The sequence below is a fragment of the Ochotona curzoniae genome, unplaced genomic scaffold, assembly GCF_017591425.1.
Source record: "Ochotona curzoniae isolate NIBS_2020 unplaced genomic scaffold, NIBS_Ocur_1.0 scaffold_461, whole genome shotgun sequence".
In the NCBI taxonomy this organism is placed as follows: Eukaryota; Metazoa; Chordata; class Mammalia; order Lagomorpha; family Ochotonidae; genus Ochotona; species Ochotona curzoniae.
Window position 1 is genome coordinate 12,107,070 of NW_024467120.1, and position 70,552 is coordinate 12,177,621.

At 45.2% G+C, this 70,552-nt stretch overlaps 4 protein-coding genes across 6 annotated transcripts in view; all 4 read left to right on the forward strand.

Moving 5' to 3' along the window:
- The first annotated feature begins 4,043 nt into the window (after nt 1-4,043).
- LOC121147758 (NKAP-like protein) lies at nt 4,044-5,279 on the forward strand. Its single transcript, XM_040967661.1, has one exon. The coding sequence runs from the start codon at nt 4,044-4,046 to the stop codon at nt 5,277-5,279; it is 1,236 nt and encodes a 411-aa protein (XP_040823595.1).
- Nucleotides 5,280-16,863: 11,584 nt separating this feature from the next.
- LOC121147701 (zinc finger and SCAN domain-containing protein 26-like) lies at nt 16,864-21,595 on the forward strand. 3 transcript variants are annotated; one of them, XM_040967592.1, is made up of 3 exons: nt 16,864-17,333; nt 17,653-17,770; nt 20,230-21,595. In XM_040967592.1, exons 1-3 carry the CDS (start codon nt 16,914-16,916, stop codon nt 21,126-21,128), a joined length of 1,437 nt encoding a protein of 478 aa, XP_040823526.1. In that variant the 5' UTR covers nt 16,864-16,913; the 3' UTR covers nt 21,129-21,595. The 3 variants fall into 3 exon arrangements, with proteins under 3 accessions (XP_040823526.1, XP_040823527.1, XP_040823528.1); XM_040967593.1 differs by having other exon boundaries at nt 16,864-17,330; XM_040967594.1 differs by having other exon boundaries at nt 16,914-16,928.
- A 14,420-nt stretch (nt 21,596-36,015) lies between these two features.
- On the forward strand, nt 36,016-43,578 carry LOC121147759 (piggyBac transposable element-derived protein 1-like). The gene is made up of 4 exons (XM_040967662.1): nt 36,016-36,416; nt 38,269-38,467; nt 39,747-39,846; nt 41,817-43,578. Exons 1-4 carry the CDS (start codon nt 36,021-36,023, stop codon nt 43,369-43,371), a joined length of 2,250 nt encoding a protein of 749 aa, XP_040823596.1. The 5' UTR covers nt 36,016-36,020; the 3' UTR covers nt 43,372-43,578.
- Nucleotides 43,579-66,997: 23,419 nt separating this feature from the next.
- The window catches only part of LOC121147698 (zinc finger protein with KRAB and SCAN domains 3-like), a 7,301-nt gene continuing 3,746 nt past the window's right edge, over nt 66,998-70,552 (forward strand). Inside the window, exons 1-2 of the mRNA XM_040967590.1 lie at nt 66,998-67,682; nt 69,703-69,850. Coding sequence (XP_040823524.1) covers nt 67,251-67,682; nt 69,703-69,850 — 580 coding nt within the window. The 5' untranslated portion in view covers nt 66,998-67,250. The remainder of the gene's footprint in view (nt 67,683-69,702; nt 69,851-70,552) is intronic.

Here is a 70,552-nt window from a genome sequence, read left to right on the forward strand (position 1 = left end):
CCTGCCTTAATTGCTTGGCTGGGGGCTGTGTGAACTCCAGGCCTGACAGTCTACGTGACACCCGGCAGGACATCAGGCAGGTCACGTAGGCAGACCACTCCTCAGGAAGGAGGTACCTGGTGTTAGATAAGACTCAGTACCCTATAGCTCATTAATTTGTACTTTTTGAAAGTGTTGTAGGATTTTTTTTTCCTGGCTTTTTATTTCTATACTAAGCTGAGGAAAGAACCTATCGGACATTTAAGATTTATCCGTTTCCATTGGAAAGGCAGATTTACGTGGAGAAGGAAAAGTCTACTCATTTTCGGGCCCGGCACGATGGCGCAGTGGTTAAGGTCCTCGCCTTGCACGCCCCGGGATCCCATATGGGCGCCAGTTCTATCCCGGCAGCCCTGCTTCCCTTCCAGCTCCCTGCCTGTGGCCTGGGAAAGCAGTTGAGGATGGCCCAAAGCTTTGGGACCCTGCACCCACCTGGGAGACCCGGAAGAGGCTCCAGGCTTCGGATCACTCACTTCGGGAGTGAACCATCGGACAGAGGATCTTCCTCTCTGTCTCTCCTCTCTGTATATCCGCCTTTCCAATAAAAAAATAATAAAAATAAATCTTTAAAAAAAAAGTCTACTTATTTTCATGTTGTCTATGGCTGTGTTTGCTCTGTAAGGGCAGAACTCCAATCAAGCAAAAATATTATTTTGTGTCTGTGATGAGAACACCTTTTGTGACACAGACATTAAAAGCTCTGTCACAAAAAGTGTTGTTATCACAACTGACATAACTATATTGTATCAATTAAAAATGTGTGCCTGGCACTTTTCCTTCTCTATGTAAATCTGTCTTTCCAATGGAGATGAATGGCTGGGGGTGGAGGTGTGGTGGGGAGGTATACTTGGCTAGGCTAGGCCGCAGTACCCACCCATGAGTGTTGGAGCAGGAGGTGGGCCACATCAGGCTGGGCCACAGCACCCAGCAGAACACAAGAGAACCAGATCTGGGGGGCAGATTCTGTAGCGGAATTGTGGGCTTGCCTCTATAGGTCTGCAGCACCTGTCAGTTTGCACGGAGAGCTGGGGGTGGTGATGAGTTGAACCAGGTGGGGCCACGGAATTCATCTGACAGGAGCCTAACTGACAATCACGGATGCTGGGGCTAGGAGAAGGCTAGGTGGGGCCAGGCTATAGCACCTGCTGGAACATGCAAGGACCCCTGGCATTCATGAGATGTGGAACTGGGAGCAGGCTTGGTAGGGGAACTTGGGCAACTCCCTTAGTGGGCTGCATCAGACTCATCTAGGTTGCAACACCCACCAGCAAGAGCCTAGACTGCAAGTAGGCAAGGCCAGGTTGGGTCAAAGCAGCTGCCAGCATGCATAAGAACTGAGGTTGGGAACAGACCTTGTAGGTGAACTCTGAGGACTCCCATGAGGAGCTGCAGCTCCCACTGGGGAATGCAAGAGCTGGAACTGTGGGTGAGCCAGACTATGCAAAACTGCAGCACCTGTCAGCATGTGTGTGGCCTGCGTCTGTGGGGAGACCTACTGGCCTAGGCTTCATTACCTGCTCATACTCACAAAAGCCATAATGGGGATAGCATAATGGTTACGGTCCTCACCTTGAATGCACCCGGGATCCCATATGGGTGCTGGTTCTAATCCCAGCAGCTCCACTTCTCATCCAGCTCCCTGCTTGTGACCTGGGAAAGCAGTCAAGGACGGCCCAAAGCCTGCACCCATGTGGGAGACCCGGAAAGAAGTTCCTGGCTCCTGGCTTCGGATCAGCGCAGCACTGGCCATTGTGCTCACTTGAGGAGTGAATCATCGGACAGAGGATCTTTCTCTCTGGCTCTCCTCCTCTCTGTACACCTGCCTTTCCAGTAAAATGAATAAATCTTAAAAAAAAAAGAGCCATAATGGGGGTGAAACATGTCATATTAGGCCATAGCACCCACAGGGTCACATGAGAGCTGGATTCTTGTGTGTGGGACAGGCTGGGCTAGGCTTTAGCACCCTTCAGTGAGAGCTGGAACAGTTACAGACCAGTTAAGGTAGGTCACAGTACCTACCAGTGAATGCCAGGACTGGGGACCAGCCATGTCAGTCTGGGCAGCAGTACCCACTGGCACAGGCGAGATCCGTTGCTAGGGTGGGCCTGTTTAGGGAACTTGGGGAACTTTCATGCTAGGTACAGCTCCCACTAGTGAGCTTGAAAGTTGGGGTTAGTTGCATGCTAGACCAGGATGAGCTACATGTGTGACCTGGGTCTGGGAGTAGACTGGGCAAGGTTAGTCCACAGTACACACCAGCATTAGTGAGAGCCAGGAGAGGGTGCCAGCCAGGATGGGGTGGATTGCAATTCCTACCAGTTCACACTAGGGCTAGTGGTAGGCCAGTCAGAGCCAGACTCTTGCATCCACTGGTGAGAGCTAGGACTGAGGGTTGAGGGTGGGCCATCTCAGACTGGGTTCTAACATCCAGTGGAACATGCATGATCCAGGGTTAGGAGCAGGTCTTGTAAAGGACCTTCAGAAACTCCCTTGCTGGGTTGCTGTTTCCACTGGTGAATATGAGAGCTGGGTCTGGGGCTAGGACAGACTGGGCCATACTACTGCATCCACTGACACACATGAGAGTCAGAATACATGTGGACCAGCCAGGCTAGGCTGTAGTGCCAGCTGGCAAGTGCTGGGGTGAGACATACAGGGTTATACCACAATACCCCCTGGCAGGCACAAAATCCAAGGCTGGGCGCAGATTGGTAGGGGAGTTATGGCACTCCCCTGCTAGGCTGTATCTATGGCTGGTGAGCACCAGAACCAGGGTTGAAGTCAGGTCAGGCAGGAGAAGGTGGTAGTACCTGTCAGCAGATGTGAGGGCCAGGAATGGGAGTGGGACAGGCTGAGCTAAACCACAGCACCCATTGGTATGCATAAGAGCTGGATGAAATATGGACTGGAGAGGGCTAATGCACACACAAAAAACTGGGTTAAGGGCACACCTCCTGGGAGTTATTGGGGATCACCCGGACCAGACCATGGTACTCACTGATATGTGTGAGGACCAGGTGCATGCAGGGCTGGCTGGGCCAGGCTGCAGCACCTGTTGATTTACATGAGATACGGAGCTGGTGTGGAACTGACCAGGCAGCTACATCCATCAATATGTATGTTAACTGGTGCAGGTGACAGAACCTGACCTTGCATTGGAAGACACAAACAAGATATCACCTCAGGTGAGATTTCTTGGGGGACTTCCTGACTACATTGCTAGACCCAGACCATGGCCATTGGGAAAATCACAGGATGGGTGACCTTATCTTAGGGTGCATGAATCGGGACTGGGTCTCCTCAGTTGCTGATTCCCGTGCAGTGGACAGCATGCCCATGGGGCTTGACCATCAGCTCATCTAGGCCATCGGGGGACATCAACTGCCTCAAATGTATTTTTGTCATAAAGATGGTGGACAAATTCCTTTTTTTTTTTTTTCTTAAGATCTACTTATTTGTATAAAGGCATGGGAAGTGGAGCAGTGGGAACACAAACTGGTGCCCATAAGGGATCCTGACACTTGAACGGGGAGGATTAGCCATTGAGCCGGCCACAACTTGCTTTTTAAGGGGGCAGGGTGGCAGCAGAGGGAAGAGTAGGAGCCTTGGCACCTGATCTCCAGCAAGAGATCAAGAGAAATACGGCAAAGAGCCGAACCGGAGAAGAAAAGCAACTTGATAAAATACAGGTCAAGAAGGGCGTGTTTCAATAGCAGAGGGCCTCCCACATGCGAAATTTTCCTCTCAGGAGCCCACGAGGCTCGGGCTGAGGGGTGACAGGGGCGACCACATCTCTTCACCCACTTCAGACGAGAAGCGGCAGCCCAAACTCACCAAACGCTTCACGATCCAACGCAGCAGGGCCCACGCGCGGGCCCACCCGGGCCTGGCGCCGCCGGCGGACGACGCGCGGGGGAGCGCGGCGCGGCCAGTGCGCGTGCGTAGGCGGCCAGCTTCGGCGTCGTTCCCCAACCGTCTGCAGGTCGCCGGGTGGATCTCGCGTTATGGCCCCGGTATTCCGGTCTCACTGCTCCGATGACGGCCCGGGCTGTCGGCGACGGTCGCGTCGCAGCTCGTCCGGGAGCCCGCCCGCCGAGCAGGCGGGACGTTCCCCTCGGGGCGGCAGCTGGCGGGGTCGTGTGGGCCTCAGGCCTTGGTGGGGAGAAGCGGGTCCCGGCGCTCTTTCCCTCCTCAACCGCTCCGACTCTCGAGAACGGCCCCCAGGGCTCCACAGCTGTGCCTTCTCGTCTTCAGCCTGCCAGGGCAGGTACCACCAGCACCACCGTCACCACCACTTGGCCGGCGACCGGCAGTGGGACGAGGACTTCGAGAAGGAGGAGGAGGAGCGCTTCCGGCAGAGGAGGCTGAAGGAGAGAGAGAGGATTGGGGAGCTGGGAGCCCCTGAGGTGTGGGGTCTGTCTCCCAAGTCGCCTGAACCGGATTCTGATGAACAGAGCCCAGACGAAGAAGAGCAGGTGAAGAGGCAGAAGAGCAGCAGTTCAGACTCCACCTGTAAGGAAAGAAGGAAGAAGACTAGTCGCTCGAAAAACAAGAAAAAAAGAAAGAAAGAGACCAAAAGGAAACACAGAAACTATTCTGGTACAAGTGACAGTAATTTAGACTCCGACGAAAGTTCCAGCGCTGCGGATGGTAAAAAGAGAACCAAAAAAGCCAAGAAGAAACAGAAGAAAAAACAGAAAGTCAAGAAAAACAAGAAAAAGAAGAGGTTGAAAAAAGAATACAGTAACTCAAGCGGTAAAGATTCAGAGGAGGAGTTGCCCGAAGACATCTGGATTTCACATTCCAAGATTGTAAATACCTTGGATTTAATAGGTCCGGAAGCCCCTATAATCCATTCATCTCAGGATGAAAAACCTTTGAATTATGGCCGTGCTCTTCTTCCTGGCGAAGGTGCGGCCATGGCTGAGTATGTGAAAGCAGGAAAGCGAATCCCGAGAAGAGGTGAAATTGGATTAACAAGCGAAGAGATTGCTTCGTTTGAATGCTCAGGTTATGTCATGAGTGGTAGCAGGCATCGGCGAATGGAGGCCGTGCGGCTGCGGAAAGAGAACCAGATCTACAGTGCCGATGAGAAAAGAGCCCTTGCATCCTTCAACCAAGAAGAGAGACGGAAGAGAGAGAACAAGATTCTAGCTAGCTTTCGGGAGATGGTATACAGAAAGACTAAAGGGAAAGATGACAAGGGTTTGGTTTATGCACAGCAGGACTTTAAGCAATAGTTTTACAAGGCCAAAACTGTATTGAAAGACTTTATAATGCCATCTCTTGTTTAATGGATCCCTCAGGAAAAAAAATCTGCTTTGGGGGATTTTATTTATTTATTTATTTATTTATTTATTTATTTATTTATTTATTTATTTATTATATCACTGTTTATTCTAACAGTAATATATGTGCATGGTTTTAAAGATATTCAAATATTACAGGAGGAAAGTTAGTAAAAAGTCAATCTTTAATCCCAGTCCCAGATTCCTTTCCCCCAAACAAATATCTTTTTTGGAGCCTTCCATATCCCTAGTTGTGTTTATAGGCAAGTATTTATGTTGTGGAGGACAGCAGTGTTAAACTGAAGTGCTTCCTCCTCCCCTGTATTCTCAGTTGTTTCTTGGATATCTTCATAGTCTGATGTTGCCAATCACCCGTGCAGCGAGGACAGAAAGAACCTCAGGAAGAACAAGAGTTTAGTTGTAATTAGCCGATTGAGTTTCAAAAAGCAGATTTATTAGCTTATAACTGAGAAGTCTTTGGGGGGAGGACAGATTTTCTAAATATCTTTAATAGGAATTTGGATTCTTTCTCCACTTTCCTTCACCATGGGTTGTCTTTCTCAAGTAGGTTTCTCTTTGGAGACAGCTGGTGATGACTGAAATGATTTGGTCCCTGACATCCGTGTGAGACCTAGATTGAGTTCCTGGATCCTAGGCCTGGCCAAGCTCAGGCAGGAGAGTTTGGGGAGTAAACCAGCGGTCAGGAGCTGGTTGTATACTTTTTCCCCTTAAATTTTTATTTGAATGGTGAGAGTGACAGAGATCTTCCATTTGCTGGATCATTTGAAAGTTAGTTGGCTGAGAGTTTCAACAGGAAGCAAGATTACATTGTAGCAACAGTGTACTCTGTGGCACTGCAAGGCTGCCCCAGGATGAGAGCTCTTTCATAGTTTCTCATTATTTTTGTCTGCCTATCAAATAAATAAATGAGTAAGACATACAAGGAAAGAAATGACCACCAAACCTCCTGAGTTTGGTTATACTTTTCCTAGTCTACCTTTAAATAGAGAAATAAGAATCCAGAGGTTCAGACCAAAATTATGTTGATTTCAAAGCTACTCAAAAAGTATGCTGTTGCCCCAGTAATAGAATGGCCTGCAGCACCAGAATGGGTAGATAAATGAAAATAAGGGTAATATTGAGTAAGGAGAATAGACAATCCGAATACCCGTTATAGTTTTGAGGGTTTTTATTTAAACTACATAAAGTCAAAATTTTCTTGGAAGAAAAAAAAAATCTTCATCCTGACCACCAGAAGCAATATCCTAAAGGAAAAGGACATAGGATATATTCCTAAATAGAGATGAGTCTTCCAAAGAGTTGATTTGGGCCACATTGTCTAACAAGAGGAAGAAAAAAAATAAGAAAACAGAGGGAGTGATTGGTAGAGCTCATGAAAGGAAGTTGCAACTGGCACCGATGGACTGCCAGAACCGGTTCTAGGAAATACTGTAGAGTGAGTACCATTTGTGGACGAGGCCATGGTCGTAGCTCACTGATACCTCCATAGATCTGGAGATTTTATTTCCAAACTTTTGAATAACCTTCTTTTCAAGGTCCAAGACACTGTGCCGGTAATCCCCACAGATCTGAGGGTGAGAGAGTGGCATTCTAGAATCTGTCAGGACATTGTGATGTAGAAAGCCACCTTAACCTCACTGGAACACACCAGCTTGGGGAATGGGAACAGTGGTGAAGACCATGGTGTTACAAATGTGTGTTTAGAAACAAACCACACCACACTATATACAGGGACTGACTCCTCGATTTCTTAAATACGTCTTCGTGGTATCTTCCATCAACACATGTATAATTTTTATATATAAGTATTTTTCACAGTTATTTGCCTTTGGATTTGTTCTTGTGGGTGCTGTTTGATATAGCCTAAAAGGATTTCTTTGTTGGGAAAAAGGTACAAGCTAAAAAGATACCTTTGTTTGGAAAAAGATCCATCTGAGAAATTGTGATTTCTAAGTAAGCAAAAATTAATGTTGACTTTCTCCCACTGAAAAATAAAATATATAACAAAATAAAATATAGTACATGTAATTCCTAGAGCAAGAAAAAAAAAAAAGCCTGTGACAGTTCTGTTGCTGTTCCACAGGGGTCTAGCCAGTGGATTTGTCTTAAAAGAGGTTTTGACATTTGGAATCTGATTTCAGATCACTTTTGTCTCAGGGAAGCCAATAAAGTTAAAACTTTTCCTTTGAAATGTGTGGTTCTTGAGTGACAGAACACCCCCCCCCATTTTGGGTTATGCTTAGATTTCAGAATCATTTTATTCTTAAGATTAATTAAAATTAATTAAAATTTTTCTTAAATTTATTCCTTGATTAAAATTAATTTATACTTAATTCTGCTAAGAACACACATCTGGTGCAGATGGTAAGTTGGTATGAGGCTTGGGAAGTCCACATTCCATTCTACCTAGATTCGTTTCCTGGCTTTGATTCCAACTCCAGCTTCTACTATTGCACACCCTGGGAGCCCAGCTGGTGCCTCAAGCACCTGGTTTCCTTCCACCCATTTAGGAGACCTGATTTGAGTTCTGAACTCCTGGCTGCACTTCAGCCTAATGCAATCCTAACTTGTACTGGTGCGTGGGGTGAAGGGCGAGTTAACCCGTTGATGGAGGATCTCTCTTAGTCTCTGTTTCTCTTTCAATTAAATGAAAAAATAGATATATATAGGTGATTCTAGCAAATAGTTAAGCAGAACAAACCACTAGAGTCACACAGAGTTTCATTCAGTGCTGAAAACTAGTCCAAGAAAGCAAACTATTATCACTCTTGCTGATCATATTTATGAATTTGGTAAGACATCAATGTTCTCTTATAATGTTATTTTTTATGGAATTATTTGAAATAATACTTTACCAGATATAAGAATAATGCTTTACCAGATATAAGAATTTCCTTTTGAATTAGCGTTGCATGGTATGTTTTTCCCTTTGTTTTCTTTTTAGGTTCTTTTTTTGGTGCTGCCCATGTGACAGACCTGGGTTGGGTTTCTGACTTTCTGCTTCTTCCAGATCTACCCCTGGCCATCATGGGCATTTGTGGAATGAGCCAGCAGATAAGAAATCTCTTTCAAACAAAATAAATATGTATTTTAAAAGATTTATTGGAAATTCAAGTTTACAGAGAAGCAGAGACAGAAAGATCTTCCATCCACTGGTTCATACCCCAAGTGGCTATAACAGCCAGAGCTGAGCTGATCTGAAGCCAGGAACCAGGAACTTCTTCCAGATCTCCCATGTAGGTGCAGGGTCCCAAGGCTTTGGGCACATCCTCTACTGCTTTCTCAGGACACAAGTAGGGAGCTGGTAGGGAAGTGGAACAAGTGAGATATGAACCATATGGTATCCCAGTGCATGAAAGGTGAAGACTTTAGCCATTAGACTACTGCGCCAGGCCCATTAACTATTGGCTGCTTTTATCCCAATAGTGGTTTTCTCCCAGCTGATATGTAGGCCAATCAGGCCAAGCTGCAGTGCCCACCATTGAGTGCCAGGACTGGGGACTGGCCATATCAGGCTAGGCCACAATACCTGCCAACACAGGGGAACTTGGGGAACTCTTCCCACATGAGAGCTGGGGCTGGGGGTGGTCCAGGACAGGCTGGGCTGTGACACCTGTTGGCATATGTGTGAGGCAAATCAGGGGAGGTGGGCCAGGCTGGGTTAGTAAACAACACACACTCGCATAAGTGAGACCCAGGATAGCGTGCAGGCCAGGACAGGTTGGATTAGATCACCTGTCAGTTCACATGAGGGCTGGGAGTAGACTAGACTGTGTTAGGCTACTGCATCCCATGGCAAGAGCTGGGATGGAGGATGGGCTGGGCTGAGCCAGGCTGTTGTATCTTTTGGAAAATGTCAGGACTGGGGACAGGGCATCTCAGACCAGGCTACAGTATCTGCTGGCATGTACAAGACATGGGGCTGGACAGGGCCTGCTTGGGGAACTTCAGGGATTCCTCGCTGAACCATTGTTAGCATTAGTGAGCATGACAGCTGGGTCTGTGGACGGGCAGGTCAGGACAGGACAGTCTAGCCTAGGTTGCTGTAGTTTTCTGGTGCATATGAGAGCCAGAATGGGTGTGGGTTAGCCGTGCCAGATTACAACACTCTCTGGCAAGTACCAGGATTAGGTACAAATCATGTCAGCCTGGATCACAGTAATCCCTGGCAGATGCAACATCCAGGGCTGGGAGCAGGTCTGGAAGAGGAATTGTGGGCAGTCTCTTGCTGTGCTGCAGCTCTTGCTATTGAGCATGAGATCCAGGGCTGAGGGCAGGTCTGGTTAGTATAGGTAGTAGCATCCATTTGCATATGTGTGGGCTGGGTCTGGAGGTGGGTTCTGCTGTGCTGAGCCACAGCTCCCATCGATGTGCACAAGAGCTAGATGGGATTCAGGACCAACTAGGGTAGGCTGTGGTACATGCTGGTGCAACACAAAAATTGGGGCTGGGCATGCGCCTGGTGGGGGTTATTACAGGTTGCCCCAGCTAGATCATGGTATCTGTTGGTGTGTTTGAGGCTCTGGACTGTGGTGGACTGGGCTGGGCCTGATTGGGTTGCAGCACCCATCAGTTTGCTTAGGGGATGGGTCTGGAGACATAGCTGACCAGGCAGCTGCATCTGCTGGTATTTGCATTGGTTGGTGCAGCTGACAGACCAAACCTAAACCTACACTGGCTGACCCACAAAAGAGTCAAGTCTGAGGTCACTTCAGATGAGGTTTCTTGGGGGGAATCCCCAGCTAGACCACTGGACTCAAACCCCAGTCACAGGGAGAATCACAATATATGTGGTCTGATCGTGGGGTGCATTGTCGGGACTGAGCCTCCTCAGTTGCTGATGCCTGTCTACTGGACAGCATGCCTAGATGCACGTGGGAGACCTGAGTAACAGTTTGTCTAGGCCAGCAGGGGATGTTGAATGCCTCATCAGAGGATGGGAAACAGAACAGGTCGGACAACACTCTCAGATAAGCTTTGCAACATGTTCCAGGGTCTGTGGATGCACTAAGGTGAATTTGATCAACCAATAGACCATGGAAAGATTTGTTCAGAAAGATTTGCAAAGAAGCCTTGACATCTCAAAACTATCAGAACCATTCAAGTAACACCCTTGGAACACTCTTTACCATGTCAGGGTCTCCAAGCCATCATCTAATAACTGTCTCTCTAGCCCCAGGTGCTGATGTAAGGTGATATCAAGGGGTTGCTTCCTCCCCTTCCCCACTGGAGACAGAGGAAGAAACTAAAACATTTGTCCCACCCTCCTTTTTCCATACTTTGGCCCTCCCCACCCTAATTGGAGGCCCACATAAGCATGCATGGCTGTCAACTATGCAGTGGCTTGGACACAAACTAGCACACATATGGGATGTTGGCACAGCAGGTGCCAACATTAACCTATTAAACCACTGCACAGCTCCTCACTCCCTTTTAAAATTAAATTTACTTAGAGTTTATTGCCTGTATAATTTTTGGGAAAAAGCTTTCCTTTAGAAATAGAAAGATAGGGCCCGGGGCGGTGGCGCAAGTGGTTAAGTCCTCGCCTTGCACGCCCGGGATCCCATATGGGTGCCGGTCCTAATCCCGGCAGCCCCGCTTCCCTTCCAGCTCCCTGCCTGTGGCCTGGGAAGGCAGTTGAGGACGGCCCAAGGCTTTGGGACCCTGCACCCGCGTGGGAGACCCGGAAGAGGCTCCTGGCTTCGGATCGGCATAGTATCGACCCGTTGCGGTTCACTTGGGGAGTGAATCATCGGATGGAAGATCTTCCTCTCTGTATATCCGCCTTTCCAATAAAAAATAATAAAAATAAATCTTAAAAAAAAAAAAAGAAATAGAAAGATAAAGCCAGATAAAAGTTGATACTTCAAGAAAGAGTATTAATTTCTAACTGGTAAAATGCATTGATAAGATTTGTTAGGCTAACACAAATATTTAACTTCTTAATATTTGTGGTAATTACATTAAAATATGTATTTATTTTTATTGGAAAGGCAGATCCACAGAGAAAAGAGAGAGAAAGGCCTTCCCTGAGCTGCTTCATTCCCCAAATGGCTAAGCCGATCTGAAGCCAGGAGCCAGAAGCCTCTTCTGGATCTCCACATGGGTACAGGGTCCCAAGGCTCTGAGCCATCCTCCACTGCTTTCCCAGGCCACAAGCAGGAGCTGGATGGGACATGAACTGCCGTCCATATGTGAGGTAGGCGTTTGCAAGGGCTCTGTAGAACTTATTTTGATAAAGTGATGTCTGCTAAAATATTCTCCGGTAAAACTTCATTCTTATACTGTTACTGATTATTCTTTGTACAGTAGTAGACAGACTTAATTTTGTTTTACCTTAAAACCTCCATTCCAAATACATGTTCCTTGTTCAATTTGAGTTTTAAAATACTTTGCACTTGTTTTTACCAGTATTTGATATTTTCCATTTCTTTAATTATGAAGGGATGTGAAGGATCTACTTTATTTATTGGGAGACATCCAAGTGAGAGAAATGTCAGCTGTTTGTGAGAGCATTCAAGGAGTTAGCTTAGTTTCACATGAATATAATAAATGTCTATTTTAAAATGCATTAACACAGCCTAAGCTGGCATTGCCCACGCCCTCCCCAGACAAACGTGGCCCGCCTTAGCCCCCTCTGCAGGTCGGTACAGCACACCATCGAGCCAAGGTCCTCCCGCATTCCTAGAGCGGGAACGAAAGTGCGACGGGGAGGGAGCGCGCACGGTCGGCGAAGCGCTGCTGGGTGTTGGAGAACGTGGGTCTCCGGCTGCAGCCCGTGGCTGGGTGAGTGCTGAGCGGGTCCGGGGCTGCGGTGGAGCCACTACCTGGAACGCGGGGGAACAGCTACATCCCCGCGGCTGCAGAGAAGCCTGCGCGTTCCGGGTGGCCGTGCGTGGTGAGGGCAGGGTCCAAGGAGGGAGGAGTCGATGCTGCGGCCTTTGATGCAGATGAGACTGTAGTTAACGGTACAGCCCTTTGCTGCTTTGCTTCTATTGCGTGCAACTTAAAACATAGGGCTCGCCGACCTTTGTGGAAATTTAAAGCAGATAAAAAGATCCGTGTAGCCTTTTGGAGCGTGAGTTCAGCAGGTGGAGGTGACAGCGAGGGCAAAGGTCCTGAAGCCGGAGTTTGTTGGCCGTGTTGGAGAAACAATCGGGAGGAAGGGTGCTTCTCAGGAGACGGCTCACGTAGATAGGGATTAGCGGCACGGTCCAAGAGCTGCAGGCTCAATGGGGCAGGCTGGTGATGCGTGAGACCCAAGTTCAGCTCTGGGCAAGCCGGAACACCTGAAACCCCGGAAAGCTTAGGGTTTAGTTCTCTGCCGAAGGCCGGTAGGTTAAGACCCTGGTACCGCTGATGTTCCAATTTGCGTCTGGAAGCGATGAAAAACCTTGATGCCTCCTTCTGAGGTCACTAAGCAGGAAGAATTCTGTCTTAACCAGGTAGAAGAGCGTTATTATATTTTACTCAGACCACCCAACCGGATGATGCCTGCTTTTTACTCAGTCTCCAGTCTACCAATCTGAATGTTAATCTCATCCAAGAACTCTGTCATAGAAACATAGACAAAATTAATCATCACAATAGCACATGTTTATTTTTTGGCTAACCGTCAGTACTTTTTCACTTCTGTTAAGAATGGTCTGACAGAAATATCAGCGGTGGAGTGTTAAATACTCCTATTTAACAACAAGACTTATTTGGAGGTCCTCCTTGCAACCCTCCTTGCCAACATACTCACTGACTTGAAAACAAGTGTCTAATAATTTAAGGTGCTCTTTTGTTGAAGGTCTAATGAGTTACTCTCAAGAGTAATTCAAACCGAGAGTGCTAACTGCCAGTGTTTCAAGTGCTCAGTGCAAGAGATGGTGGCAGAATTCACTGGATTCATTTTAGACGTGTTGGGGTTGAGAAATTTCTAGAGAGTATCCATTATGAGACAGGTAGAAGAAAATACAAGTCAGGCATTCAAGATCCCTGGCCTAAAGATGTTCATTGTAGTCACAGACATATTATCTGCTGAAGGCCATCAGAAGATTTATGCAGCCTGAGGTGGAACAAGAAGTATGTGAACTGGGAGTCTTGGAACGGAAGCTTCCCAAGGTTGGTGCTGCACGACCAAGTCTGTGGTTAGCAAAACAAAAGCCATACAGCCATGCTGTTTGACGAAGTTCACTGTTGACAGAGTCAAGCCGTAGAGAGAGCGAGCTCAAAGAGTTTGCACACTTGGAGGTCCAGTCTCTCTCCTCTCTCACATTCCACGGTAATCTCTTGGTGACCCTGAAGACATGTCAGCATCAATGCTGGCAGTATTTTCACTGAGAGTAAAAGCTGCAGGGCGAGCTTGTGGGGAGAGTTCCCTAGGCTACCCCTTCAACTTGTGGTCTTTATCTTATCTCTTCCCACCTCTCTCCTTCTGTTTGGCATCTTACTTTGAGAGTAATCTTTCCTCACTCGGGTTTTCTGCTGTCAACCTGGCTGTTGCCCTCATCCCATTCACAAACTGTCTCCACAGAGATCGCTAATGGTATCCATGCTTTGGAATACAGTGGGTCTTCAATTAATCCACTTTTTTAGAACGTTTCACATTCTTGAGTGCTGTCTTGTTTTTTAGATTTATTTGTTTTTTAGATGTATTTTAAAATTTTTATTGGAAAGTCAGATGAGACAGAGAGGAAGATGTTTCCTCTGCTGATGAAATCCCCGGGCAGCTGGAGCTGAGCTGATTCGAAGCTAGGAGCCTGGAGTCTCTTCCTGGTCTCCCACAAGGGTTGCAGGGTCCCAAGGCTTTGGGCCGTCCTCGACTGCTTTCCCAGGCCACAAACAGGGAGCTGGATGGGAAGCAGGACTGCCAGGATTAGAACCAGACTTTAGCCACTAGGCTACTGCGCCAGGCCCGAATGTTGTTTTCTTAAATTGTACTTACAAATTAATGAATTCCTTCTGTTTTTACACCTATTATTTAATCTATTGTAAAACTTCTGTGAATTAGCTGTTATCTTTATTTTACAAATGAGTCTATGAAGTCAGTAATTTGCCTTGGGTTGCACAGCCTGTAAATGACAGGTTTGGGAGAGCCCATGTCTCTCCAAGGCCCACAAACTTTTACCACTCTATATTCACAGAAGTAAGCCTGCAGGGTCCCAAGTCCTTGGGCCACCCTTTGCTGCATTCCTAGGCCATAAACAGGGAGCTGGATGGGATGCACCCACATGGGAGACCTGGAAGAAACTCCTAGCTCCTAGCTTCAGATCAGCTCAGTCCTGGCCGTTGTGGCCACTTGGACAGTATATAAGCAGATGGAAAATCTCTCTGTCTCTCCTTCTCTGCATCAATCTCATCTGCCTTTCTAATAAAAATAAATAAATATTAAAAAATGTTTGGGGGCCCGGTGCGATGGCGCAGTGGTTAAGGTCCCCGCCTTGCACGCCCGGAATCCCATATGGGCGCCGGTTCTAATCCCGGCAGCCCCGCTTCCCATCCAGCTCCCTGCCTGTGGCCCGGGAAAGCAGACGAGGACGGCCCAAAGCTTTGGGACCCTGGACCCACATGGGAGATCCAGAAGAGGCTCCTGGCTTCGGATCGGCATAGTATCGGCCGTTGTGCTCACTTGGGGAGTGAATCATCGGATGGAAGATCTTCCTCTCTGTCTCTCCTCTCTGTATATCCGCCTTTCCAATAAAAATAAAAATAAATCTTTGAAATTTTTTTTAATTTAAATTTAAAAATAATCATAAAAATAGAAGTCATCCTGCGTGTCCTCTGGATGCTGCATACTTGTGCATCTCTCGCCCTCTCACGAGGCTTCTCTCACCATTACCAGATAGAGCTACCTGGTAGGCGGAATGTACCACTGTTCTGAACTGAGACTCAGCAGGCCTACACCTGCTGTTGGCGGTGACGTGCTGCAAAGGTAGCTCTGCACTCTGCCAGCCGCCTGGGCATACCTTGATGTGACACTTGAACCTCTGAACTGCAGATGCATATTTAATTAAGGTTGTTTTTTTTTTTTAAAAAAAGATGTATTTATTTTTATTACAAAGTCAGATATACAGAGAGGAGGAGAGATAGACAGCAAAATCTTCCGTCCGATGATTCACTCCCCAAGTAACCACAACGGCTAATGCTATGCTGATTCGAAGCCGGGAACCAGGAACCTCTTCTGGGTCTCCCACGCGGGGGCAGGGTCCCAAAGCTTTGGGCCGTCCTCGACTGCTTTCCCAGGCCACTAGCAGGGAGCTGGAAGGGAAGTGGGGCTGCTGGGATTAAAACCGGAGCCCATCTGGGATCCCAGCGCATTCAAGGTGAGGACTTTAGCGGCTAGGCTACACTGCCGGGCCTTTTTTTTTTTAAGCAGGGAAATTAATGAATAGTTTTACATTCTTTTAGTTAATTTTGATCCCTGCTTTAATGAATGTATAAGTGGTTACATTTCTTTTTTTCTTAATGTTTTGAGAATGTAAAATCTTAGAAGTTGTAAGAACAATTCATACCATCCTGTGGTAGCCATACCTCGTGTACTCTCGTCACCTCTTTACCCGTTTCCCTCCTCCCCAATACACTTGAGAATAATTTTTTCATGCATCTGATGAGGTTATAAATGTGTTCTCTCATGACCTAGCACCATTGTCCCGCCTGAGGAGATTGCCTAACAGGAGTTGGCAACCTTTTTCTGTAAAGGCAGCATGCAGAATGGTTCTGTAAATGCTCTCATGGACACCAGTCACCTGTGGATTACCGTGTAAAGCAGATGTATGTTATTTAATGAATGGGACTAGCTAGATTCCTGAAAATGAATAGAAAACATCAGGCTTTGGGCTTAACTGAGTCTGCTGCACTGTGGATTGTTTCTCTCATTCACATTATTCATTTGCATGTTTCTAAATTCTTCAAAAATACTTGTTCCTTTTTTTTTAAATGTAAGACCCAGATTTCACACTTTGTGTTGGGTGTCTCTTAAATCTAGAATAGAAACTTTCCCGCGTCTTCCTTTTGTTTTTATGAAATTAATTGTTTTGAGGAGTTTATGCCTATTGTAAGTGAGCCCCTGCACCCATGTGAAGGATCCAAAAGAAGCTCCTGGCTCCTGGCTTCAGACTAGTGAGCTCTGGTCATTGTGGCCATTTAGGCAATGAACCAGCAGATGAAAGATCTCTCTGGCTCTCCTTCTTTCTTTATAACTTTGCTTTTCAAAAAAAAAGAAAATTTTGTTCCCCTTCTCTAACTCAGTGGTGTTAGTAATCACGTATGGCCTTTGACTCATTTATTTCAAGGACTGCAAAATGATGAGTTTTCACATTCATCTTTCCTGCCTTGTTAGCTGGGAATCATCAGTAAAACTGAGTTTTCTTATTGTGTGTCTGTGTTTAGGAATGATTGTTTCAGAGGGAGAGAGAACCAAAGGAGACTGTGGAGAATGTGAAAAACCAAGACGGGCTTTTTGCCATGGTCACTGTTGTTGCTGTTTCTGTCCTCTGATTCTTGACCTTAGGTTTTTAGGAGGACCCTGAGGATACAGAAACAAGACTGTTCTCCCAAACAGAACGCAAACTGAGGCTGAGAATGGCAACAGCATTGGCGAGTGCCCTGTCCCTGGTGCCTCTGAACCTGAAGAAGGAGGGGCTTCAGGCAGTGAGGGAGGAGCATAACTCCACCCAGGAACAAGGATTCAAGCCACAAGGAAATAGCAGAGGCCTCAAACCAGAGCTGTTGTGCAGACAATTCAGACAGCTGCGTTATGAAGAGACTGCAGGACCTCGGGAAGCGCTGAGCCGGCTCCGGGAGCTCTGCCGACGGTGGCTGCGGCCTGAGACCCACAGCAAGGAGCAGATCCTGGAGCTGCTGGTGCTTGAGCAGTTCCTGGCCATTCTACCCAAGGAACTGCAGGCCCACGTGCAGGAGCATCAGGCAGAGAGCGGGGAGGACATGGTTGTTGTGCTGGAGGATTTGCAACTGGAACGTGGCAAAACAGGACGACAGGTGGTAAGGGGCAGATGTGTTCTTTTTCCAGGGAGACAAAAGTTAAGCTTCTGACTGGGTAGGTGGACATGAGCTTAGCAGTGACAGGAAACTCACTAAGCTTTGCTCCAGTGTCTTTCTAGAATGCGTGTTCATCTCTGTAGGTCTTAACTCAGTCTTACCTGCTTTGGACTGGGAAGACATTGCATCCAGATTCCCACCCTCTTGCCTGTGCCCCTCTGGAATGTCTCTTTGTTTCCTCTTCTAAGATTGAAATGTTTTTTTCTGAACAGCAGTTTCATAACCAGTTTAATTATCCCTGTACGTACCTGATTGTGCCTAGGTTCCAGACCACACAAAGAAACAGAAAATAGTTGCGGAGGAGGCAGCTCCTGTAACTTCAGTACAGGAGTGGCAGGTGCAGCCCGAGCGTGAAGCTCCAAAGCCCAAGAAGGAGAAGGGTAAGAGTTGAATTGTATCTTTTCTGCATGCGAGATGTAGAGCAGTGTGCAGTTTCCTTTGAGACCCTACTCAGCACCGTGTCTTGCTCTTGTTGTGAATCGTGTTTTTGGAAGTGTAACTTACATACAGTAAAATGAACTCTTTGTAAGTGTACAGGACAGTGAGTTTTCACAAGCATAAAATGACTATGACTGTTCAGTCTGCAATACCATTAGGATATAAAAGATTTTCATTACCCTAAACATGTTAGTTGAACGAAACACAAGGAAAAGCTAGAAGGGAAACTGAAATGTTACCTCGTTCTTTCTTTTCTAAATGTTGGAGTAAATAAAGAATGTAATCCTAGTTTCTCATCCAAGGTGAATAATCCCACTCAGGCATTTCATTATTCATTCTTTTCTTTTTTTTAAAAGATTTATTTATTTTTATTACAAAGTCAGATGTACAAAGAGGAGGAGAGACAGAGGGGAAGATCTTCCGTTTGATGATTGACTCCCCAAGTGACCACAATGGCTAGTGTTACGCCGATCCAAAGCCAGGAGGCAGGAACTTCCTCCAGGTCTCCCACATGGGTGCAGGGTCCCAAGGCTTTGGGCCGTTCTCAACTGCTTTCCCAGGCCACAAGCAGGGAGCTGGATGGGAAGTGGAGCTGCTGGGATTAGAACTGGTGCCCATATGGGATGCCGGGTGTTCAAGGTGAGGACTTTAGCCATTAGGCCATCGTGCTGGGCCCATTCATTCTTTTCTTATCCCCTTCAAGTTATTATAAATTGCACTGCCTTTCATTTCTGAATGATACCTGGATTTTTTTGGTGGTTGTTATTGGACTGTGTTGCTGAAATCTTTCTCTCTAATTTCTGGTGTATATATATATTATAACTAACATCTATATTTCTGATATATGTATATTATTTTTTTTTTAGTCCAATCTAATCCTTGCTTCCCTTTTTTGTTATTTGGCTTTGAGTCATCTTGATATTTCCAATAAAAGTAGTTTACCTCCTGTTCATTCTGCATCAGTAAAACAGATTTAATAATGCCTTCCCCCCCTCCTTAAAACTCTCTTTTCATGATCTGGGGGCTGTTATTCTGTTATTCTTTCAACTTGTTCAGTATTTGAGTACTTTGATTATAAAAAAAGAGAAGAGAGGAAACAAGTCAGCACTTGCCATGACTCCCAGTGCCGGTGAATGAAAGGCTGTAATGGCACATCCCAACACATCTGAAGGCTCCCCTCTCGGTCTCATGTCTAGCAACACCATCAACTTAGTCTAATTTTCTTGAGGTTTTACCATTGATGATTCTACGTCCTGGGAAATTTCTGAATTCTAGACAGTCTCATTCAATTACTCACCCCGTGCCCACCTGCTCACATTGAGTGTTCCCACTCTGCTGAGCCCCTTCCCATTTACTATTTTCTCCTTGCTGTTCCTTCTGAGTCTCTCCTGCCTTCTTTCTTCTAACTGGAACACGTTTTCTTCATTCATCCTAACTCCTGCTCATTGGTTAGGGTCAATCTTAGATATCACTTTGTCTATCCTTGCCTCAGTGTCCCAAGTCTTAACCCACTTTTGCTGCTGTAGGTCAAAGATCTCTTCTGTCACAGAACTGACCACATTTTATCGTAATTTATGGTTTACTTTGTTTGATTTCCCTGCCAGATTAAGAGGTCAGAGGCTTTGTTTAGCTTCCTGAGCTTGCTGTAATCCCTGGCTTAAAATAGACACTCAATAACTTGTCTTGAGTTAGTGGCTGATTTTGTATGTAAAGCCATCCGTTATGTATGATTTACTCTTCCCTCTAAGGTTTCTCTCCTTCTGGAAGCCTTCTGTGTAAAATTGATGAAAGAAAAGCAACCCCCCTTTTCTTAAATAACATTGCAGAAATAAATTTATGTGAGGCACAGCGCATCTCTGCGCAAATAAAAAGAAAGAAGAAAGAAATGAATTTATGGCATATAATTAATTATAGGAATGTACTTTAAATACCAAAAGTAATGCAATGTAGTATAATTTTTAAAGTATCCTTTACCTTCTTATGTTATTAAAAATGTTGTTTTATATTCAAAGTTTAAGTTCTTTTTGGTTTCCATCCCTCTCTCTTGTTTAAACATGGCATTATGTTAGTGCTGGAAAAATCTGTTCCTTTCCATTTTCGCTTCCTCCCTCCCTGCATTTTGTCTTCTTCATTCTGTTGCAGAGGGCTTTTACACACAGTGCCTTACTTAATCTCCCCACTCCCTGTATGTGACTTGACTTTCTCTAATGTCTTCTTACTACTCCCTTCATGTTCACTTTTACTTTTTAGCTTTCAATCATGGTTAACATAAATACTAACCACCACAACATTTTTTATGTTGTACCACACGGCTTGATTTAAATATACCCCTCCTAATTTTAGATTCCTGTCCTCAGGAACCAGAAAGTAAGTCATTGGTGGTATATATTTAATGTTTCAGGTCCAGAGACAATGATTGACAATGGGGAACTTATTATAGTGACAGACTCTGGTAGAAGAATCGAATCTTCTGGGAAAACATCTAAGCCCACTGAAGCTCGTGATGAGGACTCTAACTTGGAAAGGCAACAAGCCCAGCCTAAGGAGAAGGCCGACCATCAGATCTCAGGATGTGGGGAAGCGTCCGCCCAGCAGCGTTTGGATATGACTGAACACGAGAGTGCTTCCATGGGAGAAAAGCTGTGTGAGTCTCAAGTTTGTCAGACTTCCAGTCCTAGTGGACATCAGAAAATCCTTTCGGGAAAGAAAAGTCACCAGTGTCAGCAGTGTGGAAAAGTTTTTCAGAGGAGTTCTCACCTTGTCAGACATCAGAAAATCCATCGTGGTGAGAAACCCTATCAGTGCAAGGAGTGTGGAAATGTCTTCAGCCAGAACGCGGGTCTTTTGGAACATCTCAGAATCCATACTGGAGAGAAGCCTTATCTCTGTATCCACTGTGGAAAGAACTTTCGGCGCAGCTCTCACCTTAACCGACACCAGAGAATTCACAGTCAGGAGGAGCCCTGTGAGTGCAAGGAGTGCGGAAAAACCTTCAGCCAGGCCCTGCTCCTCACTCACCATCAGAGAACCCACAGTCACGCCAAAAGCCACCAGTGTAACGAGTGTGGGAAAGCTTTCAGTTTGACATCTGATCTCATTCGACATCATAGGATTCACACTGGAGAAAAACCTTTCAAGTGTACCATATGCCAGAAAGCCTTCCGACTAAACTCACACCTCTCCCAGCATGTAAGAATCCACAATAAGGAGAAGCCCTATGAGTGCAGCAAATGTGGACAGGCCTTCAAGCAGAAGTCAGGTCTTTTTCAACATCAGAAGTACCACCACAAACGGGCTTGAGGAGGTGTCCTGTCCTAGTGGAACGTCAGAGCAGACACATGGGCAACCAGCATTTTAGGGAAAGTTACTCTGACCAACCCTGAGAATTCTTGGGGACCACGTCCCCCTCCACTGTTTTCCTTGACATCAGCTTTGTACAGCAGTAATGTCACTCTAGGTGACACTGTGGCACCAAAGTTAAACAGCATCCTCTGTAAACAGAACTTCTCAGAGGCTTTGACATGATGAACACGTGAGTATGTATTTCCAGACAGTACAGAAACTTGGGACCGAGATTTCAAGTCAGCAGATTATACGTTTATAGGTTTATGTGTAACAAGAGCAAGTTAATATTTTTGCATATGTTGTAGTAACTGATTCCTATAAAATTGACCTAGCGATATTTAGAAAGATTCCACTCTCAAAGGTACAAGTTAATGGGAACATTTTACTCTGCAGATTTCACCCTTCCTTCCTGCTGGCCTTCCCCCTTCCTTTGTACACAATTTCTGGTCAACTACAGAGTGTATCCTCAGGGTTAGTATCATGTTATTTTACCATTTCCTATCCCTTTGCATCCCTGCCACGTTATCTCATTGACTCAAGTTACAGCAAAGTTTTACTTAGGCTATGGAAGAAATTTCATGAGACTTTTGAATGAACTGTCCTAAATTAATGCAAGTAGCAACTATCTTACCTGGTGACTCCAGTGCCAGTAGAGAGGCTGTTTTATTGGCACTATTCCATAATTGGTGAAAGAACCTAGACTTTTTTTTCTTTAATACTGATGATACAATTTCAAAATTTACTTGTTTAGAAAGTCTATGAAGTTGAAATAATAAAGTCAATTTAAAGATGAGATTATGTTCTTTTATATGAGTGCCAGAATGTCATGGTAAAGATGAAAAACAGTTTAGGAGAGTTCACTCCCAAAGACATCACCAACATAATAGATATCACTTGCTGATTGGTAGTGTTGCAATAATGGCAGGTAGAGTCTGTCTCATCCCCAAGAAATGTGGCAGATTTTTCTTTGTGTCCAGTTCCTTTAGAAACAGCACCACCGGGCCTGATGCAATAGCATAATGGTTAAGGTCCTTGCCTTGAATGCACCAGGATCCCATATGGGCACCGATTCTAATATCGGCGGCCCCGCTTGTGGCCTGGGAATGCTGTCAAGGACAGCTCAAGGCTTTGGGACCCTGCACCCGTGTGGGAGACCCAGAGGAGCTCCTGGCTCTTGGCTCCTGGCTTTGGATTGGCTCAGCTCCAGCCGTTGCGCTCACCTGGGGAGTGAACCATCGGATGGAAGATCTTTCTCTTGGTCCCTCCTTCCCTCTGTATATCCGCCTTTCTTTCCAACTTCAAAGCCTTAGAAGGTAAATTAAAGTCGGTTCAGTGGACAGAACCAGAAAGGGAGATGTTGCAGCAGAGTCTTCTACTAATCAGGCCTTTCTGTGGGTAGCATACTGTCATATCCAAATCCAAGGTGGACTGGAACATCTCATGTTTACCATAACCTACTTAGGTTCATGTTTAAAAAAAATCAATAAAATGAGAGAACTTGTCATTACTGCAGTTTATAGAAAGGGACAGGTGTCTGAAATAGTGGCTAGGATGCAGCTTAGGTCACCCACATCCCATGCCAGCTCTACTTCCAATTTCAATTCCCAGCTAATGCAGACGATAGGCGGCAGTAAATGATGGCTCAACTACCTTGGTTCCTGTCAGCTGTATAAGAGATCTGGATTGCAGTTTGAGCTCCTGGCTTCAGCATGGTCCAGCTCTGGTTGTCATTGGCATTTGAAGAATGAATCAGCAGATGCAAGAGCTCTGTCTTTATGGTTAATAAAAATAAATAAGTAGGGCTGGCTTTGTGGTACAGTAGGTTAAGCTACCATCTGCAGCACACTATTCCATACTGGCACTGGTTCACATCCCGGCTGCTACACTTCTGACCTGTCTTCCTGCTAATGGGCTGGGAAACCAAGTGTTTGTGTTCCTGCCACCCACGTGGAAGATCTAGATGAAGCTTTTGGCTTTGACCTTGTGCCAGCCCTGTCTGTTGTGGCCATTTGGGTAGTGAACCAGTGAATGGAAGACCCCTCCCTCTTTCTGTAATTTTGACTTTAAAATAAGTATATCTTTAAATAAATTTTCTAAAGTAGTACAGAAAAAATGGGGAAAAAATCACATAATTGTCCATTATATAGTATCTTCTAAAATTCCTTATAAAAAGATTTAGTTATTTTTATTGAGAAAGTAGATTTACAGAAAGGAAACAGAGAGGAAGAGAAAGAGCTTCCATGTGCTGGTTCACTTCCAAGGTAGCCTCAATGGCCAGAGCTGAGCCAATCCGAAGCCAGGAGCTTCTTAAGGGTCTCCCACACAGGCGCAGGGTCCCAGGGTTTTGGGCCATCTTTGACTACTTTCCCAGGCCACAATCAGGGAGCTGGAAGGAAGTGGAGCAGCCAACACATGAACCAGCCTCATACGGGATCCTGGCACATGCAAGGTGAGGACTTTAGCCACTAGGCTACTGTACCAGGCACCAAAAATGAACTTTCAAAAAATTGTCTAAGGGGGTCCAGAAAAAACTCTGAGCTCCAGCTTCAGACCAGCTCAGCTCTTGCCAATGCTGCCATTTGTGAAGTGAATCAGTGGACAGAAGATCTTTGTGTCTCTCCCTCTTTCACTGTAATTCTGACTTCCAAGTAAAAAAAAATAAATCTTAAAAGAGGTAAACTTTGTTTAGTGAAGTTTTAAGTTCCCAATAAAATTGAAGAGGTAATATGAAAATTCTCTCCATACCTCCTGCTCCCACATATGCATAGACTTGTTAAATTGAAATAAACAAATATTCATAGCTATATCATAACAGGTAACATTTGTGATCTCACAAGGTGTAGGAAGTTCTTCCTCTGAGCAAGCAGGCTGGCTTCTCTGCCGTGGAGACCAAATAGCTGCTCCTTGATTCAATTATCACACCTCGTGGAAGGCAGCATCGGACCATCCCACAGGTAGGGGCTCTGTCCCACATATCTGGCCCCATAAGAGACCACCTTTTTTTTCTTACATAATTCTTTTTAATTGTTAAATACTTCTGAGTACAGTTTGTGTGTGTGTGTGTGTGTGTGTGTGTGATTACTAAAGCGCTTATAAATCTCAATTTAATGGTAGATTTTTTTTCCCCACACTAATATCATAATTTTTTCCCCTGTATCTGGGGTCAGGAGAAACAAAGGGAGAAGCCTGACCCAGCCTCCCACCCCTCCGCCCTGCCCCCAATGTGGGCCATGCTCTGAGGGTCCTGTTCAAGCAGTTTTGATAGTTCAACAGTTCTGAATTGCTGTCAATCTCGCCGTTCCAGAATCCACTGGCTGACATAGTATCTTCATGGTTGTGGTTCTGAGATCAGCAGTTCAGTTGGAGGGATCTCCAAAGAAACTCTGTCTGAGGTGATCCCAGATCTGATTCTTTTTTTTTTTAAAGATTTATTTTTATTATTATTATTTTTTTTTATTGGAAAGGCGGATATACAGAGAGGGGAGACAGAGAGGAAGATCTTCTGTCCAATGATTCACTCCCCAAGTGAGCGCAAAGGTCGATCCGAAGCCAGGAGCCTCTTCCAGGTCTCCCACATGGGTGCAGGGTCCCAAAGCTTTGGGCCGTCCTCGACTGCTTTCCCAGGCCACAGGCAGGGAGCTGGATGGGAAGTGGGGCTGCCAGGATTAGAACCTGGCGCCCATATGGGATCCCGGGCGTGCAGGGCGAGGACCTTAACCACTGTGCCACCGCGCCGGGCCCTCAGACCTGATTCTTGTGTGTGCTTGCCGGTATAGGGTCTGACACAGTCCGTCACCCCAATCAGCTTATGCACATGCTGGTCGTTTCAGTTGCTGGGTCAGTTCTGTTTACAGCCTTGTCTTGCACGTGAACCGATGGGTCAGTTGTAGTCCAGCCCGATCCTGTCCACCTCATACTCGGCCCTCATGCAAACCAGTAGGAGCTGCAGCCTACTCAGGGCGACTCCCTATAACCCCCACCAGGCCTGCCCCTACCATGGTTCCAATGCATGCCAGTATGTACAGCAGATTTATTCAGTCTGTCCGAATCCCATTTAGCTCTCATACATGTAAGAGACCAGTTCTAAGTGCTTTCTGACCAGCTGGCAACATGGAGTTTTCTTAGATTCAATTAATTTGTTATGATGGCTCACAAAACTCTGGAAACATTGTATCTAGATATTCCAGTTTGTCGTACAGTGTTTTTTTTTTTTTTTTAATTTGCTTACTTTTATTGGAAAGGCAGATTTACAGAGAGGAAAGACAGAGATCATTCATTCGCTGATTCATGCTCCAAGTAGTCGAGGCTGAGCTGACCCAAGTGACTGAGTGTGAGCTGACCCAAAGCCAGGAGCCAGGAGCTTCCCGCAGGTCTCCCCTGTGAGTACAGGATCCAAAGGTTTTGGGCCATCCTTGACTGCTTTCCCAGGCCACAGTCAGGGAACTGGATGGGAAGTGGAGGAGCCAGGATACATACCAGCGCCCATATGGGATCCCAGCGCATGCAAGGCAAGGACTTTAGCCACTAGGCTACCATGCTGGGCCCTGTACAGAGTGTTTTAAAACCGTGCCGGGGGCCCGGCGTGGTGGCGCAAGTGGTTAAAGGTCCTCGCCTTGCACGCCCGGGATCCCATATGGGCGCCGGTTCTAATCCCGGCAGCCCCGCTTCCCTTCCAGCTCCCTGCCTGTGGCCTGGGAAAGCAGTCGAGGACGGCCCAAAGCCTTGGGACCCTGCACCCGCGTGGGAGACCCAGAAGAGGCTCCTGGCTCCGTTGCGCTCACTTGGGGAGTGAATCATCAGACGGAAGATCTTCCTGTCTCTCCTCTCTGTATATCCGCCTTTCCAATAAAAATAAATCTTTTAAAGAAAAAACCGTGCCGGGCCCTGTACAGAGTGTTTTAAGGGAGTCAACTAAGCATTCATGGGGAGATGTACACAGCCGGCTCTGGAGTGAGCTCAGGTGCAGGAGCCTCCATCCTTTGAGGCCACATGCTCAGGTGTTCTTGTTACCTTTCCGCAAACTTCCATGTGTTCTGCTGTCCAGAGTTCTCGGAGTTTCCTCCACCAGAGCTGCACTGTTTATTTATTTGTTTAGTATTGGAAAGGCAGTGTCATAGAGAGAAAAGGAGAAACAGAAAGAGATCTTCCATCTGCTGATTGTGGCCAAATGGCCACAATTGCGGGAGCTGAACAGATCTGCAGCCAGAAGCCAGCTTTTCTGGATCTCCTACGTGGCTGCAGGGGCCCAAGGACTTGGACTCTGTTACTGTTCAGGGAGCTGAATGGAAAGTGGCACTGGACTCAAACCAGTGGCCATATGGAATGCCAGCACTTCAAGTGGAGGCTTAGCTTGCAATGTCTCACAATGACCCCTAGATTTGAACATTTGTTAACAATTAATGAAGCTTGGGCCTGGTGTGGTAGCCTAGTGGTTCAAGTCCTCACCTTGCACATACTGGGATCGCATATGGGCACCGGTTCATGTCCTGGCTGCTCTGCTTTCCATCCAGCTCCCTTCTTGTGGCCTGGGAAAGAGGCAGAGGAGAGCCCCAAGCCTTGGGAAATCTGGAAGAAGCTCCAGTTAAACAAACAAACAAACAAACAAATAAATAAATCTTTAAAAAACCAATTGATAAACCTTTATTGATGTATCATCACTAAATATCATTGTCTACATTAATGCTTAGTCTTGAGGTACATTTTATCAGTTTGGGCAAATACATGATAAAGATTATCCACCATTGGAGTTACAGTGATTTTTTAAAAAGATTTATTTATTTGTATTGAAAAGGCAGATATACAGAGAGGAGGAGAGGCAGAGAAGAACACCTTCTGTCCATTGATTCACTCCCCTAGCAACCACAATATCCAGAGCTGTGCTGATCCGAAGCCAGGAGTCCAGATCCTCCTCAGGGTCTCCCATGCAGGGACAGGGTCCCAAGGCTGTGAGCTGTCCTCATCTGCTTTCCCAGGCCACAAGCAGGGAGCTGGATGCACCAAGATTAGAACCGGCACCCATATGGGATCCCAGTGCGTGCAAGGTGTGCAAGGCAAGGTCCTTAGCTGCTAGGCCACCATGCCAGGCTCAGTGTCAGTGTTTTTAAAATAATTCACTGAACTTCACCTAATTACCTCTCTCTGCTCAGTAACCTTGAACCTTTTCTGTCCCATACTTTCACTTTTTCAAAAATGTCACTTTGTTGAAATGATACACTACTTAGTATTTTTAAAATGTATTTAAAATGTGTTCTTATTTTATTTAATTTTCAAAATTATTTGCATAGTTGAGAGGGATGCACACCCATGTGGGTCTCCAATTAGAGTGGGGAGGGTGGAGGCAGGGAGGAAGATGAGTGATGCAGGAAGACAATTCCATAGGAGGACAATGAGGAACCTTAGTGCTGTTGGTGTAAAACTATAACCAGCTATAATGCTCTGATGAAGCTCCAAAGAACTCAGGGAAAGGATCCTGAAGCAGCTGGAATGGAAAAACACGGGCACAGGAACTTCCTAATCCTCAATTTTTTGATAACAGATAAAAGAGAGGTGTTTCTTCTAGCGTATACTGTTTAATTATTAGTAGCCTGCTGGAAGAACACATTGTCTGCTGATTGATACTGATTGACTGCCTTTGCATGCCAGCACCTAAACCACAGCTTGTTTCAGACCCTCTTTCTTTACACCTACATAACCCTCAGTCTTTTCAAGTTTTTGCTGAATGAACTTTGTCTGTTGACCACCATTCAGTAGTTCATGTGTATAATTATCAGCTCTGTGCACCAAATCATTTGCTGCTGGATAGCAAACGGGTGAGACAAAGGTTTTAATTTTTTTTTCTCCTGTGTTTGCAGGGGGAAACTCCTGCAGGGATGTATCAGCATCCCGGGATATGGTACAGTTATTTGATCACACCTTTGAGACCCTGATTTGAGAAAGAGTGTTCTGAGGGTTTTATTTGAGTGGTTTTGATAGTTCTGAGATATCAGCACCAAGGTTGAGAAAATCTTTCCAAGGTCTAATGTTTGATCAAGGTCACCCCAATATACACCCATAAACACAGAAACATTGCAAAGTTTGGCCAGGAGAGTTGTCCAACATGTTTTGCTTTCCATCTTCTGGTGAGGCAGTTAACACCCTCTGCTGGCCTAGATGAGCTGGTTGTCATGTTCTGGGCATGCTGTCCACTACACAGGCATCAGCAACTGAGGAGGCTCAGTCCTGACAGTGCACCCCAAGATCAGACCACATATATTGTGACTCCCTGTGACTGGGGTTTGAGTCCAGTGGTCAAGTTGGTGAGTCCCCCAAGAAACTTTACCTGAGGTGACCTTAGACTTGACTCAGTGTAGGTTCAAGTTTGGTCTGTCAGCTGCACCAGCCAACACACACTCCAATGGATGCAGGTGCCTGATCAGTCCTTTCCTCAGCCCCGTGTCCCATGCAAACTGTTTGAAGCTAAGCCCTAGCCTAGCCCAGCCTGCCACAGGCACAGTCTTCACATACACACCAAGAAGTGCCATGGCTTAGTTAGGGCAACTCCCAATAACCCCTACCAGGACTGCCCTAAACCCAGCTTTTGTATGTGCCAGCATATTCTGTGGCCTAGCTTATCTGTCTTGCATCCTGCCTGGCTCTGATGTACACCCATGCTCAACCAACCATCCCCAAATCCAGCCCACACATATGTCAGTGGATCCTGCTGCCCTTCCCAGCCTGGCCTTGGTGCTCATGCCCACGAATGGGAGCTGCAGCCAAGCAGGTGGACGCACCCAGTTCCCCTACCAGGCCTGATTCCAGCCCTAGACCTTGTGCCTGCCAGGGGGTGCTGTGGTCCAGCCTGACAAAACTCACACCTACTCCCAGCACTTGCCAGCCAGCTGGTGCTGCAGCCTAGCCCTTTTGCCTCACACCCATTTTAGCTTTTGGGCATGCCAGTGGTTGTGGCAGCTAGCTCAGCCTTGCCCACCTCCAGATCGACCCATCCTCAGTCCCAGCTTTCACACTCACAGTGGAAGCAGCAGACCAGCAAGGGAGTCCTGAACCAGTCCAGTTCCCAGTTCTTGCTCAAACCACTAGGTGCTACAGCCCAGTATGTGGTGGCTTTCCCCAGTACTAACTCTTAATGGCAGATGCAGCAGCTTTGTGCAGCCTGGCTCACTCCCAGCCCCAGTCCTTATGCTAACCACCAGGTGTTTCAATCCAATCCAGCCTGGCCTGTGCCCCATCCTGCCTGTCACTCATGCTAGTATGTCCTGTGGACTGGCCAAACCCAATCTTCCCCCAGGCCCAGCTCACACCTGTGCCAATGGGTGTTGCAGCTCAGTCTAACATGGTCAGCCCCTAGTTCTGGCACTCACTGGCAGGTACTGCAGCCTAATCTGACTGACCCATACTGATTCTGGCTCTCACTGGTGGGTGCTGTAGCCTCATCCATCCCGACCCACTCTCAGATCTGGCTTTCATGCTGTGGTTTAGCCTGGCCTATCCACACCTGTTCTGATTCTCAGTATCCTCTGTGGGTACTAGAGCTTACCCCAGTCTGGCCCATCCCCAAACCCAGGCCACATACATGTCAATTGGTGCTGCAGCATTGACCAGCTGAATCAGCCACCAACCCTGGTTCTGTCACGCACCAGTAGGAGCTGTAGTCTAGCAAGGGAGCCTTCAGAGTTCCCATACCAAGAGTGTTCTCAGTCCAGAACCTTGTGCATGCTGGGTGCTTCAAATCAGCCTGGCATGGCCTACCCCCATCTCAGCTCTTGCTGATGGGTTTTGCCCACACCCTGTCCTGGCTCTTTTGTGTTCCAGCGAGTGCCAGGGCCTGGTGTGATCACAGACCTGATCCACACAGTGCTGGGGAGTGCTGCAGTTTTGCCTGCGCTGGCCTGTCCTGAGTTGAGGCTATTCTGCTCTCCAGCAGAAGCTATGGTCTAGTGGGCATTCCCCAGTTCCCCTACCCAGCCTGCTCCCAGCCCAAGATTTCATGTGTGCCAGTGCGTGACACTGCTTGGCATAGTCTGCCTTCAGTTCTGGCCTTTGCATGAGCTGGCCCAGTCCAGCCCCCTTCTAGCCCTGGCTTCTATGAGTGTTAGGTGGGTTCCAAAGTCCAGCCTGGTTCAGCCAGTCACTGTCCCCAATTGTCTGCATAAACTGGGGGGTGGGGGGCTGCATTTCCACAAAGGTAAGCCCATAATTTTCCTACAGAATCTGTTCCCAGCTCCAACACATTCGAAAGATTTGTTCCAGCATTTGCATGTACCAAGGGGGCAGCCAACGATGCTATTTAGCCCAGCCCATGTCTCCCATGTGGGTGAGTGACTTGGTTTGACCCAGACATGCCCTCTGGTTTTTCCCTTCTAAGCCACTATATCCCTCTCCTACCTGTGAGTGTAATGACTGGTCCATGGAGGACCCCAGAAATCATTCCTGCCGTGTCAAACATGCCTTCAGCTGCTCCCACCCCAGACCCCCTCACCAAGTAATGTGCAGCTACTTCCCCACCCTCCAGCCTGGGGCTGGGGTGGCATGTCCCAGCCTGGCATTTTCTGCCTACTCCACATGTCTTAGAAAGAAAGAAAGGAAAAAAGGAAAAGAAAGGAAAGATGAATAAATAAATAAATAAAATAAGCAACTATGCTGGCACACTGGTCTAGTTAACAGAAATTTGCCATTAACCAGGTCCAGAATGGCTGCTTTTCCCCTAGCAGTGTAACACTTGTGTATTCTCTTACTGGGGAAGAATATCCAGTCTTTCAAGATTGGCCTTCTTTCCTTAGTAATAGCTGTCTCTCTTAAGTTTCTACCACGTCCTTTTGTGCCTTGATAGCCCATTTCATTTCAGCACTATGCAACATTTTATTTTCTGGATGTACCACAGCAAAAGATATGTCTCTTAAAGAACTGTTATCCAACATACAGAAAAAAATTCTTTAAATCCAGCAATAAAAAAATAATGCCAATTTTAAATGATCCAAAGAGCTTAACAGAACTCTGATTAAATAAGATGTCAAATGTTGAGTATGAAAAGATGACCCAAACCATGTATCTGAGAAATGAAAGTTAATGCAAAAAGAAAAAAAAAATGACCCTAGTGTTTTGGTGCCACTGGGCAAATGTTGTACCGGATTTTGAAATCCCCAGAAAATCTTCAAGTCTGAAGTTGGTGCTAAGGCATAAAGGTGGTCTATTCAGGTTAGCTTAGGTCTCCCAGCCACCTCCCCCAGTCTAGGCTGCTGCAGGATCTGCAGGGAGGGGAAAAAAGGAGAGAGCCAGGGAGCCCCCAGTTGAACAACCCAGTGGTTCTTATACATTTTAGGCTATTAATTATACAGTCATGATTTAGTAGGCTTCTATTGGTGCGTTTGAAGCAAGCAACTTTCAAAAAGTACAAATCGATGAGCTATAGGGCGGTGAATCTTATCAAACACCAGGTACCTCCTTCCTGAGGAGTGGCCTGCCTACATGACCTGCCAGGTGTCCTGCCCGGTGTCACGTAGACTATCAGTCCTGGAGTTCACACAGCCCCCAGCCAAGCAATTAAGGCAGGAATTACAAAAGCAGAAAACATCTAGTTCTTCACAAGCTGCAGTTTGGAACACCCACATCCCAAACTGGAGTGGTTGGTTCCAGTTTTGGCCAAATGGTGCTTCTAGCCCAGTTTTCTGCGCCTGTTCTGGGAAGGCAGCTGATGACAGTCTGATGACTTGGGGTCTGCCATCCATGTGGGAAACCCAGATGGAGTTGCTGTCTCCCTGCTTGCGCCTGGCTTATCCCTAAATGTTGTGGGAATTTGTGGAACCAAAAGATAGAAATAGGGCCCAGTGCTGTGGCCTAGCGGCTAAAGTCCTCGCCCTGAACGCCCGGGATCCCATGTGGGCGCCGGTTCTAATCCCAGCAGCTCCACCTCCCATCCAGCTCCCTGCTTGTGGCCTGGGAAAGCAGTCGAGGACGGCCCAAAGCTTTGGGACCCTGCACCCATGTGTGGGAGACCCGGAAGAGGCTCCTGGATCCTGGCTTCAGATCGGCATAGCATCAGCCGTTGCACTCACTTGGGGAGTGAATCATCGGACGGACGATCTGCCTTTTTGTCTCTCCTCCTCTCTGTATGTCTGCCTTTCCAATAAATAAAATAAATCCTTAAGATAAAAATAATTTTCATTCTGTCTCTTCCACTCTCTCTGTCACTCTACTTTTCAAAGGAACAAATAAATATTTGGCAACAGCAACAAAAGAGAGACACCATTAAATGTCTAGTAGAAAAGCCAGAATCTAGAATACTAACACCAAATGTTAGTATGAGTGATGAACAACTGGAACTCTCACTCACTACTGGTGGGAATGCAAAAGGAGACAGCCACTGTGGAAGACACTTTGGCAGCTTCTGACACAACCACGGATAGTCTTAACATCTTTTTATATGTTAATTAGTAGCGTATAATTTTGATTTAATGACAAGGCATGGTCATTTCCTTTACTAATTTTTCAATTAGAGCCCCCTTTTACATTCAAAGGCCAATGCTCTTGAAATGTTAATAGGGAATTGTATTTTTTAAAAGATTTATTTATTTATTGGAAAGTCAGATATACAGAGAGGAGGAGAGACAGAGAGGAAGATCTTCCGTCCGATGATTCACTCCCCAAGTGACAACAAGGGCCGATGCTATGCCGGTCCGAAGCCAGGATCCAGGAACTTCTTCCAGGTCTCCCACGTGGGTGCAGGGTCTCCCACACACGGTGCAGGGTCCCAAGGCTTTGGGCTGTCCTCAACTGCTTTCCCAGGCCACAAGCAGGGAGCTGGATGGGAGGTGGAGCTGCCAGGATTAGAACCAGCGCCCATCTGGGATCCCGGGCGTTCAGGGCGAGGACTTTAGCCGCTAAGCCACGCCGCCGGACCCGGGAATTGTATTTATTTGAAAGCCAGGAAGACAAAGTTTGTCTGAACTACGGAGAAAGCTGTAGGCTGGCTCTCCGCCTGTGCCTGCAACAGCCAGAGGGGGCCGATCGAGCAGAAGTTCAGCACTCTCTCCAGCTCCCTCCTGTGGGCAAGCAGGTGCCCTCCTTACAGAGACACAGTGCACGTCGGCAGGAAGTTGAAATCAGGAGTCAGAACTCCCACCCAGGCTTTCCAACACGGAGTAGCGGCATCTTTAACTACTGTGCTAAACGCCTGGCCTTGTATAGCAAGGTTGTATATGCACTTGGAACAGCCATAACGTGCAGCTGTTTATCCTAGACATGGACCAGATTGCCTGTAGAACACCTTTTGTGTATCAACAGGAATATTCAGTACATCAAAGCATATCCATGCATTGGAGTACTGTTTGGTTGTCTGATTGTTATTAAAGAATAAGTTACGAAGAAAATCTCCAAGCTGCCTTAGTGAACGGAGCTAAAGTGAAAATTAAATTGTGATTCCGCAAGTGTTTTAAAATATATATATAGTGAGTTCTTCTTCTTCTTCTTCTTTTTTTAGCCAAACTAGAGGTTCATTGAATGTTATATAGCGGGGAGTCCTGGGGAGATACATACAAAAACACAATGGTTAGAGAAGGAGGCACTTTCCACTTTACAGTCCTTATTCACTCTTTACGTAATAACCTATACACTTGAATAATTTGTACAACTAGCTGAATTGAGTTCTTTATTGATCTAGCTTGTCTATCAGTCTGTGAGGACCCTCAAGACACAGATTTATCTTTGTTTAGACTATTCTGTCGGGGTGGGTCTAGCTCAGGGCGAAGGCGAGAGGCGTGGAGCGGGCGGGGCTTGGCTGCGGTGGTCCTCCCCGCGCACCAGAGAGATGAGCCGCCGCGCTGCTAGAGGGGCCCGCCGGAAGCTGCGGGTTTTTAGCCGGCGCCGGGAGCGGAGGAGCGGTGGACTTCCAGCTCCAGGCGTGGGAAGCGCTTCTCAGCCCGTCTCCCCGCGGGAGGAAGCGCCGGAGAGAACCCCGCCACCAGCAAGGCACCGCGGCCCGGGCCCTGGGGGAGACTGGCCGGGCCCCTCCCGACACTGGGGTCCCAGGCCTCCGCGTTCCGGCAGGTCGGCTGCATCTTTATTGTGCACGTTCCCTGATCCGTGTTCTGTTTGCAGTTGAGCACACACCTTCGCAGTGTCTACCGTGTGCCAGGTGCTATGCTAGGTGCGGGGATGCATTGTTAGATACGATCCTTCCCTCCCCTTCCCTCCCCCCACCCCCAGTGCCCCGACATCTGACTTCTCAGGTACATCTACGTGCTTTCATCAAGAAGTTCACCAATAGTTCATGAATACCGGGTACGTGCTGTGTTGACGGAGCCTGTCAGTTCCAGTCCTTAAGTGGGTGGGGGTGAAGGCATCGGTAGTAAAAGATGGAGGGGGAGGATTCAGTGTCCCTTGGCACACCGCACGTGCACCTGCGTGGCTTAGAGGACACAAGTTCTCCCTGTCCATACGTTAGGACTGGGTCGAGGGTGGTGGGCGGAGTGATCAGGGAAGAATATAGACGTGCATAGGAGATGGCATTGGCTCTGGGGATTATGGAAGCACAGCCATACCGTACAGTAGGAAGAAGCTGGAAACACTTTTGGTTAGTTAGCATGGCAATGACTTTATCTGAGAAGACCAGTGATTTGTTGAAGAGCAAGCTGTGAGTTTAGATCAGTGGTTAGCTGTATGGCTGAGACAGCCCAAGACACTCAAAAAGGTGAGTGACAAAAATCGAACCAGGGGGATTGCATTTCATCCGAGAATAGTATTGAAGTATTTTTTGGAGGTGTGTAGCAAAAGCACACCTTTTTCTTTGCACTTACCCTGCAACGATCAACACAAAAGACTTTGTTCTTGTTTGTGTTCGTGTTAGTTAGATGTTTGTGATCAAGCCATTGCAGCAGACATCTGCTCTGTGTCCTCCAGTTCAGTTCAGATCCTGTGTATTCTGCTTGTAGATAGAGTGAGATCCCACAGGCTGAGGACTCGGCCCCAGAAGGCTGCTCCCCATTTTCTTACACCAGTCACAAGCCCATGGCTGTTCCACTTTGCTTCTGGTAAATTATGTCTTCCATTACCCCTTATTTGGGTTTGGTTTATTTCCTTATGGTGGCTCCTGGAACTCAAGAAAACATACAGGGTTTATAAACACACAGGGTTTATTACAGAGGGTTTTAGCAAGCATAGAGGTGAAAGAGTTTTCTAGGGCAAGGTGTGGGGAAGGGGCAGGGAGCAACCATGCCCTGTGTGGGCTCCGTGCTGTCCACCTGCGGAACTACCTGCAAGAACCCTAAGCCCTGCCCTTTTGGGTTTGGAAGGAGCCTCCAGCATGGAGATTAAATCACTGGCCGTTGGTCCTCAACTTAACCTTCAGCCTGCCTTCCCTCCGCTGAGGCTGGTGCTGGAAGTCCTAGCACTCTAATCCTGCTGCAGTCTTTCTGGTGACCAGCCCCCCACCCTGAAGCTACTTAGAAGCTTCCAACTCTCAGGTGGTTCTTCCTGAGTGAAGTTACCCCTTTTCCTCTGCTGAAGGGATTCAAGCATTCTTAGTATTAACCCTTGTTTCCTCACTCTATCTCTTTTTGTATCTGGGTTCAACCCTCTTAGTTTCCCATCCAAGTACTAACCAGGCCCAACCCTGCTTAGCTGACGAGATCAGGTGCATTCAGGGTGGTATGGCCGTAGACTCAACCCTCTTAGTATTCAAGAAATACTTTCATTCGGTTTTCCAGTAGAAGAGGCAAGCAGTCTCAGCCCAGGGTTTTGAAGCTTCTGTAGTTTACATATTACTGATTTATTATGCCTCGGATCTGTATTTGGGAAAATATTTCTGGAAGCATAGACCTTAAATAAGTGAACCTTTTTCTAGCCTCTAAACTCAACATGTATGAAGCTTTACCGGGGTCTGCTCCTGAAAATGAAGATGGCCTCATGAAAGTGAAGGTGGAAGATCCTGCCTGGGAGCAGGTATACAGAACACAGGAGAGCAGCTGTCATTCCCAGGAGCTTTGCCGCCTACGCTTCCGGCAGTTCTGCTACCAGGAAGCACCTAGTCCCCGGGAGGCTATGGCACAACTCCGAGAACTTTGCCATCAATGGCTGAGACCAGAGATACACACAAAAGAGCAGATCCTGGAGCTGCTGGTGCTGGAGCAGTTCCTGAGCATCCTGCCTGAGGAGCTGCAGGCCTGGATGCAGATGTGTCCTCTGCAGAGCGGGGAGGAGGCCGTGACCATGCTGGAGAATCTTGCGACAGGATGTGGAGACATGGGACAGCAGGTGGGATGAGAATGTATGAGAGTGTGTGGAGATTAGCTTTTTATTTAGAGATAGTTTGCAATGTATAGAAGTGTTGGGAGCAAAATGCAAAGAATTGTTTTCACCCACATTCACCAGTTGTTAACATTTTTTTTTTCATGCTATGTATCATTACCTTGCCCTGTGCATACTATTTTTGAATTGAGTGCATTGTCCCAATAGTGTTCTTTATGGCGTTAATTCTGCTGATCCAGATATAAGCCAGCACTACACATCGCATTTAGTTGTATGAACCTGATGCCTTCCTTTGTCATGCCACTGATGCTTCTGAAAGATGTATTCCCACTTCACTGGAGACTTTGCCCTTCAATTTCAGCTTGTCTTATATATTTCATCATGATAAGACCCAGCTTGTGCATTTTGTCTGGCACGTCATAGAGCTGATGTGTCTTCCTTAGCCCATCACTCTAGAGGCATACAACAATAGCTTACGCCACTAGTGGTGTGTTTGCAGTGGTATTAGTCAAATCTCTCCGCTAGCAAATTACCATTTTCCTTCTCATACTGAATATTTTTTTTAAAGATTTGTTTTATTTTTATTACAAAGTCAGATATACAGAGAGGAGGAGAGATAGACAGCAAAATCTTCCATCCAATGATTCTCTCTCCAAGTGACAACAGATGGTGCTGTGCCAATCCGAAGCCAGGAGCCAGGAACTTCCTCCAGGTCTCCCACAAGGGTGCAGGGTCCCAAGGCTTTGGGCCGTCCTTGACTGCTTTCCCAGGTCACAAGCAGGGAGCTGGATGGGAAGTGGGGGCCACCAGGATTAGAACTGGCGCCCATATGGGATCCCAGCGCATTCAAGGCGAGGACTTTAGCCACTAGGCCAAGCCACCAGGCCCATACTAAGTAATTTTTTTTTAAGATTTGTTTTCATTGCAAATTCAGATACACAAAGAGGAGGAGACACAGAGAGGAAAACCTTCTATCCATTGATTAACTCTCCATGTGGCCGCAGTGGCCAGTGCTGCGCCGATCTGAAGCCAGGAACCTGGATCCTCCTCCTGGTCTCTTTCACGGGTGCAGGGTCCCAAGGCTTTGGACCATCCTCGACTTCTTTCCCAGGCCACAAGCAGGGAGCTGGATGGGAAGCAGGGCTGCCGGGATTAGAACTGGAGCCCATATGGGGTCCCGGAGTGTGAAAAATGAGGACTTTAGCCGCTCATCTACTGCGCTGGACCCATACTAAGCAATTTTTGAGAGACATTTGGAGACTGTGTATCTATTCATACACATCCTAGTTTATCATCCAGATGCCATTTTATTTATTTATTTTTATTGGAAAGGCAAATTTACAGAGAGAAGAGAGAGAGAGAAAGATCTCCCATCCGCTCTTTTACTCCCAAAATGGCAGCAATGGCCGGAGCTTAGCTGAGCTGAAGCTGGGGAGCCAGGATCCTCTTCCGGGTCTCCCATGTGGGTGCAGGGTCCCAAGGCTTTGGGCCATCCCTGACTGCTTTCTAAGGCCACAAGCAGGGAGCTGGATGGGAAGTAGAGCAGCTGGGACACAAACCACACCGAAATGGGATCCTGACATTTGCAAGGACAAGTTTTAACTAGCTGTGCCATCACAGTGGATCCAATCCATCTGTTTTTGTGCCTCTCTGAGTGGGGATCCTGCGTATTCATCTGCCTGGTTTGCTGCAGCAGCCCTGACATGTACAGGAGGGTCTGGCTCTCCGTGGATATGAGGCCATATCCACTGATTAAATGTCCCACCTGCAGCTTCTTTAAAGTTTGTGGTCATCCCTAACATCTGTCCAGTCCAGTTCCCCCTGGAATGCCTTTTCAAGGTGAATTTTTCATCTCCAGGCCTCTTTCTACGTTCAAGGCCAGAACATGCACCTCGTGGTGGCAGACTGTCAAGGAACCTTTCTGGAGTCTCAGCATCTCCAGCTCCTGCCTGATGGGACCCCCCTGAAGTGTGAGCCTCCACATCTTCCCCAAGAAGTGAGTGGTGAGTGCCAGAGGGCGAGCCTGGTGAGCATGCGGGCACCAGGCACCAAGAGATGCCTGTCTTTTTTTTTACGATTTATTTTTATTTGAAAGGCAGATTTATAGAGAGGAGAGACAGAGAAAATGAGAGAGATGGAGAGAGAGGGCTTTCATTCGCTTGTTCACTCCTCACATGGCCACAGCGGCTGGAGCTAGACCGGAGGTGGGCCAGACAGAAGCCAGGAGCCATGAGCTTCATCCAGGTTTCCCAGTACAGGAGCCTAAATCCCTGGGGCATCTTCCACTGCTTTTCAAGTTCATTAGCAAGGAGTTTGGTTGGAAGTACAGCAGCTAGGACTCCAGCTGGTACCCATATGGGATGCCAGCCCTGTAGGTGGAGACTTAACTTTTTTTTTTTTTTAAAAGCTTTATTTATTGGAAAGGCAGACATACAGAGAGGAGGAGAGACAAAAAGGCAGATCGTCCGTCCGATGAGTCACTCCCCAAGTGAGTGCAACAGCCGATGCTATGCCGATCCAAAGCCAGGATCCAGGAGCCTCTTCCAGGTCTCCCACACGGGTGCAGGGTCCCAAAGCTTTGGGCCGTCCTCGACTGCTTTCCTGGGCCACAGGCAGGCAGCTGGATGTGAGGTGGAGCTGCCAGGATTAGAACCGGCGCCCATATGGGATCCCGGGCTTGCAAGGCGAGGACCTTTAACCACTTGCGCCACCGTGCCGGGCCCAGGTCCCTCTTTTTAACCATAGAAGTTTTCTTTCCCAAGAACAGTATTGGCTATGTTGAATTTTCTTTACATGTGCTCTGCCCTCTAGGGCCCTCTCCCCAGCTAAACTTGTGCGCCCTGTTGATTTTTCTTACCATCCTCTTATACTCTACCACATTTTGTAGACTTCCTGAAACTACCCTTGATATATCTTGATTTTTCGCTTCAGTTTACTGCAGAGGTTTTTCTTTTTATTTTTAAAAATATATTTATTTTTATTTGAAAGGCAGATTTACAGAGAGAGAGAGCTTCCAGATATTGGTTCACTCCCCAAATGGCCACAATGGCCAGAGCTGGGTCAATGTGAAGCCGTAAGCCAAGAGCTTCCTCTGGATCTTCCACATGGTGGAAGAGGCCCAAGAGGATTTGAGCCATCGGCCAATGCTTTTCCAGATCATAAACACGGAACTGGATTAGAAGTGGGGCAGCTGAGACTTGAATTGGCTCCCATCTGTGATGCTGACACTTCAGGTGGAAGATGTATTTGCTCTGTCACCACACCAGCCCCAAGGGTTTTTTTTTTTCCCCTATAATCATGGTAACAGGTAACATATCAATAACTGATGTATTATTATAGATGAAGAAGTTGTAACTAAAGATGGATTGACTAATGTGAATCAAGACACTTCCAAAGAAATGGAACAAAGTGGAAAGACTTCAGCAATACACAATAGGTGAGTGTTCTGGTTCTGAGTGGATCAAATTGTATATCTAAGAATAAATTAGAATGAAACTAGGGAAACTAATTAGTCAAAAGTGTGTCTCTCTGGAATAATGCAGGGCAACTTCCACCTTCATTTCTCTGACCATAGAAGACAGATGCCAATATAGGTAATTAAACAAAACCTTCTGTTAGCACGTGCTTACTTCTGAGAACCTTGTTCTGACCCAGTGTGTCCCACTTGATCGTTCTTCCTTGGGCATCCTTATGTTTTTCTGGAGCTGTAGATAAGCCAAACCTGTGATGATTTACATGTGAGGGATGTCTATAGGTGAGGCTGCCATGAGAGTTAGAAAAGAAGTACCAGAACTGGAAGAGGACTTATGGAGCCAGGTGGGGTACTTGCAACCTCTGTTAAAACTGAGCAAGAAATAGTTCAAAAAGAGAAAAAGAAGGAAAAATTAATGATAGTAGTAATTCTTCTTAAATGTGAGTTGTGGGAATGAGATACTCCTAAAGCAGAAACCTGGGGAGCAAATCCCAGGCCAGCGAGGCTGCTCTCTCCTTAGAGACGTAAGAGGAGAAAGCAAACAGGTGGGATAATTAAGTGGAGGTTTTCCTCATGGTCATTTATTCATTAATTAAGGAAGTAGGGAAATGAATTTCAGCTAAAATAGAAACGTTAAAAGAGGTAAAATTTTCAGTATTCTGGTGAGGACTGAGCCAGGCCCTGTCACCAAAAGATAAAATATAATATTCGGGGACCTAGTATAGAGTTATAACTGAAGAATAGCAATGTGCTGTGATGTCTGTCTTGTGCGTTTAGTATTAGGTTGCTGAAACCATGTCTCAATGCCTTTAGGAATAATCTTCAGAAAGCCTGAAGTCAGGACACTCCAGATTTGTGCAGCAGCCTAGGCATGATGTGAAAGATGTAGCCCACTCCAGATCTGTACATCTCTTTTAGTCTCCCACCCTACTTCCTTACCTCACTCTTTTTCCCATTTCACTCACCAGATTGTCTTAATGCACTGTAGCTCTTGGAGTGTAGAGTTCAGCCATGGAAAGGCCCAGTGTCAGACAGGAGTTAAAGACTGCTGCCAAAGTTGAGACTGTCAAGGGACTCTTAAGATAAATGAGTTGAATATGGTAGAAAATTGAAGACACCCAGAATGCTAAATGCTTTAGAGAATAAATGTATGTAGTATAAGTTATATTAAAATAAATGCTTCTTACGACTGTCCCTCCTGCCATGTCTCTTGAAACTAGATTAATGTACTGATAAAACACTGGTGAATGAAATGCACATGCGTAGAATTTAAAAAAAAATTAGCTTACTTTCTTTCACACCTCATATAAATCAGTTCAATGAATTTGAGTTCCTTTTCTTGTTTTTCCCCAGAGAAATATGGCTACAAGATGAACGTAGAGGTAGGAGAGGCTAATTCCTCCGTGTTTACAAATTCCGTGAAAAGTGTGAGGAGACCTGATAAATAGCATCTTCCTTCCTTATCCAAATACAGACACAATTGACAGGGACCCAGGGGTGCAACAGATGATTCTGGAAGCCTCAACTTTATTATTGACAGAAATAAGACTGGGTAACATGCCTCAGAGATAGAGCTAAACAGGCTTGTGCTGGCAGAAAGGAGTGAAGCAGATCTCTTACTGCATAGAGCAAAAAGGAACATGCAGTGTTTGCCTCCTGTTCTCCCGAGGACAGGGGCTGGAGCTGCACCCAGGAGGTCCAGTTTTTTCCTACCAGATTGACAATTAGCTATGAAATGAGGAGTGGGTGAAAAGTGGGAAAGGCCAATTTCATTGTACCTGAAATCCTCCCTAAAGAATTTTGAAGGGTGAGAAGTAACTAACCCCCTTGCCCTCTACCTCCCCTGCTTTGGGTTAAAAGATGTCTGCTTTTGATTTGTCATCGATGAGAGGAGACTGAAGGCTCGTGCAGCATGTATTCTTTTTGCTTTCCAGAGATTGTGCACCTCACCTGCCTTGTAGTATTGCCGCCCCCACTGAAAGGACAGTGTCTCACTTGAACACACTGAAAGCCCGCCTCCCACGTGACTCGTGGGCCCGGATGCACATTGCGTCCCTGCAGTATGCTGCGGGAGACATTACCCGAAAAGGGAGGAAAAAGGACAAAGCTCGAGTGAGTGAGTTACTGCAAGGACTTGCCTTTTCTGATGACTCAGAAGTGGAGGAGGACAATGAGCCCGAGACCCAGCCTGCTGAAAAGAAGTTCAAGGTGTCTGGTATGCCAGAGAACTGGACTAAGAGAGATATTAAACCCAACTTTCCAAGCTGGTCAGGATTCGATTCTGGTCTGTTAAATCTCAAGAGTGAAAAGTTGAACCCGGTAGAGCTTTTTGAATTGTTTTTTGATGATGAAACATTCAATTTGATTGTCAACGAGACCAATAATTATGCTTCTCAAAAAAATGTCAACTTGGAAGTCACAGTTCAGGAAATGAGGTGTGTTTTTGGTGTGCTACTTTGGAGTGGGTTTGTTAGGAGGCCCAGAAGGGAAATGTATTGGGAAGTGTCTGATGCTGATCAGAACCTGGTTAGAAACGCCATTCAGAGGGATAGATTTGAATTGATTTTCTCATACTTGCATTTTGCAGATAACAGCCATCTAGATCAGAAAGATAAATTTTCAGAATTAAGGCCTCTCATAAAGCAAATGAATAAAAATTTCCTCTTGTATGCTCCCCTAGAAGAATACTACAGCTTTGATAAATCAATGTGTGAATGCATTGATAGTGATCAATTCCTGAATGGAAAGCCTCTTAGAATAGGCTATAGAATTTGGTGTGGTACAACCACTCAGGGCTATCTGGTTTGGTTTGAGCCCTATCAAGAAGAATCAACTGTGGAGGCAGATAAAGACTGTGACCTTGGGCTAGGTGGAAACCTAGTAATGAATTTTGCTGATGTTCTTTTGGAGAAGGGACAGTATCCCTATCACCTGTGTTTTGATAGCTTCTTCACAAGTGTCAAACTAATGTCAGCTTTGAAGAAAAAAGGGGTGAAGGCGACGGGAGCAATTTATGACAACAGAACTGAAAAATGTCCACTGATGAAAACAGAACGCATGAGAAAAACGAAGAAGGGGCATTTTGATTTTCGAGTGGAAGAAAACGAGGAGATAATTTTGTGCCGTTGGCATGGTGATGATGTTATCAGTCTGTGCTCCAATGCTGTCGGCATAGAGCCTGTTGGTGAGATAAGCTGTTTTGCTGATGATAAAGAGATCTCTCAGGTGTGTCAGCCATCCATTGTGAAATTGTTTGATGAATGCAGAAAAGGTGTAGCTCAAATGGATCAAATTATTTCCAAATATAGGGTAAGAATAAGAAGCAAGAAGTGGTACTCAATTTTGGTGAGCTACATGATTGATGTGGCTGTGAACAACGCATGGCAGTTACACAGAGCCTGTAATCCTGGTGCCCCTCTTGACCTACTGGATTTTCGAAGATGTGTCGCCCATTTCTACTTGGGACATGACACTACTGTTCCAGATTAAGGCACATAAAATGAAGAAAACATAATGGGCCTTAACAAGACACAGAAAAATTTTAACTACACGTTAGATCGTATTCCTCCAAAGAAAATCTGGTGTATATAATCAAAGTAATCAAGTAGTATTTTTAAATCAGATGTTTATATAGCGTTTCAAATACTGTTATAAAAATTCCCGTGAAAATGTTGAACTCCAGTGGTACCTTTCTCTGTCTAATTTTGTGTTAAGTGTGGAAAATCATTTATATGTTAAATTACTTTGTGCAGTAAAGGAATGAAATCCTTCTTCCTTAAAAACATTTTTCTCTAGAAAATGCCATTTAAAAAATGCAGGCAGTGTCAGTAAGCATAGAATGGCACTAAATCCAGAGTTCAAAATAGAAACAGAATCTATAAGGAAATAATGATTTAAATAAAACTTGGGTGATGAGAGACTAAAGATCCCAACATTGGAGATAAAACTGTGTCAGATATTGAGAAGGGTGAGAAGAGCCTGACATGAATCTTGAGTAGAGAACTGTGGAGAAAAAAATCCAGAGGCAAAGCAGTGCCTTTGGATAGTTATATACAAAAGGTAGGTCCTACTAGGTCTGTGTGAGTTAGCAGCAAAAGTAAAAAAAAAAAAAAGTGAAGAATGAGCAAAACAAAGCAAAAGAGATTACAAGAGTCATCATGAGAAGAAGGCATAACATGTTGACAACATAGCACTGTTGAGCTCCCTAAGGAGATGAGTGAATGGGTCTGTATTAAGGGTCATTAGTGATAAATAATCCAATGAGAAATGGAAAAAGTAAACTGTATCAATCACAGCTCCTTAGTGTTTAAGTCAGGTATTAATTTGGAGGGTAAAGAGAAGACTTAACTCCTGTGGTCATAACCACAATCTGATTGACTTTCAAATCCTGCCATTTATGGTCCTCTTCCTGGCAAAAAGGCATCTGATCAGGCTTGAATTTTTTTTTTATCTGTGTTATTTCATGCTTGAATTTTTGACATGCACAGATTGTGCAGTACATGGATAGATTCATATATTCTGCACAATGTGCTCAAGGGAAATATTATTTTCTAGAATCGGTCTGTTATTTATTGTCACTAAAATGGGTTGGTTGCTACTTTGAAGTTATTGTTTGGTACCTATAAGATTCTGTGTACAACAACAAAAAGTCTACATACAAAAGTCACATTGCAACACCTTTATGATTGTGTAGGGCTACAGCCATAAAAATGGACAAGGTTCCCTGTAGATGTTTACCAAAAATGTGACCCTTGCTCCCAATATTGTACTGGACAACTATGGTACTTCTATCCACACCACTTTGATGCGCCTATATACTGCTGCCTTGTATAGCAATTATTTCTTGTCTGGAATGTGTCCTTTACTAGACATAAACTTCCAGGAATTTTCTTGCAACCAAATGACCTGAAATTAATTTGGGATAGCTAGTATAACTTGCAAGTTGATGGGAAATTTTAGCTATGCAAATAAGTGCTCATTTAAGTACTTTAGAGTAATACTTTACCCCTTAATAGGGGGAAAATGCAGGATAATTTGGGATTGAGATGAAGACAAGTAGTGATGAGATTTTATTAGGCACATTTATGCATTAAAAGGGGCCCATTACAAGCAGGATTTAGTCTAGCAGTGAAGACATCTGCGTTAATTCTCAGTTCCAGTTTCCTTTCAGCCTTATTGCCCTAGGAGGCAGCAGTGATGACTCAGTTCGGTTCCTGCTATGTATGTGGGAGAACTGGATTGCATTTCTGACTCAGGGCTTCAGCTACTGATGGCCGGTGAGAACTGAACCTGATGATGGAGCTAACCTCTGCTTTTCAAATGTAAAATAAAAAAAGTAAGTTATCCTAACACTCTTATGGTTAGTTCTTAGGGATTCTTACAGTTGAGTCACTGCTGAGCCACTACAGATTTTACAAGACAGGACAAGCATGATAATCAAGTTTTTCTTGAATTCTCATATTCAGGGATCTAATCTTAGGAACTCCCATTGCGGGCCTTAATGAGGAATTCTATGATTATCAACAACTGGATGCAAAATTAATACTCTAGTTTGCCTTCTTGCTTAAGAATTTCAAAATAAGATCCAAGCTTAAATGGAATCTTTCCCTCATTTTATAAATGTCTTTACTGTAATTCTGTCCTTTAGTACAGACATGGAAATTCTTGTTCATATGGAGTTAATTTCTTTTTTAATATTTCTTTTATTGTAAAGGCAAATTTGCAGAGAGACAAAGATCTTCCATTGCTGGGTCACTACCTAAATGGCTACAATGGCTGGAGTGGAGTCAATCTGAAGCCAGGAGCCAAGAGCTTCTGGGTCTCCCACACAGGTACAGGGTCCTAAGGTCTTGGGCCATCCTCTGTTCCCCACCCAGGCCATAAGCAGGGAGCTAGATGGGAAGTTGAGCAGCTGGGACACAAATGAACCAGTGTTCATGTGGGATATGGCATTTGCAGGTGGAAGATTTGCCTGTTGAACCATTGCACCAGCACAAGAGAATTACCGTAGGAACCCAGTTGTGGCAAGCAGTCTCTATGATGTCTCCCAGTGATCTTACACAAGGCTTCATATAATCCAGGCCCTTCAAATAGATTGCTTCCAACCAATCCTATGGTGATGCTTAGAAGATGACAGTGTTGAGGTAGTGAAATCTTAAAGAAATGAAGTCTCCTGGTTGGCTCACAGGGCTCCATTCTCAACCTGGTAGGAGTGGATGAATTTCCTGAGATCCAGTTATTATAGAGAATGCATGACACCTCTCTGGTTTTTTGGCTCCTGTCTCAAAATATACACTCTCCCTCTTGCATATACTCCCACCATGTTTTGATGTAGCTAAAATACTCCCTGGAGCCAAGCAGATACCTGCACCATGTTCTTTAACTTCTAGAACTGCGAGTTAAATAAAGACAAAACATTTGTGGGAAATGGGAATTAAAAGATTACTTTGGTGCAATTGTTTTTGAAGTCCATGTAATTTTTTCACAAGACAGTTTTTAATCTTATTTGAGAAGTCCTCATTATGCATGGGTTTCAAGCTTTTGCACCAAAAAGTTTATTTTTTAAATCCATCTGCATTAACTTTTTGAAGCACTGTAGAAGTTCCTTTAATTAGAAACTTATTCTTCTCATGAATTGTATTTTTCTAGTAATTAAAGAAAGGATGAGTTAATTAGGATATAATGTTTTTTCCACCCATTAGGAGTTAATGGCTGGAGATATACCTCAGGAGCTATAAACATTACAAAAAGAAACCAGCCATTCCAGGGAGGCAGGGATGGAGAGATTATTCAATGAGTACTAAGCTATAGTTAGGAACAAGGAGTTCTGGTGTGTAATTGCATAATAGATGACTATAATGATAACATTGTATATCTTTTTCTAGAGAAAAACAAGTGTTTTGAATGTTTTAGCTATAAGGTAATGAAAGATATTTGAAAAAAGATATGCATATCCATATTTAACATACAATGTATACATGTATTACAACATCACGATATGCCTTAAATATATGTATAATTACTATGTATTAGTAAAAATTCTTTTTTTCAAAAAAGAAACTAGAATTTCTTTCTTATGGAAAAAAACGGCAGTCATGACAGTAGTCTTGCCAAAAAGGTGGAGCCTTGTTGGGGGTCTTGTTGGGGGTCCCTCTAGTGGGGACCTGGACTCAAGTTGTGACGTCCATGCGGAGAAGAACTTTGGGACACACGGAATGCAGAGATGAGATGAATCAGTGCACTGTTTTTTGAGTTTTTCTGGGGAATTTATACCAAATTTTTGCAAAACAAGCAGGCTGGTAAAAGTTAGAATTTAACTAAACAATAGCACACAAGCTACTCCAATGATAGATCCCTTGTGATCTGGGGAACAATCACCAGGCTCCAAGCTGCCGTATAATTACTGGAATTACTGGAACCAATACCAGTAAAGAAACAAATCCAAGTAGAAATGGAGTCTAACAGAACTTTGTATTCAGATACGTTCATGCCACAATCTCCAAAGGAAGAGGGAGATGATAATGAAGACGCCTCACACCTCCCCAGGCACTCTGAGGACAAAGTGACCCAAAATCTCAGCTGTCGCGCCCACCGACCACCGACCCGCAGTGATGAGCAGACACGATTGAAGCCTTCCGCAGCAGTCTTTATTGTGCACACCAAGATTGAAGAAGAGGAAGCCCCGACCCACCTTTTGCTCTCACTATTATAGAAGGCAGCTCCGCCCTACCGGCTGTTCATAGGCCAGCCTTCTGATGATGTATTGATCATGCCTCTGGAGAGACTTGCGGATAGGGCAAGGGCTTAGTCCACGCGCCGATCACGGGCCTGCCCATGCGCTGTATTACTGCGCCTGCGCAGGCGTCTGCGCAATTCAGCCAGAGGTGCGTGACTAACGTCACCACTGCTGACGTGCTCTCTTCCACCAGGCGCCATCTTAAGGCCTCGCTGGACTTGAGCCAAAGGCAGGTCAAGTACAGGTCAAGTACAAGGCTCACAGCGGCTCACCACATCTCCCCCTTTCTTCTTTATAAGAGACGCCTGTCTTAGGTTGTGACAAGACAACTCCGAAGCCCGTCCGGAAGGGTCATTGTTGCGCACCAATGACCTCCTGTCTTAGGCCGGATGATTGTCTGTCCCCTTACCCGTCATTGGCTGTCAATTATAAAGGCAGAAGCATTGGTTTAACCAGCCGGCCGCCCTACTGTGTGCAATGGGAGAGACCCCGACAGTGTGCAAGGGCCGGCCTCGAAGGAGACATAGTACACCCACTTAACTCGGTGCAATGCCGCAAGGGCTCAAGGTGCTAAAGCTGAGTGCTAGTCTTCCTTCGAAAGCATGGTCAACCATGCCATAGGAGACGCGCCCTCTTGTAAGGCTAATAGCGCCTGGTGGATGATGACTCGATCTCGCGCAGCCCTCTTATACGCCAAAGGAAAAAAAAGGCTAGAGCTAATCCTCCACACAACAGTGAGAGCAAAACCCCCACTCCCGCCCATTCCTTCACAGAGGCTGTGATGGTCTTGATCCAGTCTGTCATGGAGTGTGCTATTGAAGGATCGACTCTGGTGGAATTGATCTGCACGATCGCGATCCTTAGATCTTGTTGAAGCTCGTCGAACTCTTTGGTCCAATTTCCTAAAAGATAACTAGACAGTTGTCTGGACAAATTAGCAGCATGTGAGCCATTAACAAAAGGAACCGATGTCACACATAGGCCAGGAAGACGCCATTGACAGCCTAATTGTGCTACTTCCCACAAGGTGTTGACCTGGTCTTGAACTAGATCGACTCTCTGATTCAAGACCATCAGGCCCCCTTTTAGGTGGCTATTAATTCCTCTGAGGAAGGTGGAGACACAAGCATCATCAGAACCTGAGTCCTGGTGGCGGCGTCTGCAAGAGCATTTCCTCTAGTTAATGGTCCCGGTAAACCTGAATGGGCTCGAATATGGGTTATATAAAAGGGGTGGTTCCTATGCCAAATGGCCTGTTGAATTTGTTTAAAAAGATCTGCCACCGGGCCGGACCCTGAAATAGAGCCAGCGGCCTCCAAAACATTCACCGCATTCACCACATATAGGGAATCAGAAACAATATTTAAAGGCTCTAAAAAGGTTTGTAAAGCAAAAAGCACCATGTGACATTCCACTCTCTGAGGAGAGGCCGTTGGAAAGGACTTAGTTATTACCCTCTCTTCGACAACCAGGGCTCCAGCTCCTGTTGAGGAGCCATCAGTAAAAACTGTCAAAGCACCAGAGAGAGGATGAGAGCTGGTTTTCTCTGGAAAAACCATAGGATGTCGCTGTAAAAATTGTAATAATGGGTGTCTTGGAAGATGATTATCAAAAACTCCTTGATAAATAAACATTAAAATGGACCACTCATTATTGCATGCACTCAAAACTTGTAATTGCTGAACTGTATAGGGAACTATTACGCGGTCTGGATAGCGCCCAAAATGACACAAAGCTAATTTTAACCCTTTAAGTACTATGGACGCGACCGCAGATGGATACCATTGAATAGATTTAATCTGAGAAACCTGAGAATGGACCCAAAGTAATGGGCCTTGTTGCCATAGCACAGCAGTGGGAAAAACCTCTGTAGCTAGCACACACAATTCAAAAGGCTGATCTTGATCTAGCCGAACTAATTGAGCCTTCTCTATGGCCTCTTGAACTTTCACTAAGACCTGTTGTGCTTCAGGGGTAAGTGTACGTCGGGAGGTAAGATCAGAATCGCCTTCAAGTAAGGCGAACAGGGGCTTTAATTCCTGAGAAGAAATCTTAAGAAAGGATCGTAACCAATTAATATCCCCCGCTAATTTTTGAAAATCATTCAGTGTTCGCAAATGAGAAATTTTAAGACTTATCTTTTGAGGCCTAACATATGTTTCTGTGATTAAAGATCCTAAAAAGGCTTTTACCTGCTGCATTTGAACCTTCTCGGCTGAAACTATAAGGCCATAATTCTGTAGAGCCCGCTTCAAATCAACATAAATTTGTAATAACTGGTCTTGGTTTTGGGCACAAATTAGAATATCATCCATATAATGGACAATACGAGCTGTTGGAAACCGGTCTCGTACCGGCTGTAACACTTGGGCAACATAAAGCTGACACATGGTGGGGCTATTAGCCATTCCCTGGAGTAATACTTTCCATTGATAACGCTTATCCGGCTCTTCATGATTAACAGAGGGAATAGTAAAAGCAAACCTCTCCCTATCTTGTAATGCTAATGGTATAGAAAAAAAGCAATCCTTTAAATCAATCACTAATAACGGCCAATGTTTAGGGAGGGATGACAAAACTGGGAGGCCCCTTTGAACGGGACCAAAGCATTGCATCTGTGCATTTACAGCTCTTAAATCATGCAAAAGGCACCACTTTCCTGATTTCTTTTTGATAACAAAGATAGGAGTATTCCAAGGAGAAACAGAGGGCTCTAAATGTCCCAAATGTAATTGTTCCTGGACTAATTGTTGAGCAGCTTGGCATTTCTCAGAGGATAGCGGCCATTGGGGAACCCAAACCAGTTCGGCTGTTTTCCAAGGTATGGGCAGCTGCATACCAATGGCTGCTATTAAAAACCCAGGGGGGTGCTGAAGGCGCCGTAGACGGAGGGACGGTCACTAAAGGCGCCACGGATGGGGGGGTAAGCGTCGCCGCGACCCTCTCCCCCTTCCTTCTTCTCTGCCTGTTTCTTTCTAGTTTACTTCCTCTCTCGGTGTCTGACGTCTCAGAATCCGAGGAGGAGGAGGAGGCTACTTTTAGTTTCTCTAGTTCCGCTGTTGGGTAAAGGGAACATTTTTCTTCTGAGTTAACTCTCTCTGGACTCTCACCTTTTTCTTTAACTTTGGTACCAATTCTTTCTCCCCGCTCTGTTTCTGAGAGGCTATCTTGGGCTAATTGAAGGCAATCTCGACCCTGAGTCACAGCTTCCTTGCACCGGTCATCTTCTAAGCATGCACGAATTAATCTCCATAGTGGCATAACTCCCGGACTCAAACGGTCACGCTCCTTAGCCCTCTGTAAATCTTTACCGAGTTTTTCCCAGGACCGCGGAGTCAGTGATCCGGAAACCACATACCAGGGCGCATGACGGTCTACTTCTTTGATAAAGCCCTCTAGTGTACGTTCACTAACCTTTAATTTACGTGCTTTCAAAAGTGCCTGTAAAGGCTTAATCAAGGAAGTCTGTGCTCCCATATCTCAGGGTTAAATTTCTCAAGCCCAGTAACGCCTCCCTCTCAGAGCTCCTTACTTTTTATGGCTGCGGTTCTGACTTCGTCCCGTCCAGGACGGGAGGCTCCTCTGGGTCCGAAGAATTCCCGGGTTTCGGCACCAACTGTCGCGCCCACCGACCACCGACCCGCAGTGATGAGCAGACACGATTGAAGCCTTCCGCAGCAGTCTTTATTGTGCACACCAAGATTGAAGAAGAGGAAGCCCCGACCCACCTTTTGCTCTCACTATTATAGAAGGCAGCTCCGCCCTACCGGCTGTTCATAGGCCAGCCTTCTGATGATGTATTGATCATGCCTCTGGAGAGACTTGCGGATAGGGCAAGGGCTTAGTCCACGCGCCGATCACGGGCCTGCCCATGCGCTGTATTACTGCGCCTGCGCAGGCGTCTGCGCAATTCAGCCAGAGGTGCGTGACTAACGTCACCACTGCTGACGTGCTCTCTTCCACCAGGCGCCATCTTAAGGCCTCGCTGGACTTGAGCCAAAGGCAGGTCAAGTACAGGTCAAGTACAAGGCTCACAGCGGCTCACCACACTCAGCAGAAAGTCTGCTTTCTGCTACATTCTCAGTCTGCTGAGAATGTTTGAGATTTGGGGTCTCTTGGACATTTGGTGGTCTGGTTCAGGGGATAGATCTCCATAATTAATAAAGCTCCACAGAACCTGAGTCTGATCAGATTTCCAGATTATTAGTTACTCCTGAGAATTATGAATTCACAGGAAATACTGCAGAGATAAATGTTAAACAATGCTGTAAAAATAAAGTGATCAAAATGGAGACTATACAAATTTGTAGGGTAAAGACTTCCTTTTTCAACAAATGCAGTGCAATGGGAGGAAAAGAAAGAAAGGGGAACAGACAGGTTGAGAGAGTCCAGACATACCAGCTGAGCACTTTTTGTGGATGCCATGAGGGACTGGATCCACTCAGATGTAGAAAAAAAATAAGAACATCCACTCGCTGTGTAATGGCACAAGCAGTAACTATTGAATTTGTGGTGAAAAAGGTATTATGGCTATGCTGCTAGAAGCATTCTTATTTGCTGTAGATAAATACTGAAATATAAATAAACAGTGTATATATAGGACTTGCTTCAAAATAATAAAATAAGGAAAAAGAAGTAGATGAGGATGTATGAAGGTTAGGGGCCTCTCTCGCTCTGTCTCTTCTCTAACTCTTTCAAATAAAAATAATTTTTTAAAAAAAACTTAAAAGGTTTAGAGAACTATATATATTTTTTTAGCAAGAAGAAGGATTTATTAAAAAAGAAAACAAAAAACAAGAAACCTTTCAACAGCCAGCTGGAAGCTATCTTTGTATACTTTTAAAAGCTGAATGTTTATTTCTTTTGAAATTCTGATTCAAATTCTGAATGTGGAAAAAATTATGAGAATGTTAGCACTGACACTACCCTTAGTTTTTAACATGATACTTAAAATTCACTTGCATTTGCTAGTTCGTATTTCTTGTGTAAATCATAATGTGAATTTATTGAGAGCTATGTTTTAGGTTTGTGTTCTGCTGTTTTCATCTGGCGGTTTACAGATGAGGGAGACTGGAGCACGGGGTCCTTTAGATTTGTTGCCTGAAGTCCCACAGCTTACACAGGGAGAGGCATGATTTGAACTTCCACTGTTTCACACGGCATCACATCTTTAAACTAACGGTGAATGGCCTGAACATGCCGGTCTCCCTAATTAACCCTTAAATTCTCCAGGGTCAGAGGTTCCTTGGGCTTTGATTCTGCTGTTTGTACTGACATTGAAAGGTACCAAGCAATCTCCAAAAGGCAATGGTGAGCCATAATGTTGACAGAACAGTCTAAGGATTAGAAGGAGAAGAAATTCCAAAGTATCAACTTGGGCATTATTTCCAATAAAAATGGAAGCCTTATATGTTAGACTGACTCATCCTGAGAATCAAGTTACATATGAAATGAGACATAGTTAAACTGTCACGGCTGCACACTTCCCACTATGGATAACACTGCTTAGGGAGTGAGTATGCTGCCTCTTCTGATGGACTCAACACAGACTTCATCAAGCATATTCCTGGGAGACTGCAGCAGCACTAATGTCCCATGGGAACATGACTGATTCTTACTTCCCAAACTTCCATCTGTGTAAAATGTAATTCCTGCAGATAAAAAGATTCACCTCTGAATATCCCTTGAATTTACCCAGTTTAGAAAATCTATACAGTGAGGCCCAACACAGTCGCCTAGGGCTAAAGTCCTCACCTTGCACACACCAGGTTCATGTCCCAGCTGTTCCATTTCCCTTCCAGCTCCCTGCCTGTGGCCCAGGAAAGCAGTCGAGGATGGTCCAAAGCCTTGGGACTCTGCACCTGCGTGGGAGACCCGAAAGAAGTCCCTGGTTCCTGGCTTTGGATTCGCTTAGCTCCACACCTTGTGGTGACTTTGGGAGTGAACCAGTGGATGGAAGATCTTTGTGTCTCCCTTCCCCAATAAATCTTTTTTTTTTTTTTCATTTATTTATGAAGTGACTAGTCTTTTAAAGTTGTCTAATACTTCAGTACTAATTGGGGAGAACTCCCTCTCTACCAGTTTGATTCCAAATAAGATTTCAACCCTTTAAGGAAAATTATAAAGAAGTAAATCCAGTATTAAGGAATATGAGGCAACTTCTGCCCCCAATATAGTCATTCACCCACCATTCACTACCACCAGGCTTACAGACAAACCATTCATTTCAAAGCAAAATAAATCTGACAAGAACAGAATGAGATACTTGAAAATCTTACTTTCCAAGAAGCTCCCGTTCAGGAGCCTGGGAGTCCCTGGAGTTAGTTCAGGAACAGCATGGATTCTAAAGCGCCTAAGTAGGTTGCAGTGGTGACTGAAGGTTTTGCCGCACTCATCACACTCATGTGGTCTCTCTTCAGTATGGCTTCTGTGATGTTTGATCAGAAGCATTGGCCAACTAAAGCTTTTCCTGCACTGACCGCACCGGTGGGGTTTCTTGCCAGTGCGGATTTGGAGGTGCTCAGGGGCCTGCGTTCTGACTGAACACTTAGCTGCACTTCCTGCACTGACGGCACTTCTCTCCCATATGGATCCTCCGGTGCTGAACTGGGGAGGAGCCTTCCCACATTTGTAGGGTTCCCCACTTTCTGCCCCAGTGTGGACTCTTGTGTGTTGGATGAGGCCGTTGCTGGCATTGAAGGTTTTTCCACACTCCTTACACTGACATGGTTTCTGCACAGAGTGACTCTGCTGATGTTTGTTCAGTGACTCTGGCCTCAGGCCTTCCTGCACTTCTCACATCCGCATGGCTTTTCCCCAGTGTGGATCTACTAATGCTGGATGAGGACTGAACTCTGCTTGAAGCTTTTCCCACATTCATTGCGTCTGTGATGTCTTTCTCCAGCAAGGTATCCTGGCTGCTTTTCCATGTACAAATTTCTCTGTCCTTGGAATTCACAAGAACATCTCTCTGGAGCCTAGTGCTTCACTCCTTTAGAGGCTTCTTCCTTCAGTGTCATCTCTGGATTTTCAGGAATGGTGGTTTCATTACCTGGAATAATAAATGGGTCAGGCAATGTGTCTTCCCCTATGGCAGGGAGTGCCATCAGGATGGGCCTAGAAATATCCACAGGCACAGTCTAGAAATGCAAAGCTGTCAGTGCAGTGCGAGGCCTGGTTAAATGGGATTAGGTCATCAGCATTGCTGGAATGGTTGGGAGGGATCACCCCGCAGAATCAAGCTCCCAGAGAGGCTATACACTGCCAGGCCCTCACGAAGGCTTATTGCATTCAAAGTAGCTGACACATATTTATTAAACCCTAAAAGAAATCAGTCACTGGGGAACTATGATTATTCTTTCACAGATGCATCAAGAACCAATGAGGATACCAGAACTGCTCGTTATCAGGGAGCTACCAAACAGCACTGCTTAAATTCCAATTCAGGCAATTTGACCCTAGACTCCACAGTCTTACCCTTTTCCCCGTATCCAGCCACCAGCTGTGTCACTGTGGGCTGATGCTGGATGACAGCTGATTCCTGCTTGGCCGTCACATGTACCGCATCCTCTGAGTGCACTCCAGCATGTCCATGCTTAGATTCTGAGGCCTGAAGGCAGGTGGGCATATTTGGGTTCATGAAAGAAGGACTTTAGGAGCCCCAGCTAATACTCTGAGAGATCAAATGAAACAAATTATTTTTTAAAAAGATGGTACAATGGAAAAAAAACAGTGTTTAATTCCAGAAAGGGAAATTGAGAGTGGCCCCAGAGAGAGCATGGCTACATTTTATTTGATAATCCTTTGGAAAGGTGGAATCAAATCCCCATCTCCTTCAGTGGGACTTCACTGAATGGCTCACTTTTACTAAATGGAAAATATGGTAGAAGGGATGTTAAATAACTTCTGACAAAAAAAACATTGTGCAGCTTCCTCTTTCTTCTTTGTAGAAGGCAAACTGACATGTTGTGAATACATTCACGCAGCCCTGGGGAAAGATCTTGTCCAACAGTCAGTGTGCAGCTGAGGCTCCCTACCAACAACCTTGAAAATGGATCCAGCAGCCCCAGTCATGGATTCAGAGAACTAAGGAGCTCCCAGATTCCTGACTCATGAAAACTGACATCATTGGTTTGGGATTTTGTTTGTAAAGACATTAAAGCTTAGGAGAAACTAATATAGAGAACCAGTGCATGTGGCTATTGCCACTCCTGCCACCACTACCATTCATTTAGTATTGAAGAAAGCCAATTTTTCTCCTCTTAGCTGATTTTTTGGCTCACTAAATTTCTGCTCCAAGTCTTCAACCACAGCTGCCACCTCTTCCCCACTCTTTGGGTGGTGCTCCCGCACCCAGGCCTGCAGCTCCTCAGGCAGGATGGTCAGGAACTGCTCCAGCACCAGCAGCTACAGGATCTGCTTCTTGCTGTGGCTCTCTGGCCTCAGCCACTGATTCCTCCACCTTGTAGCAATATTACAGTTCAAATCCAGTCAAGATTCTTTCATTTTAGGCATATACCAAGCACAGAGTCCAGCATCTTATTATTCAGATACATTCAACGGTTTCTTGGGGACACCATCTCTGCTCTGAAGGCTGAGCTGGCAGAATATCATCCCAACCAATTAAAAGCCCCAACATAACATCAACAACAATTTACATCATTATGGAGTTAATTGACATGGTATTGAGTAACCAATATGTTAAAAAAAAATGCTGGTTCTTAACCACATCCTGTGACTACTTCATTGACATTTCAATTTTAGTTTATATACAACCGGCTTCTATACACCTTAAAATGGCTATAGGGTACTATTCAGCTCTCTTGTGTCTATTTTCATTTTAATATTTAGCAGTTTATAGTGTTGAAGCATAATTTTTACTGAGCTTGGCAGATTTTAGGGTAGTCTAAACTGGCTTATAACGCTAACAAGGCATATGTCAACAGTTGAGGTGCAGAACAGTTTTAGGAGGGGTGTGCAGAGAAATCTTCAATGCCTTAGTGGGGAGTAACTTACCTTTGTGTCTGTCCTATCTAGTAAGGTATATTTGAGTCCATGCTGACTGTTTATTAGACTGCTTCTTAACTAATCTTTTATTGGTGAGAGAAGGAGAGACAAAGATCTTCCATTTGCTAGTTCACTCCTCAAATGGCCACAATGGCCAGAACAAAGCTGATCTGAATCCAAATATTGGAGCCAGGGGCCTCTTCCACGTCTCCCACATGAGTGTAGGAGTCCAAGGACTTGAGCCACCCTCTACTGCTTTCCCAGCCCGTAAGCAGGTAGCTGGATCAGAAACGAGTAGCTGGGACTAGAACCAGTGCCCAAATGGGATGCTGCAACTGCAAGTTGGAAGATTAGCCTGATAAACCACTGCACTGGTCCCCAAAGAGAATGGATTTTAAAGTGCAATGGCAAACCAATAATGGCTTAAAGGGAACTGTGAAGGCTGGATTTATTGTTTATCATGTGTTGTTAGTAATGTATATTTACATACCTGAAACGGAATGAGTTGAAGGAATGGGGATGGAAGGCTAGAGTAGAAACAGAAAAAGCAAGAGTCTAAAGAAATGTAGACCTGAAACAAAGGTGGAGTAAACATGGCTCATTGCTAACTGCAATACTTTCTGCTTTGTAACTTCTGCTGTGCTTGGCTATGAAACTGTATGAGATTGTGTAGCCTCTCAGGCTGAGCCTCCCACGTGACCTTCAGCACCAGTGGATCCCAGTTCCCAGGAATTCAGGTCTGAGTCTGGTTATCTCACAGATGTTGTCAAGGCCTGAGGATGGTTATCTGGACTGCTGGATCAGAGGTGGGCTGAGCTAGGCAGGGAACACGCAGCACCTCCTCATCTGCTATACTACACAAGCCACTGTAAACTGCCCCTATAAAAACTCTGTAAATGTGCTGTTTGGGGCTGCACTCTGGTGAGGAGTGTCAGTCCTGGTTGGTTGGTTAGTTGTCTTACCTTTCATTGTAATTAGAGCTTTGTTGTGAACCACAGTGGTGTTTTAGTGGCATTCTGTTTTAGTGGCAGAGTGGATGCAACAGAAAGGTAGGGAGAGAGGTTACTGTATTGAATCTGGAAAGACTTCCACTTAGTTAAGGTATTGTATTCTCCAAACTAATTTTGAAAAATGCATACATGTAAGAGGAGAAATAGCTCAGTCTTCGTAAAAAGCAGTTGAATCATTGGACAGATATTTATCTTCTAACAGCTAAAAATACATAAGGACTTACAGCTCATGAGATGCAATTACAGTATGATGAAATAAAAGCCAAAAGTTCATCCTAAATTCAATATTCAATTTCTGTGCATTACCTGAAGCCCACAGATGGATTTATTTAACAAATATTCACTAAGTGCCTACTATGGTGCAGGCAGCAAAGACAGAACAAAACAAGTGCAGGGTTTGATGTGTCCAGATTTTCATTCACTGAATTAGAGGCATGGGGCAAGAGCATGAAAGAACATTTTCTCATAAATGTTTGAGTGATAGCAGTAATCTGGTAAATCATAAAGCACCTGTACTGTAAAAATAAATCCCTAAGGATGCAAATTACAATAAGGAAATAGAAGAGCATCTTCATTTAAGGGGAGGTATAGTAACTGTGTAATGGAGATTATCATACCTAGCAGCATGTTATTTAACTTCATGGCATTGTAAATTTCTATTTTTCTTCCTGTTGTTGATTTTGTATTGTGGCTTTTCTTTTAAGGGAATATATAGTAACTGTGTAATGCAGACTATCATATCCAGATGTGAAGATACAATGCAGTATGCATCTCTACTTCCAGACAAAGATGGACTTCCAATGAAGCTATGTACTATATCTTGACAATAGGATGACTCTCTGCCATTGTCCATGTCTACAATGATGGACATATGATAGTGTACAAAGAACTATACTATAGTAATTATACAGGGGAATTTAGTGAGGGGGCGGGGATTAGGGAGGGATAAGGGAAATCTCATGATCTATGGAACTGTATCATAAAAGATAATAAAAAGTAAGTTGTTTTTTTTTTTTTTTAAGAGCATCTTAAATACCATGATGAAGCAGGCAAACACAGAAACAAAGTACCCTCCTGGAGAATTCTTCAATAAGGCAATGGGATAGGGAGAGAATTAACCCATATTAAAGAGAGTTTATGATTACATTCGCAATTGCAGCCCGGTTGGTAAAAGATGACTGTGGGGAAATGGGTTTTGTTCGGCCACAAAGCTCAATCCTCTTCTAGAAATCTTTCCACTATTCCCAAGAACGGCAAGAGGGAGCCTCCTTTTGCTCCTTGGGGTTTCAGGCTGGGGTGGCTGCTGAGGCCACGCCTGCGCAGACGTCTCCTCCACACCTATCCAAGACACTGACCTTAAATCTAGCCGGAGACTTGCAGGTCGCTTGAAGTGCCTGGACTCCCTTTCCCGGTACAGGGAAGCTCTAGATCCGGTTGCTTGGCAGCAGCAGCACCTGGACAACCGATAAGCACAATGACCGGAAATGCGTCACAGTCCGAAGCCCAGTAGCCTAAGCCCAGCAGCTTTCTAAGACTTTCCAGGAATTCTGGAAGTTATTGAGGCTTGATGACTACCCTATTGCACTGCTCCACGGATTACAAGGAGGAGAAATTTAAGACTTCCGTGTCAGGCACTTCCCAGCATCTGGCAATCAGACTGTCATGGATTTCGCAAAGCCTTGGGGCAGAATATCATATAGTACCACCTGTTCCTTCCAGGGTATGAACCCTTCCTCTGGTCTTATTTCACAAAGGGGAGATAATGGTAGTGAAATGAGAATACCAAATTGTTGTTCTGGGTACTCTATCAGCTTGTGTTTTCTGGACTCTCAAAGATCTAAGGAGGCAGGCATGTAAATAAGTAGCTACATAACACTAATTAAATGGGAAACGAAGTGAAAGAAAAGAAAGAAGAGTTTCTGGAATAATTACCAAGTAGGAAATGTATGTATTCCAGGTGAAAATAGTAAGTCAGGTGATAGACACAGAAGTGGAGATAGGGATAGGTAATATGTGTTCAGAGGTGGACCTGATTTTTTTAAAAGATTTTTTTTTTATTGGAAAGTCAGATGCAAACCAGGAGGAGAGACAGAAGATCTTCCATCTGATGATTCACTTCCCAAGTGACTCCAATGGCTGGAGTTGAGCCTATCCAAAGCCAGAGGAGCCAGGAGCCTCTTCTGGGTCTCCTACACTGGTGCAGGGTCCAAAGCTTTGGGCCATCCTCGACTGCTTTCCCAGGCTACAAGCAGGGAGCTGGATGGGAAGTGGGGCTGCCAGGATTAGAACTGGTGCCCATATGGGATCCTGGCATGTGCAAGATGGGGACTTTAGTTGCTAGGCTACTGCGGCTGGCCGGACCTGATCTTTTAACCATTCATTCAGTCATTATGTAATTTTTAATTGAATTCAGTTTTTGTGTTAAGAGTTTGCTGTGAGAACTGGGTGAAGAACAGATCTCCACCTTTAGGAAGTTTCAAAGCGAAACACAAAAGCAGGGAAATCCAGTGTAATTTGGAAAAGCCTTTTTGATATAGCTAATTCAAAATTACAAATACAAACATAGGCACTAAAATAGAAATTACTTGGTACTACAAACTTTTCAGTCTTACGAACAACACAAAAATCATAAAAATAATAAATATTCTTATTAATTGCCATACCTCTAATATTTCCCTAATTTGTTGCCTTTATATTCTGCTGCTGCTTCTTTGCATGGTAATTTTGTAATTTCAATGATTCTGGAATTGTTAAAAATCTATAACCTTTCCTCTAGAATAGGGGATGGAAAAATTTTTAGGGGCCCAATGTGTTTGCTCAGCTGCCCGGCCTGACCAACACTCAGGCCTGATTCATGTGCTCACCAGTAGAAGCAAGAGTCCACCAGGGGAGTTCCTCAAGTTCTCCTACCAGGTCCAGACCTCACGTATGCCAACAGGTGCTAGGCCCTTACCTGACACAGTCTGTTCCTCAGTGTTGGTCCTTGTGTGCTGGTGGATGTTGTGGCCCAGCCCTACCACATACCCAATTCTTAGGTATGCTTTTGGGTGCTGCAGCCTGGACCACCCAACTTGTTCTAACCCCAGTACCCATGAATGTTGGGGAGTTACATGATCATGCCTAGTTCAACCTGTCATCACCCCAGCCCTTAGGTATACCAGTTGGTATGGCAGTTGCCCAGTAGTGAGCCCACAAATTCCCCACAGAATCTGCTCCCAGACCTAGTTCTCTTGCATACTGGTTAGTGTCATGGCCCAGTGTGATATGGTCCACTCCCTGTCCCAAAGCTCGCTGGCAGGTAGTGTGGTCAAGCCCTGCCAGGCAGGTCCCCCCCAGCCATAGCTTTTTTGTGTGCTAGTAGATGGTGGTTGATACGAACAATCCCAACTCAGGTCTCCCACACTGGGGTATATTGGTTTGACTCTGAAAGGTTTTCCAGTTTCTCTCCTCTAAGCCACCTACCTGGTCTTAGCTCCCTTATTTACTTGCAAGTACCATATTCAGATTGGTGGAAATGCCCGAGAAGTCATTGCTCACATGCCACACTCTCCCTCAACAGTCCTCCTTCCCACACACTTTCAGACCCTCTTCCCTGAGCAATCCATAGCCCGTTACCCATGAGTATGCAGGTCCCCAAGTGCAGTCCTCTGGTGGTGTGTCATGCAGCCCAGGTCCTGCCTGCCTGCCTGGGCCCATGCATTCTTGGACACAGGTACCCAGACTCTGTTTGTCAGTGTGCTGGTGTTTTCCCCCAACATATCCTTAAAGGAAAGGCTACTATGCTAGCAAACTGGTATAGTTAATCCTAATTTGCCATTAACCAGGCGCAGAATGCTTGCCCAGCTATTAGCTGATTTTCTCCCAGCAGTGTAACACTTGCCCAGGTACAATGCAACCTAGGCAGTTGCCTACAGCTGGGTAAATCTTTTTCTATTTATAATACAGATTTGCCACTCTGATGCTCTTCATTCCTTCATATAAACCTGCTTTAGAATTCTGGATTAAGAGTGACATAAAATGAGTTAAATTAAAGCATTTTAGAACTTGTTCTCCCCTAGAAACATGATTTACAATGATACATGGGCCAAATTATCTTTATGATAATTCCATAACCAAGTAGAGAAGTTGCATAAAACCAAAACAGATGCAGTGAAATGAATAGAAGGAAGAGTTTTATATTCCCCAATGTTTTAGTTCATTTAGCTTGCTACAACAAAATACTTTATTCTGGATAACTTATATGTAGAAATTTATTGCTCATTGCTGGGAGGCTGGGAAGCCCAGGATAAAGTTTCCAGAGAATGTGGTCTCTGTTGAAGAATCTACTTCACATGGTGGAAAGGGCACACATGTTCCCTCCAGCCTCTTTTGTAAGAGTACTACTTTTATTCATGAGGCTTGCTGGACAACTGATCCCTGAAAGATTGCACATCTTTAATAAAAAGATTTATTTATGTTTTATTTGAAAGGTAGACTTACAGAGAGAGGAAGGAGAGGGAGGGAGAGAGAGAGATCTTTCTCATGTTGTTCACTCTCTAAATGGCTGTAATGACCAGAGCTGGATACAAAGTTCAGAGCCAGGAGCTTCTTCCATGTCCCCCATGTGGGTGCAGGGTCCCACGGACTTGAGTCATTATCCACTGCTTTCCCAGGTGCATTAACAGGAAGCTGGATTGGAAATAGAACAGAGAAACCCAAACCAGCACCTATTGTTATACTGCTGGTACTGCAGGTGGAAGCTTAACTACCATGCCATGGCATCAGCCCCATGATTCCACCTCTTAAAACCATCACTCTAGAGATTAGTTTTCAACATACAAAGTTTGTGGGGAGTGACACAAGCATTGGAACTATATATCATACAAGTCAGTCCCTTCCCTAAATGAGCTCAAAGATGATAGAAGAAAATGCCCGACTTCATGATTCCATGCTTCAGGGTGAGAGAAGGGTGTAATATACGTTCAGTTTTGCAGCTATCTAGAGGATGGCCCAAGGGATTGGTCTCACTTTATTTGGACCACTTATGGAAGTGGAATAATTTGGATGTCTGTAGGCCACTAAACACAGAAAATTAGTGGAGGGTGATTTGCTGTGTCTGGCATAGGTTAGCACCATTGGGATAATGGGCACAGTTCAAAGATTCTCCTTTGGGAGAGCAGAAAGGTAGTGGAACATCTAGTTAAAGGGCAGGATCTGTCTTCCTTGAATCAGGGTACTTAGTATCCAGTATACTATGGATTCCTGGGAGCCGATGAGAATCAGGGATCTTGGGTGACTTCCTGCTGTGAAACCAGAAAAGTTGCAGTGGTTCTGAGGACATCAAAAGGAGAAAGAGCTCATGAGCTCCTAACAAAGCAGACCAGATAGCTTGCCTATTTGAGAAACTCTACTCATAGACACTTGAAAGTTACATCCTTCCCTCCCCGACATGTCACAGAGGTCCCCAGAATACAAAGTTTGGCCAACCGATGAGGGTCTTCCCCTTAAGGGAGACTGAGAATGGTAGCTGTTTTCTCAAGTATATGGATCTCAGCAGAGTTATGAGACACGAGAAGAACCAGGTAAATGTGTTTCAAGTAAAGACCTAAAATAAAACTCTCCAGAAAAGGACCATAAAAAGAAAGAGATAGATGACAAAATCAAACAGCAATGATAGAAATATGCTCTAAGTTCAAGAAAATATATCTGGCAAAATTATCTCCCAAAAATAAAGAGATCATAGATAACTTTCCTAGCTAAATAGATACTGAGGTAATTTATTTCCACAAGAATGCCTTGCCATAAATGTAAAACTAGTCCTTGAAGTTGAAACAGAATAATTCTAATAAGTAATATAAAAGCATACAAATGGTTACGTTTCCTGATAAAGCTTTATAGAACAACACTATGCTGTAAAGGGAGTGTCTGGGAACCTCATGTTTTCATTGATTAGTAAGTAAGATTGCGGTACTTTACCAGGGCTCAGCCTCTTTATTTTATGGCTGAGAAATTTCTGGGCAGAGTGGGACATGTGGCTGAGAGCTTCTTGTTACGTATTGTTCTCCATGTGTTCTAGGGTGCCTAGTGTTCATGTTTTAAAATATTTAAGTCACCTATTTTATACAATTTTATAGACTATTCCGAGAATATTCTAGTGTTACTTCCTCTGTGATGACTAAAAGCAAAAGTGCAAGGCTTATCCGAAGAGGTTGCATTTCCTTTGTTCAGAAATTTGCCTGGTTCCAATCACTCTGTTATTTAAGGCTCTACTAGATTAAAGTCTCCTTGTACTTTCCTGAAAATTTGAGTCTATTTGTCTTATTATTCTTTGATCGGAAACTCAAGCTTTCCAGGGACAGTACCTGTGGTAATTTTGGTATGTAGCTCTCAGAATTGTGAAATATCTTTTTTTTCAGGTGAACAGAAACCAAAAATGTTTCTAACAGCCTTGTCTGCCAAGCAACACAACACAACACAACACAACACCAAACAGGAGTTCTTCAGCTTGAAAGGAGCAGACACAGATAGTAATCTAAAATTACACAGAATAAAAAAGTGTCAATATAGGTCATTACAAAAGACAAAGTAACTATATACTGCTTCTGTTTCTCTTGTCCTGTTTAAGACAATTATATAAAACTACACACAAAGTATATAAAACACAGTCTCATTTCCTCAGAGGGCGGAGGAGGTTGATGGCCAGGACTTGAATGAGAGTGTGACTTATAATCATGACAATTAGTTTTAATGAATTATTAAACTTTAAAAATAATTATTAACAACAGTAATAGCTACTCTCCGGCCCAGCCGGCCTGTATGTCCAGTAGCTCACTCCTTATCCACAGATTTTGACTGCCGCTTCTGTCACACGCCAAGCACCCGCGCATGTCGTTTCTGTCTTCCATCTGCTTCATTGGTCTATTCGTCTATTACTACACAGTCTCAGGACAAACTCTAACTCCTCCGCTTCCTCAAAAAATTCCTCGAATCTTCTTTGATTATTCCTAACAAGTTGAATTAAGTAAGCAAGTTCCACAACAGAGCGCACTGCTGGTATTTTGGATTTTGCATTGAATTGCATATTACCTTAGGATATAATGACACCTGTATGACAGAGTTTTCATCCACACAGATTGTATATGACAATTTTCCGTCTTCAAGTTTTATATTTTCATTAAAGTATTATTTTCGTTGGTTTTTTTTTTCCAGCTGTAATTGCTGTTTGCTTAAATTATTCCTTGTAATACTGGTGATGGGACATACAAGTATGGATGAAGGTTTTTTTTTTTAAATCCAACAACCTTACTGAACTTCCTTATTAATCATCAAAACTTAAGCGTTTGGTTATTGCAGATTTTCTACAGAAACCTCAAAGCAGTCAGATACGCATATTTATGAGTGTTTCAATAAGGTAAAGCTCTTAACTCTAGAATTAAAAACGGGTACTGTCACACTTTGTCTCCCTTTTTTTCCATCCAGTTGCTAACCACTCGCGTTCCCCAGGTAACCTTTGGCACTCACTTTTCTGTGCATTTTCCCGGGATCGCTTAGTGACAGAATTTACATGCTCCTCACTCTGCACACTGTAAGCCCAGTTCTGCAGTTCTGCACTCTGCTTTCCTCGCTTTGGTCTTGGCTGGGAAACTCGTCTCACAAGTCCGGGGCGAGGTGAGGAGATGCGAATCGAGATGCTAAGCTGGCAAACGACCGAGTGTCTCTCGAGGCGGCGGCTAGAGAGGCCCGGAAGTGGCCTGCGGGCCCCGCCCCGCGGGTGGTTTGCTAGTTTCGGACACTTTGTGAGTATGGGGTGCGTGAGGGCCGCCCGGGGGGCCTTCCCGTGGCGGTGTGGGTGCAGGTCTGCGGCCGTGGGTCTCCTCTGGCCGCTCCTGCCTTTCTTCTGTCTCGTCGCGGGAGTGTGCAGGCCCTGGCTTGGGCGCGAAGCCTGTTCCTCGGCAGCCTGCAGCCTCTTCCCCCGAGGAGGGCGAACCCTGACGAGGCGGCGGCCGCCCGGCTCTCCGTGCTGCCCGGAGCCCCGCGCGGGCCGGCTGTGGCCCGGGCTGCTCCTGGCGCCTGTGGCCAGGCTGTGCTCCTGGCCCCTGTGGCCAGGCTGTGCTCCTGGGCTGTCCCCCCGCGCCTGGGTCGCTCCCTGCGGGGCGTTTGGGGGCGGGATTCTTGAAAAGGGGACGCGGTACGTTTTTGCTCCACCTGGAGACAAGGCCAGTTCCAAGGTGTTTTACTGGCCAACACCTAGAATTTGGGCGTCGGATTTCCTGCTTCTGCCACCTACTGACTTTTGACCACTTCTTTTAGCTCGCTGTTCTTCATTGTATTGTTTTCCTAGACGAGGAGGATCCTGATACCAACTCAGTGGGTGGTTGTAAGAATTAAGTGAATTAACAGATGTTAGACATTTAAAATAGTACCGGATACAGACACTTTACATATCTGTTACTATTGTCTATTTATTATACCTCATTACCTTTATTGAGTAGACTTGGTGAGTGACTTATGTTACAGTTTCTTTGGATGTTAGAGACATTTGTCAGTTCTTCGTTGCAACACATTTTTAATATTTTAAGTGGAAAGCCACTTATTAAAAAAAGGTTTGGAAGAGTAATAGGGAGAGAGGGAGATACAGAGATTCACACTTCATGATATATCTATTTGATCTTTTAATTTGTGCAGTTCCCCTTCTCTACCCCTCCTTTAAAAAAATGTCTATTCATTGAATAACTTTGGTCATCTATGCTATGTCTCATGGTCTGTATTTGGCCAGTTACTTCCTTTTAGTCCCTTTAATTTGCTAGATCTCAAACTCAGATACATATTGGAGCCAGCTAGAAAGTTTTAAAAGTTGCTGATGCCTGAGTCCAGGGTCTCCCATCTTTTCTTTCTCCATCCCTTAATTGCAGGGCCTTGACTACAAAGGAGACTATGTATTGGTTCCTTTGACCAAGTAGTAATTGACCAGAAAAGTATGACTTAGAACAAAATGCAGGCGTTATTTCCAGTTTTATAGGTCAGAAAGGTAGGCCGACTTAGATTCTCCCTTTAGAAACATCCGAGGCTAAAATCAAGGTGTTGATGAGACTGAGCTGTTTTCTGAAGGCTCTGGAGTAGAATCCACCTAAAAACTCATTCAGATTTTTCAGTTTAGTTTCCTTGTGATCACTTGGTGAGTCAGACTTGCTATCTTATCATATGCAAAGTATAGAGAGAAAGACTTTTGAGGGCATCTTAGAATTCAACCAACTACAGATCTTGTGGCTCATAGAATATCCCTAAGCTAATCACCAAGAGGAACTTTTTAAAGCCAGGAAGTGGTCCAGGTTCCCACCAGTCACTGGCAGAGTGTGTGTATATGTGTATATTTCTCTCCCAATTTGTTGTGGGTCTGGGACCGTTGGGAAGCTTATTGTGGGAATCAGGTTTGGCACTGTGCGGACAATGAAGAGGCAGGTGCCCCGGACTATGGAGGAGACATCTCAGCAGCTGTACGCTGGCTTTGTCTCTGGGAGTCTGGACATGAAAACAGGGAAACGCTTGCAAGTCTACAGGTTGATAAAAGTGATTTCCACCTTTCCTGCAGATATTCGGCTCACAGCTACAGTGAGACCTGAGTACTGCCTTGGCCCAAGATGGCTCGAGAATCAAGGGAAAGCTCATCCTTGGATGCTCAACCTGCTGAGGACCAGATGGAGCTTCTGATCATCAAAGTGGAGGAGGAAGAAGCTTCTGTCTTTGCAGAGAGGTCTAGTTTATCTGATAGCTCCACTGCTGCCGCTGCCGGCTCCGAACGCTCCCGCCAGCGCTTCCGTGCTTTCCGCTACCCAGAAGCCACGGGTCCCCGAGAGGCACTTGGCCGGCTCCGGGAGCTCTGCCGACGGTGGCTGCGGCCCGACCTGCACAGCAAGGAGCAGATCCTGGAGCTGCTGGTGCTGGAGCAGTTCCTGACCATCCTGCCCAGGGACCTGCAGAGCTGGGTGCACACGCAGCGCCCCGAGAGTGGGGAGGAGGTGGTGGTGCTGTTGGAGTACTTGCAGCAGCAGCTGGATGAGCCGACGCCGCAGGTAAAAAGTACAGGTTTGGTGTCTGAGAGTTGGGGTCTGTTTCTTCCAGAAGCCTGGAGAGCAGATGGAGGGCACTTCTCTCTCAGTCTCCTTGTGTTGTGCACCTCTTTGGCAACAGGTGAAGCCCCTGGAACCTTTCTCTGAGGAATGGTTTTCAATACAAAGGAAGCTAGAAAGGATTGCAGAAGAATGCAGTCCTGCAGGAATTCAGTTGGCAAAAGCATGACAGTTGTCATAAGATAAGATGTATATATGCTTTTTACTTAACTGCCGTAAATGTTAGGACCTAGGCCAGAGCCAGTAACAGGTCATTTCAAAGTGGTAGTGGGTGTGAGTGACATTGTCCATAGGCTCCTAGTTGTCACATGATATGAAAACACCAGTATTCCTTCTTTTTTTTTTTTAATTTATTTTTATTATTATTATTTTTTTTATTGGAAAGGCAGATATACAGAGAGGAGGAGAGAGAGAGAGGAAGATCTTCCGTCCGATGATTCACTCCCCAAGTGAGCGCAACGGCCGATGCTATGCCGATCTGAAGCCAGGAGCCTCTTCTGGGTCTCCCACACAGGTGCAGGGTCCCAAAGCTTTGGGCCGTCCTTGCCTGCTTTTCCGGGCCACAGGCAGGGAGCTGGAAGGGAAGCGGGGCTGCCTGGATAAAACCAGCGCCCATATGGGATCCCGGGCATGCAAGGCGAGGACCTTAACCACTTGCGCCACCATGCTGGGCCCAGAAAAAAAACACCTGTATTCCTTCTTGGTGACAGTGCTGGGCACTGCCTATGGCACGTTGGTGTGTTGCTTTTGTTCATAATTAAAGGAAAATAAGAATTCTTTTTTTAACAAATTCAGGGATGACTTGGGAAAGAGTCCAAAGGTCATTGCTATAAGCCCCTGGGAGAAAATGGATACATTTCTACCCCACATGGCCTCTGTTGTTCAGTGAGGCTGTCTCCCCAGCACCATGCTGTATTTGTCATGTTTTCCTGCAGAGGTCATTTGGCCCAGGCCTTCCAACAGTGATCTGTAGTAAGATTCTTAACTTTGGCACCACTGCACCCAAGCCCTATACCAGTGAACAGTTACCTCAAGTCGCTTAGCTTCATTCTTTGTGTAAGATATGAGGTTTTCTTAACCACACATGCAAAGTAATTTGAAAAATGTAGTTAACTGTGAATGTCTGGAAGGAACGTGAAGGGCTCTGTGAAGGGCTTAGTGAAGGAAATGTGTTGGACTCTGTGTCAGGAGCTTTTACAAACTGTGATCTTATATTCTAGCTGCAACAACTCTGTAAGGTAGAAGTTACTATCCCTATTTTTTCCAATAAGATATTAGCATTCAGGAAATGTTTTAAAAGATTTATTTATTCTTATTGGAAAGACAGATTTACAATGAAAAGGAGAGACAAACAGAAAGATCTTCCATCTGTTTCCATCTTCACTCCCCAAATGGCCATGGTGGCCAGGGCTGAGCCGATTCCAATGCAGGAGCCAGGAGTTTCCTCCAAGTCTCCCATGTAGGTGCAGGGTTCCATCTTCTGATGTTTTCCCAGACCATAAATAGGGAGCTGGAATGGGAAGTGGAGCAGCAGGGAAATGAACTGGTGCCCAAATTGGATCCCCCTTGCTTGCAAAGGGAGGATTAGCCAATGAACCATTGTTGTCAGTCCAGCATTTGGGAATTTATCAGCAATTTCTGAAGGGGTTTTTATAAAAGCACTACTGTATGGCAGGAGGAAGCATGGAGTAATGGTGGAGAACATGGGCCTTGGAGTCTGGCCCAGGTCTCATCCTAGCACTGCTACTTATTAACTGAATGACTGTGAGCAAGCTGCTTCTTACTATGCTTCTGTTTTCCTGGGTTTCTTTCTTTTTTTTTTTTTTTAAATGATACTAATACCTCTATGTTCGTGTTGTGTAAGTTCATGTTTGTAATGCTTTTGGAAAGAGTGCCAGTTTTATACAAAGTGCTGCAAAAGTATTTGATGGATGAGTGAAAAATAAAAATGAATGATTTCTAGGTTGCACATGCTGGCCAGGGGCAAGAACTGCTGAGTTGCAAGACGGAATTATTGACATCAACTCAGGGATCGCAAAGTAGCCAGCTCCAACCAGCAAAGGCTTTGTTGAGGCACAAATCTCTGGGATCTCCATCTCTACAAGACAGAGGTGAGTATCACTGTCTAGACTGTATGAAATCTGTAGACTTTATTCAATTTTATTTAAGAATGTGCTGGAAGATCCAGAGATACTTTATTTCCCTGTCTCTGGTTGAGTCTCCTTTGAGATCCAGCCTGAAAGTACAGTTTTAAACACATTGGTGGAAAACTCCCCCCCTTGGCCGAGGCATAGTAAGATTTCACTAAAATCTGGGCTGTAAGAGAATTGCATCTCCATATAGTTATACAGTTCTCCAGTGAAGTAGCTAATGTTGTTGGAACTGGGGTTCACACTGTTGGTGAGACAGGTCCTTATTCCTGTGACAGTCATAATCAGATGTAGATGGCAAATACACAGATTAATAATACACTTTGACACAGCAGTGAGTTTTAGGAAGAAAGTAACCCAAAGTTGTGAAGCCAGCCAGAATATTCCACAGACAGTATGACTGTTACTAATTAGAATGCATAAACCTTGTAAAGTTCAAATTTGCTATTAAAATAATGATTCCCTCCACAGAAAATGAGTGATTGTTCTGCAATGTACTGAACGTGTATGTGGGTTCCCTTGGGATACACCATCCACAAGGCCAGGTTTGCTTCTCAAGAGGTTTCCAATCAACTAGTTCCTGTTGCTTCTGTTTGTTTGCTTTCTTTTAGGAAATCTTACATTAATTTTTTTTTTTCTCCCTTGAATCTGAGCAAGTCCTGT

Bases quoted from the DNA above. Each gene is read 5' to 3' on its own strand.
- LOC121147758 (XM_040967661.1), top strand. From the start codon at position 4,044: ATGGCCCCGGTATTCCGGTCTCACTGCTCCGATGACGGCCCGGGCTGT.
- LOC121147701 (XM_040967592.1), top strand. From the start codon at position 16,914: ATGGCAACAGCATTGGCGAGTGCCCTGTCCCTGGTGCCTCTGAACCTG. The intron at 17,334-17,652 runs GTAAGGGGCAGA...GATTGTGCCTAG, and splicing joins GCAAAACAGGACGACAGGTG to GTTCCAGACCACACAAAGAA. The intron at 17,771-20,229 runs GTAAGAGTTGAA...TTAATGTTTCAG, and splicing joins AAAGCCCAAGAAGGAGAAGG to GTCCAGAGACAATGATTGAC.
- LOC121147759 (XM_040967662.1), top strand. From the start codon at position 36,021: ATGTATGAAGCTTTACCGGGGTCTGCTCCTGAAAATGAAGATGGCCTC. The intron at 36,417-38,268 runs GTGGGATGAGAA...TTTCATCTCCAG, and splicing joins GTGGAGACATGGGACAGCAG to GCCTCTTTCTACGTTCAAGG. The intron at 39,847-41,816 runs GTGAGTGTTCTG...TTTGCTTTCCAG, and splicing joins ACTTCAGCAATACACAATAG to AGATTGTGCACCTCACCTGC.